The 72,089-nt window shown below is 40.2% G+C and overlaps 2 protein-coding genes across 2 annotated transcripts; one reads left to right on the top strand and one right to left on the bottom strand.

The window, feature by feature from the left end:
• Positions 1-18,026: 18,026 nt before the first annotated feature.
• Positions 18,027-36,698, top strand: tub (TUB bipartite transcription factor). Its single transcript, XM_061068739.1, has 12 exons — positions 18,027-18,064; positions 25,269-25,320; positions 27,039-27,201; positions 28,188-28,329; positions 30,018-30,166; positions 31,344-31,465; positions 32,669-32,860; positions 33,314-33,426; positions 35,057-35,171; positions 35,799-35,897; positions 36,006-36,177; positions 36,565-36,698. Exons 1-12 carry the CDS (start codon positions 18,027-18,029, stop codon positions 36,696-36,698), a joined length of 1,491 nt encoding a protein of 496 aa, XP_060924722.1.
• Positions 36,699-39,567: 2,869 nt separating this feature from the next.
• On the bottom strand, positions 39,568-44,479 carry ric3a (RIC3 acetylcholine receptor chaperone a). The gene is made up of 7 exons (XM_061067530.1): positions 44,362-44,479; positions 42,146-42,363; positions 41,784-41,859; positions 41,008-41,104; positions 40,560-40,711; positions 40,222-40,415; positions 39,568-40,155 (listed from the first exon to the last, which is right to left on the bottom strand). Exons 1-7 carry the CDS (start codon positions 44,477-44,479, stop codon positions 39,568-39,570), a joined length of 1,443 nt encoding a protein of 480 aa, XP_060923513.1.
• Positions 44,480-72,089: the final 27,610 nt, after the last annotated feature.

The following is a 72,089-nucleotide window of genomic DNA, read 5'->3' as shown; positions in this document are numbered from 1 at the left end:
TGAAATTACCTCTGGACAATGATGCATAGAGCTGATTAGGAAGCAGCAAGAAGATTTAATTTAATATGGTTGTGAGAAGCTTTCATGTGATATTGCTTTGTCGGAGGCCTCCAAATAACATCTCTACACGGATTTGGTTTCAGGTCAGATCAGATGGCTTTATCTGAGTTGTGCTCGTGTCTGTTCAGCTTGTGATGCAGGTGTGAATTGGCCCCAACGGGAGCTGTGGACAGTCAGTGCTAACACTGACTCTGTTTGTGTGTGTGCTCTACTGCCTGGCAGAAGCTGTTCTGAGCCTGGCTCTAATGCATGTTGTCATTTATTTGTTGTATATAATGAATGATGAGTGTTGCTTTCTAAAAATTAGATCTTTAATCCAATGTACCAGATTTCCAAGAAACCGATTATATTTTTCCAGCATTGGTCAGCTTCATACCAAGTGAAATGGGAATATCTCAATGGGCCGTTGCGGGTGGCTTAAAAAATGATTCACAAAAAAAGCATGTGCGTCATATAGAAATTGGCGACAACCACACAAATGGTGCGAGATTGGTTCGTCAGTCGTTGTTATAACAGTCTTATCAGAATTAGTTTCGATATTTCACCATGAACCAGAGTATTAGAAACGACTCAGTGTGACACAGGGCAGGAGAGCAGCTGGAGTGACAGCTGTGTCCAGAACATCCTCTCCACCTGCTCTGAGTATTATTGTTGAAACTTCTTACCAGGGCGAATACTGCAGTTTCCTGTGCATTATCTCTGTTGTTGTGATGATGCAGCCTGTCATGTGTTAATCATCAAACCTACTGACTCTTCAGCTCAAAAGCCTGATACTGCACTGCTGTCAATATGCAGTTCATAGCTTAGTCACTGTCCACCGGTTTCTGTAGTAACCACACACAGAAAGATGAAGGTAGCCAACAAAGCATTGCTGCTTTGGTCTATTCTGCTTCACTTCAACTGTTGAAAACCACCGGTATACAACATATTGTGATGTTAAACCTGACAACACCTTACATGTCTCCCTCATTAGGATAAAATGTAAGGTTCTTAAGCTGTAATTCCTGGTAAGAAATGTGTCTTTGTCAGAATCTTTGTACTTTTCACATGCACACAAGCACCGGTGGATTTAATGCAAAACAAATAAAATCAGGAGAGAATACCCTTTTCTCCAAGGCCAATTTATCACCATATTGTGTATTTGTATAGAGATCAGATACATAACCCCCCCCTTCATGAATATTATCACTCTACATATGCCAGATTTTTTCATCAAAAATCTCTGCATTATTTTTCACAAAAAAATATACATAATCCTGCTAACAGACAAACATGTATGAAAACACAACCCCCAAGCTGTGGTAATAAAGATGATGGCAAGAACTGCCACTGAATGCAGAATGTGGTTAGTTCAGCAACTCAGTTGATTAAAGTGATTAAGATAACAACTTAAATGCCTCACAGGCACAGAAACACAGGCTTCAGAAAACTTCATACAGCATGTGTCTGATGATTTACATTCAATGCCTGATACCTGATATAATCTTCATTGTTGTTTTTTTGTCTTGGCATGAATAACATATATATATATATATTGAACATATTCTCTTGTAATGTGTCTTTGGCCACATGGCTGTTTTTGAACTATTACTTGTGTTATTTGGACCAGTACCTGACAAGGTGATGGAAACTGTATATAGATAGAGGAGTCTGGTGAACAGTGGAAAGGAGGGACGGCTTGTGGGAGCTGCTGAGTTGAAGTCGAGATGTGTTTTTTCCACTTGGAGTTCAGAGGGAGTCTGTGAAGGTATCATCGGCAGGATGGAGGCAGCTTGTCCGTCCTCTGCAGGTGAAAAGAAAAACCCTCACGTTATCCTGGGACACGTTGAAAGCAACTGACCTGCTTCTGTGGTTTGAAGCTGCATCTTTTATAAAGCTGCTGACAAGTATGGACTGACATCAGGTGCAGAAGGTGGCGGAGCGTCCCCTCGGACATCTCCCTCTGGCTGCTGCAGTGGAGATGCTTGGCAGGCCGGAAGCTATATGATTAGCAATGGCCCCTTATGTGAAACAGAGGTAAGCTGGCAATTTTGGGCTTAGTGCGATTTGTAGAACAGGTGCTGATTCCAGGCCACCTGCTGGTGAATGAGGGGGAGAACACGGTGTACAAATCTAGACGTTTCTTTTCCTTTTTCTTTCTGCCAGAGCTGTGCTGTTTTTGTGCAAGGAACCAGAACAAAACAAATGAGAGTAAAAATAATAACTATTCCTCAAGTGATTTATCTTTATAACCAGTAGCTGCCGAGGCCCCGCAAGACGTTCTGACAATAGATCTGACCACAACAACCCTCAAAGAGGCCATTTAATCTTCAATGACACTCAAGAAATTCTTAAAAACTGGTTGAATTTAGCAAATGATGCAACATAATACTCTTTGTATGGATGGATAGATGGATAGATGGATAGATGGATAGATAGATAGATAGATAGATAGATAGATAGATAGATAGATAGATAGATAGATAGATAGATAGATAGATAGATAGATAGATAGATAGATAGATAGATAGATAGATAGATAGATAGATAGATAGATAAGTCCCCTTATGAAACCACATTTAAATTCATTCAAATTGCACTCGTGTTTATCCACAACATTTCAGGTGATTCAGTTGAGTAGTTTTTGCATTTTTCCTGCTTAAAAACAAACATATAAGCCAACAAACAAATGGTAAATGGGTGAAAATATGACCTTCCTGGTGGAGTAAATTATGCCAAATGTCTGTGTAGAAAAACAATGGAATAGAAATGCTGTTGGAGCGCCACACATACCCACAGAACACGGACTTCTTCTTTCTCTGTGTCACAACAACTACCACAAATGAAATGCGTAATGTGAAATGAAATATGTCCGGCTTTTCTTCAGCTATTTAAATGTGAGGGAAATGGTTCTCTCAGGAGGTACCGGTGGTATAAAGAGATACTTCTCCGCAGTATCTTACATCACTTGTTTTTTTGGAGTACCCGTCTGTATAGGACCCAACGGCACAGCTGGGATGTCGTGTGGTTTGAGGCTCCTGCTCTAAAGGCACACCTGCTGCCAAAAGCGTAATTCTACACAAATCCACTTTGATGTGAGGACAACCTCTGCTGTGTTAACAAGACAGCAAAGGCATCAAAGTGAGGGGGCTGCAAACGCTGTCCTTTCTCGTCTAGCGTCAATGATTTATGAATGGAGGAGACACTATTCCTTTGATGAGACTGCCTAAGTCTAATTATAGAATACCTGTTTTTGGTTAGAAATGCCAAGCTGACTGAGAGATGGCATTTGGTGACACTTCACAAACAAATACTGATGGAGACCATGAACCGCTACAAACATCACCTCAAATGGATTCTAATGCTGCTCCATTGTTACTGAATATAGATTCAGTAACATATTATATTAAATCAGTTCTGCAGCGAGATTTGACAGAGTCGCCTCGCAGTTCTCTGTTCTTTTTCTATTCTCTTCTCCGACAATTATTCATTGACAGAAAAAATCAGTCAATGATCTGAATATGTATAATTTATTATCTAGGACAGCAGGGCTCCATCTGATTGGCCAATTATATTGCAATGCAGAGCCAAGTAGGTGTGTTTATCTGTATGTGCAACTATAAATATAAAATATAAAAAAATAAACTAATATTAAAATAGGAAACAAAATTTAATGTAAAAACATTATAGGCACAAGCGAAGGAATTGTGCAATATTCATGGATGACATGATGTTTTAAAGTTAAACTGTTACGTTAAGCAGCAAAAAACAATCAAGAATCATGCAACAAATTTCCCTCATTTCTCAACTCTTATCTTATCTTATCTTTTGATCCATTACAATTGTCCAATTCAAACAGCAGAGGGAAAAACAGCCGACCGGCCAACTGAGAAGAATATTGTTACTGAAATGAGCAGACTCTGACATTTGATCTTAATGTGGGTGGATATGAGGAGAAATCACAGCGGAGGTGAAAACTAGATAGAGGTCTGACACACTCCCTGTGGACAGCTGGTACCAAGAAAGGCGATAAAATTGATAACAGGGAATTGATTGATAACACTCCCCCTCCCCTCCTTCTCTTATTCAATGTGCACTTGATTAACCCAGCTCCCTCTCTCATTAGCCATCCTTTCTCCTCCATATCCAGGGTCTCCATAACTCAATTTATCTCCTAAACCTGCTGCAATAAGCATGGACCATAAATTACACCGTGAAATCTTTAGGCCTTAGAGAGCAAAAGCAAAGCCTCAGTTTGTGAAATTGAGGTAAGATTTAGGAAAATGGTAAAATCTGAATCTAACATCTTGGATGGAAAGTAAAAGGGCTCTCAGGGCCTGCAGGAGATTTTCATAATTCTCTTTATTTACTTTAGATAAAATGCCTTTAATCTTGTGGATTTAACTTTGTATTAAACTCATGTTTTATATTCTTTTACATTTTTTGGGGGGGATTCTGTATTGGAAAGTATATTATGCTCCTTTTTCTTTTCTTTTATTCATCTCCATCCTTTCCTCCATCGTCCTCCACCACTTGATGTACATGTGTCTGAGGTTTGCTTCTGGAGCTGGTTGCTATAGTGAATAATCATAGCGTAAAATTGAGAAGTGGTATTAAGTTATCAAGAAATAAGGTGGCCTTATATATATGTGTGTGTGTGTGGGTGAGTGTGTGTGTATGTGTATATATGTAATCATCCATCCATTACAGATGCAAGGATGAAAATGTGCAGTCTGGTGTGGCTCTCTCCCTTCATCACACGGAACAGAATGAATATCAGACATACTGAGCTGTTCTTATTATATTGCTTAACTTATTGTTTCAAGATGAGAAAATACTCATATTCGTATCCCCTCTGAAACTGTAGGGAGAAAGAAGAAGAACAAAAAACACTGATAGAGAGTTAATATTTGTTACCTCCTCCAAATATGTTATGATTTCTGTGGATTTTTTTTGGTCTTTTATTGGTTTGCGGATTCAGGATATTTTTTTGATTTGCTTTAACATTGAGGTTTTTCGACATGTTTGTGAAGTATAAAGAAATATTTAATTTCTAAAGCAGTAATTCATGGATCATTGAGGGAACGGATTTCTATGAGTGTATAATTTGGTGCAGCCTGATTCAATTTTAAAGGGACTGTTTGGCCTTGGCAGAGGTTTGCACTTTACTGTACACTTGTTTGTAATTGGAACACATTTGATGACTAGAGGAGACCAAAGTTTAATGTTAAATTAGAGATAATAGATACATTATGCAATAATCATATCAATTAAGACAAACACAGTATTTTGCCATTAACTTAAAATCACCATCATCATGCCAATTTAAAAACTTCTTAGTATTATGAAATGTTGTTTTATTCAGTTTTTATTTGATTACATCCTTATAACATGTTGGTCCTTAAGTTTTTCTTTTCAAAATCTCCTTTTTAAATTTTAACTACAGCCACAGTTTTCATAAAAAGTGTTTCTCTCTAAATCAAGGCAACTCATAACAGACCTCGAGAAACTTTGATTTGACATGAGTCGGATTCAGATTGTTTCATTGTACACTTGTCTCAAACGCTTTTGTTAGTATACACAATACAGTTAGTCTTTATTAAAGTAATATTACAAAATTGTCATTTCTACTACCAGATATATGAGAGAGATATATGACTGACATCAGTCCCAGTGGTCTGCTGAGGGTCTGGAGAGCAGTGACCATATTGATTTGTGGTGATGAATAGATAGTGGAGGATTACTTCGAGCAGCTGGGCCTCTTAAATACTCAAACAGGTGCTGAGCAGCTCCACAGTTTGGAATCCATCCATATAACCTTTTTCTCTTTTATTATACGATCATTCATTTTATTCATTCGTATGCCCCCATTGTCCTCACTGTGTTCATTATGTTTTATCCAGACTCTCTTGGAAGACGAATGTGAGAGTGAAATTGTATTTGTCTCTCTTAGGGGACAAAATGTTTCTCCTCTCTCGCGTCTGTAAAAATCAAATAAACTTAAAACTGAAAAAGGCTGATTCATCATGTAATCCTGCTCATCCTTGTGAGAGTTGTGTGTGAGTGTGGGGGGGGGGGCGCTGGAGCCAATCCCAGCAGTCATTGGGTTAGAGGCGAGGTACACCCTGGACAGGTCAAACCCATGCAGACCATGGACTGCATATAATGATGGTCGATGCGTCTCCACTGCCTCTCACCATCCAGAGATGAAGCTTGAATAACAGAATACGAAGGAAGCACTTATGCACATTTGGAGCTGGAGTCCGTTCTGTAGCGATTAGGATGGAGTCACCGTAACCTACGGCAATCACAAGTTAGTCTCAGCCATCAATCATTACGTTTCAACCAAGTTTTTATAGCATCAAATAATGAATTACCTCGAAGAGTTGAACATACATGATAAGAACGGAAATGACAGAAACCATCTTTGAGAACATTTTATTTGAGGATTGATCCATGTCCCATCCATTAATATGGAGGAGATGGGATTCATGCCCTATCAAGCCAACTATCAGAACTATACAGCCAGCCATCAGAACTTTCAGTCGTACATTTTTACATGAAGTCTATGTTTCAGACACAGGGAGAAAATGCATCTTCACACAAAAAGGCTTAACTAGGATTCAAACCAGCAACCTTAATTCTGAGTCAACAGTCCAAACCACTGCATCACCTCTGTGCTTGAAAAGGGCGTCTTAACTAACAGCAGAAGAAAACAAACACAGTAAGTTGTGCAGAGCCAGGGTGGACAGTAGTTCTGTTTGCGTCAACATTTCATTTTCCTTCCAACAGTTTGATGACTGTGTTGCCTGAGCATTTGATGAGTTTCTCACTGTGTAAATTAAAACCCCAAATGACAGAACAGCCTATTCTGTTATAACGCAGTGATTCAAAGATTCTTGTCTGTCACTGCCATGAGAAGGTAGGAACATTTAAAACATGTGGACCCAGCAATACTCCAATACTTAATATTCCCTCTATCAAAACGGCAAAGAGTAAGGAACTGGTAATTGTTGAGGATTGTTGTAAAGCCTGTTTACTTGTCTTGTCTTTGATTGTTTTCCATTTTTCCTTTGCCGGATGACGTTAGCATCACATAAAGTTAGGGTTAGGGTTAGTCAATCAATCAATCAAATTTTATTTGTATAGCCCATATTGACAAGTCACAATTTGTTTTATAAGGCTTAACAAGGTGCGACATTCTGTGTTCTTAACCCTCAACAAGATAAAGGAAAATTAACCAAAAACAACACATTAACAGGGAAGGAAAAAAAGCAGCAACTACAAATGATTGAGGAGTTATTGTAAGTAAAGGTAGAGTATGTGAGTAGGTGCCGCACTTTATTTAAATGTAAATAAATGGTTATTTAAAGTCTCCATAATTAGCATGGGAAACACATTATTACACCTTGATTTCCATTCAGTGAAGCAGCTCCTGTCAGTGGAGCCTGAGTGCTGCTGACTGTGAGCTCCCCTCCCCTCTCCGAGAGTGAGAAGCAGAAAATGCAAAGCCTGACAGCACCTCCTTGTGTTCATGTGTCCTCCCTACACTGCTCTGTCCGCGCTCTGCGAGTCCCTCTTCTGGTGAAGACACACAAACACAGCCACTCCCTGCAGCAACACAGTGACGGTCCATAGATCACCGGCGCTGCCAGATGTCACTTAATCACAGCTAGCAGAGGTGGTCGTCCATTTGCGTGAGACGCGCCTGCGAGTCTCTTTCTTGGAGCAGATATTGCTAAGTGGGCCCCCCCCCCCCCAGCCAGCTTGTAAATGATAATTAGTTTCCACTGTTGCCATGGCGACGGCACCGAACCAGCAGAGAGTGTGTCAGAGGAGGCGGAGTGACATGCAGAGAGGGACATCAGCCGCTGGCTCCTCGCAGAGCTGCTGAGTTAGGATTCAAGTGTCGCTCGTGTTCATGCCGCAGAGCTCCCTCCACACCGGCCTGCTCCTGTCCGCTGAATTAAAAAAAACCTTGATTAGCCCTGCTCCCTAGTCCACAAGATCAGCCGAGAGTCTCAACCACACGGTCAGCTTCCTTTACATGGAAAGGTTCATCCACATGCTCATGACCTTATGGTGAACATGCTGTTTGGAGGAACCACGAGGCCCCGAAGAGAAGAACAAAAACCAGTGTCCCTTTCCAGTTGATATTCACTGTCCTCCTGCACGGTTTCATTAGCTCCTTGTCATTACTGGGAGGTTTTTCCAAACTGGAGGTGATGGCCTCGAGGGTTCGCCTCTGCAAAAACTAACCGGAGAGCAAAAAGATGAGACAGAAAAGAAGAGAGATAAAGTATTAGCACGAGGAGAAAGCTCTTAGAAACAGTGAGTCACATGCACATAATCCTCTAAAGATAGATACAGGGCTCACACACTGTGCAGCCACTGACAAGACGACACTGTTGTTCAACATCTCAGTCTCTCTCCGGCCATTCTGTCAGCAGGGTGTGACATACGTGTGTGTGTCTGTGTGTGTGCGGGACATGAACTTCTAACGAGACACATTAGGCTGTCGATGCTTTATTTATTTATGGTCTGTTAATGCCTACGTGACGGAATGAAAATTCATTGTGAGGGAATGACTGACAATTTTGTTATATATCATGAATACACATGTTGCATTCCTTGTCTCTTAAGAATTAACTATAGACTTGTAAATTATAAAAGAGCATGAAAGCCTTAGAAACTAGAAACTGAGATCTAAGGCGTTCAAATATCTTTGTTTGCTGGAGAAAAAAAAATCAATTCTACCGTTTGTGAGCTGCCAGTGTTGTAGAGGGAGGAAAACCTTAACTTCTTTTGATGAATAATGCAGATAAAAATATACAACTTCAAATGTTAGATAAAACGTGATTGCACAGACTAAGTACATGGGTTCGGTGCAGTTAACAGCCAAGGGAAACTTTGATTCAAAGGCACTATAACACTATAACAAAACCATGGCTCTCAAGTGCATATTCTGCTGCCAAGGCCCTAAAGTACCCTTCAAGTCAATTAAGCTGCACCAAATGTCACACACTTAAAGAAAGTAGTATCCCATATGTGCCAGAATTTTTTTCTTGATGACCCAAGACTTATTTCCGTGGAAAATGCTGAACAAGTGAAAAAGATTCCTGGATCTGCTTCCTGATCCGGATTCTGCGCCAGAATTGAAATGTTTCTTCCCTGACCCACCACATCACATCCTTCCATCAAGTTTCATGGTAGACAAATGGACAGGGTGAAATCATACAATGTTTTAACAACAAAACTAAAACATCAACTACGACTTCAACAGCTGGAAAGTGACAGTGTGAGCTGGAGGTCTGATTTTCATTTTTAGAAAACTAAATATCGGCACATATACTGTGACGAGCCGTACCGACTTAACTTTTTTTTGTTGTTCACTCACTGTTCATAGACTCCAGCTTCCTGACCTCCCATTGTTGAGCGTTTACACATTCACCTCATCACCCAGTGTATATATATGTATTATATATATATATATACCTGCTCACACACTACATCCCCTCCAGATTGTCTCTGTATGTCTTGTTGAGCTTTCCAGCCTCCATTCCTTGTGCAGCCCTCCGGTGTGTGACCGTTGCCTGTTGTGGTTTTCGAGACTGCCCTATGCCCTGTTGGTTTTGCTTCCTTTTTTGTCCATGTTTTGTGATTTTGTGATTTTTGCTTGTGGATTCCCTGTGACCTTTTCATCGCTGGCTGCTTTCCTGTGTATGACCTCCTCCTTGATTTTGGAGTTTTGCCTGATTCCTGCATGTGAGTATGTGTTCTTGGTTCAGTCATCACACACACAGGGGGACAATCTGCCAGATGACTCATCATTGTGTTGGGTTGTGTGTCTCTCATTATACTAGGCTGTGCATCTTTGTCTGTTGCCCTTGGATACAAGTGGTTTCTAGTTTAGCTCAAGACATAATCTTTGGGTTGCTGTAACCCTGAGGGGTTCATTCAGATCTGAGTGTAATTGGGGCAGGCATTGTTTATGTAATGGTTGGCAAATGTCATATTGAATGTGTGTCTATTTCTGTTGGTGAGCTTCAGCCGGCAAACATGTAATGATCCAGTCTGGATTCACGATTGTGTTTTAAACCAGGCTTAAATTTGTTTTCTATAATGTAGGGTTAGGGTGGGTTTTATTTACATTCTTATTCAATAAAAATTCAGATCATTGTGTATTTTGCAGCTCCTGTACCTTTAGTCAGACTATATCTAAAGATGGACGACATGACAGCCCCCCTCCAAAAGTGAAGCCAAAGCATCTTGGTTGCCACTTAGCTGCTGGCTGCTGTATAGGTAATAAAACCAAAGTTAAGTTGAAGTACACAAAGATGTTTTCCTTTATTTTTAGTCATTTATATCACACTGAAGGCTCCACCCCTGATTTCTCCAGCACAGACTCTTGCAAATCACACCATTGGTGCAAGATGGCAGTGTTGGTACCTGGAATATTTCTTTGCCTCGATCTGGATGGTGGGAGGAAGTGAAACCCATGAGTGGATCTTTGAAGCAGTTTAGAAGAAGGCGGATCAAATCTGAATTGCGTGTTAAGTGTTAACTTTAGACTTCAGAGTAGATAAAGCCACTGTTTATGATTCTAAGTGTTTTTTTCATCAGAATGAAACAGAATTTTGCAGAAATGTGTCCAGAATGTGCAGATGTGTGTTATCAGCTCATCTAATGATCACGCTGTGTAAGCACAGGTGGCAGCAGCAGACTGTTCATACATAAACAGATCCAGCTTCGCTATGAGAGGGAGGATGCAGAGGAACTCCGGTGTACAGAAGCAGTCTATCTGCTGCTCTCACTGGGACACTGGGACACTGTGTGATTCCAATGTGACATTTTCTCATCAAACCATGTTTTATGCATGCCCTCTGTTGGCCTCTGAGAGATGAGGGATTTGTGTTGATACAGGGACTGGGTGTGTGTGTGTGTGTGTGTGTGTGTGTGTGTGTTTTGTCCACCTGCTGATTCTTTAGCATAGCTTCATGCTGTGATGAAGCCTTGAAGACAGAAAAGAACACAAACAGTCTCAGGTTCCGGTGGCCCCTGGGGAAGAAAGCCTAACAGAATTATACATTTAAATTCCACACAATTTGTTGTGACCAGCAGAGATCACGTTGGCCACATTGGGACGAATCAATAGAAGGCACACATTAGATTCAATCAATACTGGACATGAGCCAATGTGCTCTTTCACTTTTCATTCTTTCCATGCAGAGGCTCACACACACTCTTTCACTCGGCCTCTGAAGCTGTGATTTACTTTTCACACACACACACACACACACACACACACACACACACACACACACACACACACACACACACACACACCCCCACACACACACACAGTCCCTGTGTTTCTCTCCCTCTCTTTTCCTCTAAGATTTACAACTCACCCTAAAATAAAGATGCCACTGTTCAAACAAAATCCCTCAGAGCAACCTTCCACTGCTCTCAAATAGGTTTATCTGAATTGTCTCTATGAATGTTTGGAACCTTTTCAAGTCCTTCATCTATCACTGACTGTGTCGTAGGCTGGATTGTATTTGGAACGTTGGGTGATTCACTGGATGCCTCAGTGGGATGCTTCTGGCTGAAAAATTTAGATTTTCATTCACCATAGTCCAAATGTGTAATCAATTCTGCCTACTATACATTTTATAGGACAATTCAGTCTGGTTTCATTTTAAAATCATTCAGTGGCGTGCCGGCCTGGCACTATGGTGCGAATTGAGCAATCGAATGTTATCTGATTATGACTGAGATTTCTCAAGTAGACTCTCGGCAGAAGTTTGAATATTGATTGTAATCACAGTTTTGAAAAAGGCTCGAAAGCATCTGCAGCTCCCGGATTCTGTTAAATTTGCATTTTTGGCCACATGCAGAGTAGACAATAGCTTGCTTCTCTTTTCAGGTGCACACTATTGTTGAATAACTTTCCCCTGTATGTGCACTTCTAAAAATCTGTCTGTGTACTGCAGTGTTCCCATGTTGGTTCGGCTCATATATGTGCAACCACAGCAGTTGCCTGTTACAGTCAAAGCGTTTGCAAAAGAGATTGTTTTAACCCCCAGAGATTCCCTCCCTAAAACTGTTATTAAACACTATTAATTAGTATAATTCTTCACTGTCATTACCTTATTTTTTTTTAACCAACACCAATTCTGATCATAAATACCAAATATCCATGAATTTTCAGTATTTTAATCCTTTAAATTATATTTTCTCAATCAAAAAATGAATTACATATGTGAAACTGCAGCAGTTTCCTTTTACTCTCAAAACACTTGACGTTACTATTAATTGTTTACAGTTCAGCAGATCCTAGCTTGCGAACCCCCTTATTTTGCTTCCAACATCAAGTGTTGTGCCACCTGATATCAGTTGTGCTCATTCCTTCAACTGTTTTGCATATGCATATTTAAACAAGTGTTATTAAACACCATCCATCCTCTTAATCCTGATGCTGACACGGCTCTTTTCGCCTCCACCAACTAATTGCCCTCAGGATCCCCTGGCTCACCTCCAGGCTCTCTGTGAAGTGCAGCACGCTCCCGTGTGTGAAGTGACGTAACGTTGATCAAGTCGGTGACTCACTCCTTAGCAGCGTCCTAATTGCTCTTTGGAAGCATTTTTTTGAAGCATCTATAAAAGCAGTAGGAAAATCATCTCGTCATCAGTTCATCCGTCACAACTTGCTTCACACTGTCACCACACGTTGGTTATTGCTCAAGGTGCAGTCAGGTTGTTCTATCTACTTGTAAAGTTTGTAATTTCATGTGATGAGACTGTATTTGTTCATCCAAAATCAGTAATTGCATCCCACTAAGTGGACAATGAAATTGCTACGACAAGATATACTGTGAATCATAAAATCCAGACCGTAAACTCCACAGCATGTTCCACTTAAAGTAGAAGAGTAATCCACACAGTGAAACTTCTATACTGGTAGTTGCCACCTTGTTTGCTCTTACATGCCAAATTCTCAAAGATAAGTTTAAGTTTGCATAATTAAATAATAATTTCTTGATGTCTGTGAGACTGGCTGCAAACTATAAAAACACTTTATTTGAGCAGGACGACCAGCTTTTACTCTCAGCATGCTACAACTTTACAGACTGTCTGAGAAAAGATAGAGTTTCTGTGAGTGCAGTGAATCAAAGCTGTCATGGAGTGTAAGTCAGTCCCCTCAGACGCTGTCTTCCATCCCTTTTCGACCATGTTTGGTTTCCCCGAACGTGCCATTCTTCATCATTATATGTTCCAGCTTAGTTCCTGTTCATGTTTCAGTCGTTTTTTCTCAGTGTTTCTGTCTGCCTACTTCAATCCATCCGTCTGTTAGCCTGTTTCTACTTCAATTACAGCATCTGCATGGCACCTACCTGTCTTCATGTGTCTGCATTTGGATCCAGAAATGATTGAATTGTGACAGTACGCACTTACCACTGTGGAACCAGCAGATACTTCTTGCAAGGATGATTTTATTGATTTGTTGCACACAGCTGTCAGCGTGTAGGTGGAGGAAAACATGCTTTTACAGATTGTTGCATGTTGAGAGGCATCCTCAAAGCCGTGGCTGGAAAATGCTTTACCCGAGTGGCTTATGGATAAAAACACCTTGCCTTTGACTCGCCAGCCTCCAGCACACTAATTTCCTTCCTTCACCTCAGTCAGAACTTCCACCGATACAACTCGAGTTTGTGAACCTGCCGTCCTGCCCTAAGCCGAACAATTTCAAGGGAAGAACTTGAATTGTCTCGTGGACTCATCTGTCTATCGTCCTGAGATATCTAGGATTTGGAGCCCGTAGAAAGAAGCATGACTCTCAGAGACGTCAATACCGAGCTGCCCGGGACCAAAGAGACTCAGCTGCCTAGCAACCCTGAGCCTCTGCTGCCCAGTGCCACAACCTACCCTGATTTGGCCGTCCACGTTGACTTCCTGTCTGTTTCTGCATCAGGGGTCCCAGCAGGCGTCATGTCTGTTCATGCTGTATGGGTCCCTGCTGACGCTCTGTCTGTTGCTATGTTAGAGGTCCCACCCCAAGTTTCGTCTGCTCCTGCTTCATAAATCCCAGCTGACACCTCCCCACAGCGCACCTCCACCTGTCTGTCTAGACCCTGGGTCGTCCACTTGAGAGCTCCTGCTCCACTCTGTTCCTGTTCTTGAGTTATATCCCTCCCTGCGGTCCTGCCTGCTTCTTCCCATCTGCCTGTTTTTCTTCAATTAAAGTGCCTTCACCATAGCCGTCTGTCTTCATGTATCTCCATTTGGAAATCCAGAAATCACTGAACCATGGCAGGAGGTGTAAGAATCCAAGTAGAGACAACGGAAGCAGGAAACGATCATTCAAATGTACATGTACTGCCAAAACCGAAATCGAAACAGTTGTGTTGAGCAGAAAGATTTGTACAGGGACTTTACATTCATCTGAAAAGGCCAGGCTAGTGAAATTGTGAAATCTGGGCCATGATATGAGCTTTGGTGGATTTATGTGACTAAAACCCCCCGAAATATTCTACGAACAGAATCGAACAAAGGTAAATGTCAGTCATCAGTAGCTACTTCCCTCGTGACTGATGGAGCTGCTGTATTATTAAGGCTCTGTGCTCTGCAGCTGTGTTTCAGTCAGAAACATTGAGGCAGGCAGACACAAGCCAGAGATCCATTTTCACATCACTGTTTGCCCTGTGTGCCAGAACCATTATTATAATTACTGATACTGCTGGCCTCCTGTTACCAGCGTTGAAATGCCTCTGGGAAAATTCGGTACAAACTCTGAGCTGGAAAAAAATTCAATTTGTCAGGAGGATGTTATCGTTTGCTGTTTAATGCCGTAATGGCCACGAGGCCTGAGGGGGGGAAACAAAGAAGAAAGAAAACAGTCTGTTAACTCCAGTAGGAGGGAGAGTACTCTTCACTCTTAACGATATGATATGAAAGTCGGCCTCCCTCTCACTTTCCAACTCTCTCATGACCAGAACTTCAAAGTCCTCCCTTCAGCATCAAATATTAAGCAGGAAGCTGCGCCTACACCTGTTCCTCAGCGGAGTGGCTTGTTCCATTTGCATCCACTTTCATCACAGCAGCTGATATGTAGGCCACCTAACTCAGGGATTCAACAGTTACTGTTATTGACACGACCGGTGCTTTATAGCTTCCCTCTGTGCCGGATCACTGCCTTTAAGGGCACAGGCAGAGGTGATGCTTGTTGACATTTGGGATTTGGTTTGAGGAGATGTCTCCTTTAGTGCCGTGCCATCGTGCTTTCAAAATAGTGCAATGACTGCGGCGAGGATGACTGATGCAGATTGTTATTCCTCAGCAAACAATCTTGCTTTTGTTACTCATCCCAGTGATTGTACGATAAATTACAGAGCTGAAAAAGAGCCAGGGTCTCTCAGGTTGTGTTACAGAAACGACTCTGTCTCTTTCTTCAGCTTGATGGGGGAAGACCGTGGGTTTTCTCAGAGGATGGATTACGATTCTGTACTTTGCAGGATCAGCAGCAGAGGTGTGTAGGAGAGAGATCTGACGCTACTGCCTTCCGTATCATACAAACTGTTAACATGCTCCCCAGTACAGTCAGATCTAACTCCTCTTTCTATACAGAGCAGAATACATTTAAAATTCTCGGTAAAACAAGTTATTATCAATACAGATAAATTCAAGAATTACATTTGCAGCCTTCTTGAAAAAAGCGGTCCACTTGATGGTCCAGGCCTTAATTTTGTGTAACTGGTTGTATATGTGACACAGTGGGTGACTGAGTTTGTGTTGTTTTGTTAGAGCTGATTTATTTTTCAACACTTTCTCTGTGTTTCAGAGAAATTCAAACACCTTCGTGACCTGACATGTTTGAAAAGCCATTTCAACCTGAGAAGGAAATCAATGTTCTCCTATGTTTTCAGTAAAGCTGTGAGGAATAGGCGCCGATGCTGACCGTGACATAACGGAAATAAATAAAATCAAGCTCTATATATTTAGCTTTATAAAAACCTAAAGAAAAGATTTGCTGTTGTCAACTAATTGTCAACATCCCTCAACAGAAAATGTTGAGGGTGTCAATATATCTGAAAAGCGATTTAAAATTGAGTTATTGTAAAACCATGTGAGATCTTCGATTCTACATTTTTTATAATAAATGATGTATATTTTAAAATAGGGTAATAGATATGAAATTCAAAGGAAAAACTTTTGAAAATGAGTAGTGTTGATGTTAGAGTTAATTAAAAGCCCAGCACTGTGGATATTAAATTCCAATTATTAATAATTATTGATCATACAGGTAGATTCTGACAGCTTCTCTTTGTTTTTAATACAACAATGAACTTCACATAATTGAGACAGAAATATCTTGATCTCTCTGTTGGCTTTGAGTGGCGTTTTATTTTCTTCCCGGTGTCATTTGGCCGTCGACCACTAAACTCTACCAGAGATGTTTGTTTCAGGTGTTCAATAAATAATGAGGGTCGATGTTTGAATGTCCTTATCGGACTGTTTCTTTACTTAACTGACATGCTGCACAATGCTGGGTGCTATATTACAGCTTCACTGTGGGACTCATCTGATCAGCACGTTATGGTGCCTGACCTTTGGAGGATGCACTTGACGCTATAGACTTCAACACGTGTTTGTGTGTGTGTGGTTTGGTGCATCAAGTGGGATAAATCACAGGAGCTGGTACAACACATGGTTGATAAAATCAAGCAAACGCAAGCTTTTGCCTGAGGCTGAACCGGTGAGTAATAGACCCCCCCCCTCCCCCAAAATGATTTCAGATGATGTGCCTTTCTTGAAATCTGTGCATGCATGGATCACACACCTCAAACTGAAATATTTGCACGCTGTAATGACATGTTACGAGTATTGACATGAAATTGGTGTCTTGTAAAGCGGCGGTTTAACAAGGAAGGGCCTCTCGGTTTGAACTGTCTAAAGATGGACTCCTGAATAACCCTGGGAGCACAGTGAGTGATGTGTGTGTTAGTGCGGGGACAGTGCGGTGCGGCCGAGCGAGGGCGGAAGCAGATGTGCGTGAGAGAGATTCAGAGCTGTGGCACGATCACAGGGTGCCTTTGTCTGGCCGTGGAGAGAGTGTTGAATTAAAGGCTGTTAACACTAGTCTGCGCAGTCATATGCTAATGCCTCGTACTCTTAGAATAAATAAATTATGGTCCAGAAAACACATCTGAGTCCCTGCTTGAAATTCCTCATGCAACACAGACAGTGCACAAGAAAGATGCAGAAAGTGTCAGAGAGAGAGAGAGAGAGAGAGAGAGAGAGAGAGAGAGAGGGAGAGAGAGAGAGAGAGAGAGAGAGAGAGAGAAAGAGAGAGAGAGTGGTTGCAGTAGAGAAAAGGGGGGGTGGCAATGAACAGAAATAGCATAGAAGGAATATCAAAGAGGCAAGACAAAGGGGAATCTCTATAACCTTTGTTCCTTTTTTTTTTTGCTTGAAGCTTCGCTCTCACCGCCGCTGTATAGGTGATGCTGCAAGAGAGATAATGAGAGATAGATTGGACTAAGAGGTAGAGAGCGAGATTTGGACGGAGGAGGCGGAGGGGAGGGGGGATTTAAAGGGCAAGAAACGGAGGGAGATTTAGATAGAGCCCCTACAGAGGCAGCGCAGAGCAGGAGCAGAGGCGGTGGATGGGAGAAGAGGAGAGAAGAGAGGAGCGCACACATGGAAGAGAGGAGAACGGCTGTTTCATGTGCTCGGCGTGCATGACGGAGGAGTGCGGTCGCTCTGTCTGGATTGTTGGGCATCTCCGGCCCCACAGCTACAGAGGACATACACGAAGAAACACAGGCAGGCTGGGGGGGATTTAGGGCTGTGTGCAGAGGATGAGCAGACGATGTGGGCTCTCTGGCTGTGATCGCTGTCCTCAGACCCCCGTATAGCTTCTCATACTGGTGCTCTTGCAGGCCATTAGCCTCCCAGTTGAGGCACCAGCGAGTGATTGATACAGAATGAGCTCCAAGCTGTCCTCCGACTGGATTCCTTACAGGTACTGTACCACATTCCTGGGAACACACTGGGAAAGGGCTCGGTGTTCATCTTTTGAAGCAGTGTGTGTGTGTGTGTGTGTGTGTGTGTGTGTGTGTGTGTGTGTGTCTGTCTGAGCGGGTGTTCAGTTGAATGTGCGTCTGACGAGGTGATCAGACTGATAATTGGCACAATAAGAGCAAAAAGTGGATTTGTGGAATTTGGCTTAGTGTTCTTGTTTCTTACTATGACAAATTAATCGCGTGCACATATATTATAATAAAAAATATCAAAAATGTATATGATGCAAAAGTAAATCACAGGATTTCAGCTGCATATCGCAATCTGGTTAAATTTTGTATTTATTTTTCCTTTATAATTTATTACACTGTTCATTTGTCAAACTGTCTATAATATACGCTGGGTTATCAGATTCAAAAGTTGAAATGTCATATAAGTGCATGTTTTCATTTGCTTCTGGGTAAAGTCTCTGAGGAAGTTCCTGCCTTGGAGGGTTAGCTGTGTTTGATACGTGCACGTCTGCATCCATGTGACGTTTATTCGATCAGGCTGAGAAAGTCCTCTTGGCGATATCGTCAACTGAAAGAAACATCCTTTTGTAAAGGACAGAAATCGCACTTTTTAAAGCCTCTTGCTGTCAAACCTATATCTGCTCTCATCCTTTCCCTAACCCTGCTGCCCTTACCTCTGATTGAATACGGCATCGCCATGGTTTCCCCGCTTACTTTGATGCCATTGGCTCGCGGTTGCTACAAGTTACAGTTGCAATTCCAACATATTTCTGAATTAGTCTTCATCGAGACAGCGGGGTTTCAGTGATCTGTGCAGGAATTTATTTGAATCTTCTGGAAACCACTGATCTGCAGGAGTCACCTTTTAAAGTGACCAGCACAATGATTCCTTACCGGTGCAGTCGGGGGGTGCACAAATAATGCTGGGCAGCACAAATGGGTCATTTATCACTGTTAGTTTCCGACCTTGTCCATCGATGCCATGTTGGTGTGAAGGCTGTGGCAGAGAGAGTGGAGAGAGTGGAGCTTTCTCAACAAGCAGGTTTTCTCATCCTGAGAAGCTGCCATGAAAAATGCATGGGGCTCTGTGCTGAGTTGGGAGAGTCAGCTGCACTGTGCAGCTCTCCTCTCTCATTAAGGGTAAACAGAGCGTGCATTCACAGAGATGATCAAAATGAAGAAAAACATTTCTCACAAACACAGAGATCCAAAAGGAATTAGCAGCTGCAGTGGTTCTTCTCTGTGGGGAGCACATTTGCCGGATTATTATTTCAGCAGCTGATGATCTCGAGTTCTGTATTTTTCCAGGACTGAACAGGAGTCGTAATTGACAAAAATAAATTGTGAAAATAATACTTTTGCGAAAAATCAACCAACAATTAATTAACTTTTTCAGAAAAAAGGATGAGGTCGATTAACATTTATTTTCCATAATCTCTAAAATGGTTCTTATGATGTCACATTGTGCCAATAACTTTACACACAAAGTCAGGGTCTGTCTCTGCTCATCAGCATAATTCTCTCAAATTGCAGCAAGCTGGTGAGAATTCATTAGGTTTTTGGGGGTGTTGTTTGTTGTCTGTTATTTTTCCAGTGTTGCCAAGAACTGCTGCAAAATCCTCAGATCCTCAAATGATTGTCACACGAATAAACCCTGTGATGCATACAAAACTATTTTAAACGTGTGAAGGGCAGTGTCAGTGGCTGATGACAGGCTCCACCTAGCTCTGCCAAATCCACTTGTGACTCGCTGAGTTGATTGACATTATTTGCTGTAACCAATTTAACATTTTAATTATTTTAGTTCCATTCATTCTTATAATCAAATCTAAATCACTCCTGAATGTCACAGCATCATGTGGGCCAAGTAGTATTTGGATAGTTCCTATTAGGCAGCACAACTCAATTTATTCTTAAAATGTAATCAAAACAAATGATTTAAAAATGGTAGGAATAGAAATTTTGAAAAAATATCGTAAAATCTTTTACCCCTGACAGGACACGATTTGACATAGACACATAATATGAATCAGAATCAGAATTCTTTTATTTGCCAAGTATTTTTGCACATACAGGAAATTGCCTTGGTGTCATTGGTGCACTGAACATAAAACAACAATATAAAAACAACAATATAGAACAAAATAGAATAAATATATACAGTAACAGAGTTATGGGCACGTGCTAAGGTGAGTAGGGTGGCAGTAAACAGAATTAAATACTAAAAACAAACACAGAAGTGCGCACCAACACACCGAGGCATGCAGATTACAGATGCACCAATTCTGATTTTCTTTCTAAGAACGATCGTTGACAGCATACACAAAAGAAATTCTAACTTTTATTTAACGATTAAAGTATTAATAAAAATATAGTTCTTTAACCTTGTTCTGATTTTGTGTGCTTTTTTAAAGGAATCATAAACCTAAAAAGCTTTTGTTTGGGCACACAGCCATCGAGATCTGCTGCTTAAAGCTGTTCACTGTTCGTTGCACAGCCATTTCCACAAGTCGTTGGGTCTGGATACGTCTAAATCAATGGTTGTAGGAATCTCATGTGCATGTGTACGTCTGAAACTGTCGGGGGGGGGGATTGATTATGGTGTCATCGAGTGTAAATTTACTTGTACACAATCAGTTTACTTACACAGATTGTCTGGTTACCGGTCCTGACGTATCAGGCTGAAAGTGGCCAATTCTGGTCCCCTTGACTGTTAATTACACAAACGACCCTGTAGGTCGTACGTGCAGTAAGCAATTACAAACTATCATTTTAATTTGTTGTTAGGTGACGTCTCGTGGGCGTCCTAATCATGATGAGAGCAAAGGACGGCATTAAATGCAACGTATGAAGAGCGGTCGAGTTCATGGTCGGAGGAGGTTGAGGTGGACGGGAGACAAGAGTTGGCACTTTCACAGAGAGGATCCTGCATAGAATGAAAAATGCATCTGCTAAACCACGTGTCAAGCATTGTAACCATGACAACGAAGCTCCTCTAACATAAAGAATGACTTAATTTAGCCCCAAACGCGCTCTTTTCCATAACTTAACAAATCAGCCTTTATGCATGAATCCAACCAACCCAGGATTATTATGGTTACCTGCAACCACCTATCAGTGTGTTGCAGGGCAAGTGTGAGCAGACACGCCCCACACTCCCCTCAATAATGAGCTGTTTGACCTCCACTGAATCGGTCTCTGTTTGTGTCATTATCTTCCTGTGTGATGCCTATTCACGCACTCACTTGCTCTGATTGCAGACACTGAGTGCTTTGTTTGTCTGTGTGTCTGACAGAGAGGGGGAGGTAAATATGTTTCATTGCGTTGTGTGGGCCCAGGTCATCAAACGACAGTCAGACACGCAGGTTAATAGTCACTGACTGGTTTTAACAGGCTGTAGCTGCAGAGCTGACTGTCAACTGTCACTGTGACAAACAAAACCTCTTTATTTATAACTCACTGTGCATTTCCTTCGGTTAAATGAGCCGCCAGATAAACGTAAATGGAAATGCATTTTGCTTAAACTAAATTTTAAGTGTCAGCCCTATTATCTTTAGACAAATTGTGCAATCAACCTGCATTTATTATTCATGAAAGGTTTATAATTGTTTATTCTTTATAAAGTGTGACTCCAAATTTCGCAAGATGGCAGAGTTCTTGTTATTTTGGCTTCATGTCTGGATGGCGGGAGGAAGTGGAGACGCGTCGTCCCTCTTTAAACACACACACACATCTCAGAGGGAAACATACGTAAAATACGACATCTGTACATTAACAACACATAGAAAACCCCATGAAGCAGAACATTATTGTCCTTACAAAACAAATCAATTGCAGTCACAAGAGTGCGGAAAAAAACAACAACCTAATTTTCTCGCTCTTCATACATCAGCACAAACCTCTCATCTGGAGGAAAGCTCTCATTGGCCTCTAATCAGAAAACCACTGTGGTCTCTGAGGGGTCTCTGAGAAGCCCGGCCACACAAGCTAAAAGAACAATCAGCGGGTTTCCACAATGGTTCTGAGCTCCGGCGGATGTAGGAAACATCCAGACAAATGCTAGTGCTGTTGTTAATGATCAATGTATCTATCCACCTCTAGTAAAAAGCTGTTTGTTTAGAGAAAATGCTTGATCATCACAGGGACCTATCAGGTGCAATACTTGATGCTTAGAGTGGATCAAATCTGTGCGTTGTTGTAAAAAGACAAAAAAACCTGACTTTGTTCTACAACCATGAAAATATCAAAGTAGCACAAAAGCACAAGGAAAATGTGGAAAGTGCTGTTTCCGGCAAGGAGACGTCATTTAACAATATTACTGAGGAAAACCGGCATCTGTCAGAATTTAACTGTGTTTGCGGAATTCACGTCACAAATAAATTCCTAATCTGATTGTTTTTGTGTTGTCTTGCTCGTCCTATATTCTCAATTTGTTGTTTTTTTGTAGCAAGATTACACAAAAAAATACTTTTTACTACGACACTTGATGGACAGGATCTTTCTGCTTTAGGAAAGAAAACCTACAAGTTTGTTGTGGATCCTGAACTGGGTGAAGACATTTTTTCAACTGGTGGTTTTGGACCTTTTCTCAGATTCTGCAGGGAATAATTCAAGGATCTTGAAATGAGTTTGTGAAATTTGATGCCGTTTTAAATGAAGAATTCAAGAAGACTGTTGGGCCTTGGCAGAGTTGAGCTCTCTGAGTGGCATTCTGTTTTCATATTAGAAATAATTATCCCTCTATGGCATAATATGTTCTAATATTACTACATGCTTATACTCATAGCCTGAGTTTTTCCAGTCCTGTGTAATTACTATAATATTTGTCCCTTTAAGTTAATGTTTTCTTATTTAAATGTTATAAATGCTGCACTGGAAATATTTCTGGTATTTATTTCTGTAAATTTCTGCTTTACCGGTCACTTGAGGTATTCTCGTGTTGGAGAGGGAATCGGAGGTCAAGCTGAAATCATTCCGACATTCATTGTTTGTGCTACACTGAACATCAGGCATCTGCTCGGGCCACGGACATCGTGTCTGTGTGCAGGACGTGCACCACCAAATCAAATGATGTTCGAGTCAATACTCGTGTTCTTGTCAAGAAAGATATTAGCCAGTAACGTTTTCTCAGCGAAGCAACGTCAGAGAATCCTCTTTGCAGCCTGACATCCCGTGTGCATGGTGTTGTGTAGTAAATTGTGTACGATCCTGCTGGGACACAGAGTTGTCTGCAATGTTTCCTTCCATGTTTCTTTTGTGACACACAAACAGGATAACTGGGGGAAAACACACTTATTAGAGCTCACAGCATAAACACTGCAGCTCCCAATGAAGTCGCATGATCTAGTTTGTGGTGATACGCAGCACACATCGAATCCCGTCTCTTCACACCAACAGTGGCACATGCTCCAGTACAGTTTTTACAATGGGTCACAGAACATAACTGGAACCATACTGAGCACACGGATTGCAGAGAGATGCATGGTTGAGTCTGAGACATTTCTGTGGACCTGTATGATCCTTTTTTTTAAATCCGGGTGCTGTTCTCAGCGTAGGAAGAAAGGAAGTATAAAAAGAAACAGCTGCTTTTCTGGCAACAATGGCTGAACACTTAACACTCTGAATGTCAAGTCAACTTGTGAATTGTTGTTGATACAGCCCCGAATCCTAAATGTGTCCGCACAGTCTGTGCAGCATATGACACCCAGCGTCCTCACAGCCTCTGTCTCGGTGCTTTTGTTGCGCCAGACGCTGCTGCCCATGTGTTCACTCAGACTCTCACTGAAGACTTCTCAAGAGCGTGAGCCATGAATTCAAATAAAAGCTGTGACAGGTTTGTTCTCTGCAGTTTAACTTTATCCCTGCACACGCACTTCCAGTCTCTCTGGGCTTATATGATGTCGACTTTGCACAGTCTGAGCTGCGACACTTTTTTTTAAAGCGAATGCAAATTAACTTCCAATGGACTGTCAAACATTTCAAAACCCATAATCTACTGCTGGGAAAACCGAGATGAATCCTGGGGTACCGAGGACAGACAGAGACGTCTCAGTGTGAGGACGAGTTTGTCTGTGTGCAGAGAGGGAGACAAAGACAGAACTTCTTTAACTCACCAATTGAAACCAAGATTCCCTCAAACTGCTCCTCCTCTGTCTCTAATGTTTTTTTCCCCAAGGACCCGATTACATCAGTTGTACATTATGCTCAAGTAAGGTCTCTGATTAGTTAAGTGGCAGCTTTGTAAGAGTCTGCCTGGTTCTTATTATAGAAGGAAAGCTATATCTATCAAAGTACACATGTTCTCATTAGACTGTTTCACTGCCCGATGAGCTACCGGGAGAAATAATAAAAATAAGAAGCTATGACGCTGTTATCTCAGTGTGTCTGTTCCCTTTTTTTTAAATGGAGGGATGCATTTTTATTGTTGAGTCTGTCGCCTTGCTGTAAAGTGTGTATGTTCTTTTGTGTGTATTTAATTAATTTATAGATGATTCTGTGTATTTGAATCAATATTCAATTAAACTGAATTTAATCAGAGTTGGAGCATGTGGACACGAGGTGAATGAGGGAACTGGATTAGTGACTGGCCGTGATATAATTACATCCGTACACAACTATAAGTGTCAAGCTATGGAGCAGATAAACGCACGTGTCACATTAATCCTTTTTGGAATTTACCTCAAAATAACAAACAAGAGTATCTTTGCCAATACATTAAATCATTCTTTAGTTATAGTTAACAATGATAATGATAGTATATGGAATAAGTATAGTAATCGTTATCATTGAATTATAAAATATCAATTTCAGTTATTTTTATCCTCAAATATTTAAGATGTTTAACAATTTATTGCTTTTTGTATTTTTCATATATTATCTCTATATATTTTATATTATTTTGTTTTCATATTGGAAGCCTGTTCAGCACTTTGGTGAACTGTGATTGTTTTAAACGTCCTTTATAAATAAACCTTGACTTGTTTTTGTTTGAAACAAATGTGTTGTTTCCTGCAGTGCACAACAATCTTCAGCACCATATATATAATGGTAATGACTTTAAAATAGTGTTTAATTTTCTGTTACAGTGTCAGAGTGTAGGAGCTGAATTAACAAAAGCAGTTTGGAAAATCGTATTATTATATTCTAATCATCATAAACATCTGAGGAGAACTTTCTTTGCTCTTTTCTTTGCAGCACTTTAGACGATGAGGGCACCAACCTCCGGCAGCAGAAACTGGACAGACAGGTACGTCATTCGTTTTCTGTTCCTCTCGCATTAAGGATAACAGACAAAATCAATTATTATAAATTGTCCGTTTTGTTATTGACTTCAACTTTTGTTTGCTTCATCGTGGTCCCACACATGTAGAGCCAGGAAGTAAAGTAAAGACTCAAGTTCATTATATCCAAAAACAATACAATACAACAACAATGTACAGCAAATCAGTATGAACACATACTTTTAAGACAATATTTTAGATAATGAACAATGCTTTACAGTGCTTTCCCTCCTTTGCATACTGTAGTCATGTTTTGTTCCTCACTGTATCTGCTTTTAGTTATCAGCAGGAACTGGTACCTAGAAATTATAAAAGTGTTGCACCTCATAGCAAATAATAAATGATTAATAAAGTAAATTGAAAAAATGTAAAATGACCTAAATAAATATGGGTGAACACAGTCTTCAGGTTGAACATTTTCAGTTGTTCTCTCAGCGCAGTGAAAGGTCTGTTTCTGGTGTAGATGAATCATGTGAATGGAGTATTGAAGTCAACATACTTGATCAAATGCTCCTGCAGCCTTTTCCTAATTAGTCAATAATGCGACTCCAAGTCATCCGTCACATACAACTAAACTGTCACCCACACTTTAATGGATGAGGAATACTTTTTATAACCTAGTTACTCACTTGACCTATGGCTGCTGCGGAAAGCAATATCTTTAGGCATGTAAACTCTATAAAACAAGCTATAATTGATGGATTGCCTTATTAATTACAAGTAAGTCGATGAACGTTTGGATTAATGACTCGAGGCATGCTAATGTTATTGCCCCTTAATTCTTCTCTTCTCTCTCAATTGAAGACTCACACAGAGTTTAAATTACACCGTGATGCAAACACAGAACATCTTTTATTGGTTGTAACTCATTTGCACAGAGATGTAGAATAAATCCATGCACTGTGTTAATGCACCTACACTGTGTTTTGCTAGCAGCCACTGGCCTTCAACCTCCTGGTAAAGATGTGCGCTCTGGAGAACATACTCTGCTGCCTGACTTCTCCACTAATAGAAACCTTCAATATTTGATGAGCTCTGGTTTGAAGACATGCACAGTTAGACAGTTCCTCCAAATGAATAGCTATATCCGTCCTTGGGACAAAGTGGTTTGGACAGCACGTCCGCCGACGTCTTCAGATTGGCTTAACAGCGTTGTCTGGGACTGTGTTATTGCTGCTGCTTTAAAAACCCAAACTCGGCGAGAGACTGCACTGTGAAGAAAATATGTAAAGCCTCATAAGAGATTATCACAAGACGAGTGTTTTGTATTACGCATCATGTTCGACGAGTTACATCTTTCACAAGAAGCCTCTCACAGCTGCTACATATTTTATTACACATAATTGAGGTGATCTTAAACAATTAGCATCTACATTATTACATCATCATAAAGTGAGGTAATCATGTTTTCATTCCTTATAGCACTTTGTGGAGCACATTCCAGCACCCAGGCCACGACATCCCCCTAAATTAAATCAAGCTGCACCAAATTGCAAACACTCATAGATATGTCGTTTTTTCAATTAAGATCCATTTCAATATTCCCTGTGTCTTAAAACTACTTAAATGAATCCTGGATCTGCCCATTTGTCCTGAGCCAAACCAAAATGGGTTCTTACAATAACAAGAGGATGTAACTTCTTTGGCACTGTGTCTTCATTATGTGTCTGTTCCCCTCCGACAGCGAGCGCTCCTGGAACAAAAGCAGAAGAAGAAGAGGCAGGAGCCTCTGATGGTCCAGTCCAACGTGGACGGGAGGTCTCGCGCTCGCCGCACCAAACAGAGCGAGGAGCAGGCTCCGCTGGTGGAGTCCTACCTCAGCAGCAACAGCAGCACCATCTACCATGGTGAGAAACCCTGTGCTGCTCCGAGGAATCACAGACTGAGGGTTTATGGATTGAGCAAATAGCTGCTTGTTTGATCAGCCTGTTTGGAGGAGATGTTTGTTGTGTGCCCGAAGAGATAAGAAATTTTAATCTGAACTACAAGAACAACAGTTACCAAACAATGTGTAATAAAAAAAAACAACAACAATATTTCTCTTTTAATTAAGCCCGTGCAGAACCATTACAATATTCTGTACCAGCGGCAGAACAAGGATTTTTCTATATCGGGGCCAAAATATACACAGAGAGGCCAATTATATGTCCAACATCCGTGCACAATTCCCAATTCAGTAAGGTGCACATTTAGGTCATTCCTTGTTTACTGCTAGTTCTGCAGCTTTGATTCAAAGACTCACATCCTTGAATATATTTAGAAAATTGTACCTGCACATTATGTACACCAGAAAAAAACACAGAAATAAAATTTAGTAAGCAAGTAATTAGTAAGTGACAATTTTTTTTTTCTGTTTAAAAATAAAAAAGACAGGACAGGAGCACTTCAGCGGCCAATCAGAGTTCAGCTGTCCCGGGATCCGCCCCTGCTGTACAATCTATTGCAGTTAGGGTTATGTTGTTATGACTGGGATTGATGAGGTTGTCTTATCTGCTGACAGAGAAAACACAGATGAATTCCTCATCTCTGAGGGACACTTCCTGTTCTCCAGGCCCTGAGCTGTCACATTCCAGACACAGAGAAGATCAAATGTGTTAATGTTTTGAAGGAAAAGAAAAAACTAACATTTTAGCTCTGCAGGAAATGGTTTCTTAGTTATTTTTTAGTGAACCAATATTTATGCTGACATGTTGCTGACATATGTTACGCTCATGTACATTGCAATTCAAAATTATTTCAGTTTAAATTGATCTCAACCTTGTTTTCCATATTTCTTCCCTCTTTATGTCCGTCCTGTGTGTGCGCTGCTGGTCGTCTCCATCCCTGTGTTCAGTGCAAGAGGCTGAACAGGAGGAGGTGAAGGTGATGGCAGACCCGCAGCCGCCTCGCTCGGCCAAAAAAGGCAGGGCATCGGCCAGCTCCACTCCGCAGACAGGCAGCGACAAGAAGGAGAGAAAGGGAAAGCACAAAGGTCAGTGCGTGGGTATTAAGACAAGCGGCTTGTCAGACAAAGTGAGAGAATAGATGGAGCTGACATGAACGGACAGGCGCTAGAAGAGGAGACTGACAGGTTGAATTAGAGAGGAGGAGGTCAGAAAGGTAAAAAATCATGAAAACTCAAAGGACAGAAGATGTTTGAACTGTATCTAATTCAGTTCAATATTTATAGTCGAAACACGCCGAAAGCATTTTGTATTTATTGCCTGCAATATTAGGATAGTGAGAAGTTTTCAAACATATTGTTCTTGGTTTTTAATGCCTTCATGTTAAACCACAGATAAGCCGACTAAGTCATTGGAGGCGTCCACAGTGTGAAAGACAAGAGGCCAGATCTCTCTATAATCCAGCTGCTGCAACCGTCTGTTCAAGCCTTCCTTGCAGTCTGTAGATAACACATCTATTCAAGTCACATCTGGCAACAAACCCAGCTGCTGAGACTGGCCTCTTAGCCACCGCTGGGGTGTCCCGCCTGTCAGAGCTCAACTGTCTGTAATGATGAACGACAGTCTGAGTGCTGCCGGCCTGCTGACACACCACAAGTGCACAGATAAATCAGTCTGTAGATGGAAGAAGAAAAAACTTTCAACTATGTTTTACAAAGATATGATTTGTTACCTTTCAACATGTACTTTTTTTACACTTTCAACAATTGTATAGGGAGTAATTCATGGTTCTAGATGAAAACTAGCCTCAACAGAGTAAATACCTCCACTTGAGACCAACATTACCCAAATGAAACCACATTTATATTCACAAGATCCAGATTTTTATTTGTATCTGCACCAAAATGCACACATTCATAATTATCAGACCTCTAAATATGCCATTTTTCATCAAGATCCATGAATTGTTCTCTTAAATGTTGAAAAATGTCCCTATCCTAATTGAAAGGTGCTTTAACGACTGTCATTTGATCAATTTAGAGTGCACGCTCCTCTTTCTATTTCATTTGTTCCAGAATAAAATTTAGAAAGTAAATGGGATTCCTCTGGCGTAAAAGATTAACCAGGCCCATAGCATAAAACTCCCTGCTGATGGATCCGTCTGCCTGCCTGACTCTTTCACCCTCTCATTCTCTTAAGCAAGAAAACACTGTTTCAGGAGATTGATTTTACTAAGCTACAGTCACACAAAAAAAACCTCTAACTGCATTACAAATACAGAATAGATGAGTTTTACTCAAGGAATAATTCAAGCTGCTCCGTCTGGAATTAAATATCAAACACCAGACTGATTCAACTCTATTAATTCGAGATTGAAAAATAACAACCCAAATCTAAATGAAAAAGACCGACTGCCCTCTTCCAGCTTCCAACGGCTGTAGAATGTCAGTTTGCAGTATTTCTCTCCTCCACTATGTTTATTCTGTTTTTGCACAAATATAATTTATGTCTGGAGCAGCAGGGACATAATGTTCTATCCTCTTTATACATTAGAGGGTAATTAAATGGTAAAAGACAGGAAAAACAAGAACTTGAGACAAAAGATCAGAGCTCAGAACATGAGCACTATTTATTTGATTTGTTGTTCTCTCTTGATTAGGTTTGACCTAGCTGAGAGTTATTTTGAGGCATTGAGTGCATGTTAAGGTGAAGATACTGATCGTTCGACAGTTGTGCAGATTCTATTCTGACGCAGTGTGTTCTTGTGGCTCTGCAGCAAGCGATGGCCTGGCGTCCCAGATGGACGACGCTCAGGTCCAGATCCTGACAGTGGGCCACTCGGCTGCGGAGGACACAGACGGAGAGCCGGTCATGAGCTGCACTCAGTCGCAGAGTAAACAGGACCTGCGCGTCACGATGCTCAAGAAAGGTACCGTCCCTGTCTGTCAGTACGTCGCCGGCGCGGCACGGCAATGATTCTGTATTCCACGACACTCTGGTCCACTGTGGAGGTTGTGCTGGCAGGATGGTGTCTCGTGTTAGAACTTGAAACTACAAATAAAAAAACCATTTTAAAACCCAGTGTCTGAATGATGCCGAAATATTTGTCTGGAGACAGAATTTGTATCACTTAAGGAGTATTAGCGTCGCTGTAAACACAATATTACTACTACATTCTGTTTTATCCCTGCACTTCCTCAGCCAGTGGACAGAGGCGATGTGTTTTTGGTCTGTTGGTTCGTCCCATCGCACGATATCTCACAAACAGCCTGAGAGAATCTTCCCAAATGTAGTACAAACCTTTACTTAAACTCAAGGATGGTTTAATCTTATCTTATTGTCTAACCCAAGAATAATTTAAAATAGGGTAAAAAGGGTCGGTTAGAGTCATGTATCAACTGCTTGGCTTTGGCTAGTCAGAGGCCTTTTGAACATGATATCTCAAATATGCCTCAAGGGAATTTCTTCAAATGTTGACCAGGCATAGAACTACAGGGCTTAAGATTTAGATGGACAATTGTAAATCATATTTGTTGTGGATTCACTGACTGGTGTTGTGTGACTCTTTTATACAACCAGTATGCATCAAGTATTATATTTAGATTTTTAGTGCCCATGCTATTAACACAGCTTCTTTTGTCTCATTGTTAAAACCATTGAGGACATCATGTACCTTCAGTGTTTCACACAATCTATTCACTGCCAAGACTCACTCACCACTGGGAAACTGTATCACCGACATTTACCCAAAAGTCAGGATCCATTGGAAGTCAGATACGTAATGTCTTCATGCAAATGCTAACAAGTAAGAAATAGTACAAGTTTTCTGTGATACCACAGGAAAGAAAACAATCTCCGGGGGAAATCTGGTTTTACTTATCGTTTAATTGAAACATGGTAACCAGTTCCACACACAAACATGAGGCATAAGTTATTTAATTCAGAGTGTGAAGATGTTTTTGTTCTAAAAAAAACCAATGGGGATGAAGTGGGAATGAGTTCCTTTTAAAAGCTGCATTTTTTATTGCAACATGTGATGTAACCAGTTGCAGCAATAACAAATCCTTTCTCTCTTTCTCTCTCTCTCTCTCTTTTGCTCTGTGAAGGCATATCCAGCAGTATGAATTTCGATGAAGAGGAGGACGATGAAGATGAAATCAGCTCCAGTTCCTCGCAGCTCAACAGCAACACCAGACCAGGCTCTGCCACAAGCAGGAAGTCATGCAAGGTGAAACTTCACCTCCATTCTTTGCGTGACTTGTTTTTATCCTGCTCCTTTATATGTGAATAACAAGTGAGAAAACAGAGGTTCCACTTTGTCACTCAGCTGGACTCTCCAAAGCAAATTACCATTGTGATGCAAATAACACGCAGTTGTTTATCTACAGACTATTCTGGAAGTATTTTGGGGCTTTTGCTGTTCCTGGCCTGTCATTTATTAACCACGCAGATGACTAAAAGTAGTTTTGCCTGGTGTGTTATAGTGTGGGTGGTACAGTGTGCAGGTGGTGGAACACTAATCTCATACAGACACTGTTTTTACCTCTCACGGTTTGAAAAGGAAGAAAGAGGTCATTTGGTTTAAAGATTCAAACACGAAGCAAAGAGTTTTTCAGAAGCACTTTGCATGTTCTCAGGGAATAAGGCTGATTGAGAAATCGGAATTACATTGGAAAATTGTGTTAAGTATTGTATGTTGTATTTTGACACTGTCAGTATTGATACATTTTGAAGTCTGCCAAGGAGTTTTTATCAGCATTTGTTTGTCTGTCTGTTAATTAGCTGGATTATGCAAAGAAACTAGGAGGGAGAACCCCAAAGCTTGTTGTAATGATACGGTTTGAGTCAGTAAAGAAGCCAATGAAATTTGGATCCAGGATTTATTTAAAACTTTATTAAACATTGTGAGATAGGGTGTTGGTACTGATGCATTTTTATTGATCTAGCAAATCTACTCTATGAATATTTAATCTCTTAATCCTGGTTCAGCTTGGGTCTTTCTGTGAGGAGTTTGCCTGTTCTCTACGTGTCTGTGGGGGTTTTCCATAGCTTCCTACCACAGTCTAAACACGTGCAGATTGGAGACTCTAAATTGACTGGAGGTGTGAATGGTTGATTGTCTGTGTATGTTGGTCCTATGATACACTGGTGACCTGTCCAGGGTGTACCCGACCTCTCCCATCCTCTCTGCAGCTTGCCCAAGTACAAAATGTCGGCTGAAACACTACAGATAACAACCGTTTTCTTTGCTCCTCATTCCACTCCCATCAACTACATCTCTGGTCCTTATTTTAGACAGTGTGCGCTAATTCTCTCAGTCCCGGTGGACGATTTGATCCTCAGACTCATTACTCTCCTCTAATGAAAGTCAACTCTGATGCATCACTCGCCACGAGGGGTCTTGAGCTGTGTGGTGTATGTTCTCCTGCAGGAGGTGGCCTCAGCACCCACTCCTCCCGTCAGCGAGCCTGCCATCGATGTCGACGACCTTGAGGAGTTTTCTCTGCGACCTGCTCCCCAGGGGGTCCGAGTGAAGTGCAGAATCACCAGAGACAAGAAGGGCATGGACAGAGGCATGTATCCCACCTACTACCTGCATCTGGAGAGGGAGGACGGCAAGAAGGTGAGATGGGTCACTGAGCAGAAACAATGCTACTTTAAACATCCTAATTTACCTGAACACATGTACAGTATGAGGTATTAAACTCAGATATTCAAATATTATCTCACATATATATTTTAATGAAACAGAGACCTTAACCGCAGACATACAGTATCTGTTTTTTCATCTGCAGAACATTATTTTAAAGAGATTTTCTCGTTTAAAGCCAAGTGTGTCCAAATGCACTGATGTGGGTAACACTGAAGCTTGTTTGTTTCACCTGCGACTCCTTTTGATGTTTCTGTTGCTAAAAGGTTGTTTTGGGGTGGTTTTCCCTCTCTGTTTTCGAGGGTTAAGAACGGAGGATTTCACACCTTGTTAAGCCCAATGAGGCAAATTAGGATTTGTGATTATGGGCTATATAAATTAAATTTGATTGACTGATTGATTGATTCCTTGCTCGGCTCGTCACAGGTGTTTCTTTTAGCCGGCCGGAAGAGGAAAAAGAGTAAGACGTCAAATTACCTCATCTCCATCGACCCCACTGATCTGTCCAGAGGTGGAGAGAGCTTCATCGGTAAACTGAGGTAAGACCTCTCAGGCCTCGGCACATCGCTCTAGGGAGTATGTGCACTGAGAAACTGTATATAAATCTGAAGTGTTGAACATGAGTTCTTATCTGTCAGATCTACAATAACTATTGTATTTGTAGAAAACATTTTGCCCTCTGTACGATCAAAATTGCCACAATATCCGTCCAAAAATATATTTTTTAACGTGACGTCTATTCAGCCAATCATAATTGGCACACTGGGCAGCGATTCAGTGGCGGAGCTTGAACCATGTTTTTTTTTACCATGTGGCAGAATACACGTTTGTCTAAATGTTTTTACGAATGTTTTGTTTATTTAAAAACAATCTATTTTATACAATTTAAGTTACTGGTACGATACTTCGATTTTTCCAATCTTGCAACGCTGTTATTATATTATTATTAAAATCTAATATATTAGATATCTAATCTTCCGATTTCAATACATTTGCATTTGTAAATAACTAGAAAACATTGTAAATCTAGACCAATTCCCTCATTTATAAACTCTTATGAACCCTGTGAAAAATTGTGTCATCAACACTTTCCAGTAACGTTCACAAAACTGTGACTGCAGCTGCAGAGGAATGAGTCAAGAACAAATCAGCATCTATCTGCTAATTTGTAAACAGTCAACAAGCAGAACTTGAACAGGATTATATTAAAATTCACATAGGACACGATTTAGTAGACAAGCGCAATGTCTACCACTCCTTTTTTCAGGAATGAAAATGTTTTATTTTCATGATTGTATGAACCTTGTACTTTTATATCTCCCTCATAAATATATATTAGCTGTACATTTAATGTTTCGGATTGGCAGGAAGTGAGTGGCCACATAATCCTTGGAAACAGCCTCAGGGTTGTGTTAGTGGCTCCATGGAAACTCCTCAGAGTTTAATCAAATATGGCTGTGTGCAGCCTTTAATCTTCAGAGCCGGCCTGACAGTCGGTCGATTCGCTGCTCGAACCTTTGCAATCAGAATCCCACCTGAATGATGGAGATCTAAATTTAAATCAGCACTGACCTTTCCTCCAGTCATTCTCAACTTCTTGAGGGTCCTGGTCTAATACAGTTACGGCCTAAAAAGAGGTATTCAGTCAACTGTTTGTAAATAATGACATGTGACAATTCTTCATTCAAATTTCTGGAAACAAATTTTTAATTGCATCGATTTTACCCGTAGCTTTGCCTGACGCATGATGAAACCAGTTCGCCAGTTGGCTGTTTTTTCCCGACATTGTTTGTGTAGGTCTCTTAATGGATCAGGCTTATTCTGTGTAACGTGAATAAAACGTTCATACATTACCTCATCTGTGAACATGATGTGCGCCTGAATCGTGTTAGGGAAATTTTCTTTTGTAATGGTGGTGAATTCCAATGATCCTACGCTGCTTCAGGTCATCAAACTAGGTATTTTGTTATTGTTTTGACTGAGAGACCCCTTGTGGCCAAAGTTACATAATGTATGTTTAAAGCTGCACCTTGAAAAACAACTCTCTGACATTACTATTTATTTGTAGTTGTAACGTAGCAGTTAATACTATAACATTATAATGCTTTTTGTGTTCATGTGTCTTTCACCTAAGACACACACATTTTAAGTGTTATGCTTTCTCTGCAGGTCTAACCTCATGGGAACCAAGTTTACCGTGTACGACAGCGGTCTGAACCCGATGAAGAGCACCACCAGCCTGGAAGCGAGTAATCTGCGTCAAGAACTCGCAGCCATTTGCTATGTGAGTTGGTCAAAGCACTTCTCAAGTTGGACAGATTGTGCTGAAGACACACGTTATCTAAGACAAATATAATACTGTATATTATATGATACGTGATATTACATTAATCCACCTCTCACAAAAAATAATAAACTATAAATATATATATTTTTAAACTATTCAATCAAATCTATAACATTTTGCTGTATCATTCACTAGATTAACCTAATTACTTTTCTTTCCAAAACTACCTTACGAATCAGGATTGGACCATAACTCACACATTTAATACATATAGTCTTTACTATAAATATGATATGAATCTGGATATAGATGCAGATGCTTCTTATCATTTTAGTTAAGTTTCTTTTTCTCTTCTTCCTATTTGAATTCAAAAATATAAAGATATAGATCTACAGCTATAAAGAGAAAGAGAAGTTGTCCTACTACAGTTTTTAATGTATGTTTGTATTTTTGTCAAGTGAACTGTTGAATAAGGCCTCACCAATAATCAATGGAAATGTGTCATTTATTTCATGTGATGCATTTTCAGATGTGACACTAATGATATTTAATATAATAGTAAAATATAGAGTATGTTTTAACATTTGTCGAACACTCTCACAGTTTATGATTTCTTCGATCTAGGAAACCAATGTCTTAGGATTCAAAGGACCTCGCAAAATGAGCGTCATAATTCCTGGAATGAACATGGACCATGAGAGAGTTTCTATTCGCCCACGAAATGTACGTGATTCCTAATTCCCACCCACTCAACCTCTTCTAATAGGTTAGTAATTGATCGGATATGTATGACGTCCGCGTTTCAAGTTGTTCTCTTTGTCGTCGTCCCAGGACCACGAGTCCCTGCTGGCCAGGTGGCAGAACAAGAACACAGAGAGCGTGATCGAACTCCACAACAAGACGCCCGTGTGGAACGACGACACACAATCCTACGTGCTCAACTTCCATGGCAGAGTCACTCAGGCCTCCGTCAAGAATTTCCAAATCATTCACGACAATGACCGTGAGTTCCAGACCTACAGTATATTCACTGATTTAATGTGCAATCCGGTACAAAGGTTCATACTTTCATTATTACTGTAGATCGGAGGGGGAAGTAGAAACTAAAAAGTATTATTAATTTTTTTAGACAAAAGATGATAAATGATGAGTGTGATACTGTTATATGAATGAAAAGATGACTGTATAATCCTATTAATAAATTTAATCAAAATTAGCTAATTATAAACTTTTCCTCCATATTTTCACTGTATTAACGCCTATGATTGTTTAATGATTCCGCCTGTCTTTATTTAATATTGAATACATTTGTTCTTCATGATGAAAGGGGGGGGAAACATTTTTTTAAAGGGGCATAATGAGACATTTGTGTCCTTGTTCTCCTCTGCAGCTGACTATATTGTGATGCAGTTTGGCCGTGTGGCAGAAGACGTCTTCACCATGGACTATAACTACCCCATGTGTGCCCTGCAAGCCTTTGCCATCGCCCTCTCCAGCTTCGACAGCAAGTTGGCCTGTGAATAGATCCCACCCCGACGTCCGGAGGAGAACTGCTCCATCTGTGCTCTAAACAAGGGCTGTTAATGTATCCCTGGGCTGGGAGCGGATCCCTGAGATCTTCAGACCACCCCAGTGCGTTGGAAGTCCTGCATTCCCCAAAATGCTCCACAGGACTCAAGTTGCGTATGTCTGTGTGTGTGTGTGTGTCTGTGTGTGTGTGTGTGTGTGTATGTGCGTGTGCGTTGGGGTGTTGGAGGGTTGGGGAGTTGGTACGGGGGGAGACAGAATGGTCTCGGCCAGTGGAAGAAGACAAGCACAAAGAGAATTCCACTTGCAAAATCAAATCCAGTTGTTTTGATAACTATAGTCATTTTGTACTGTAACGGCAGTATAGGAAAAAAAAACACTGTTCTTCATGTAGTAGTGAGAGAAATCTAACATTTCGTCATCTGTAAATTATCACTAACAGCTTCACATCTGTACGTTTTAAAAGTTGACTGGGTTTTACGTTGTTTGCCACACGGGGAAAAAAAAAACACTTCCTCAAGCATGAATACTGATCACATAGTTACTCAGTTACAAAAAGAACATGCATGTCACGATATTTATTTTGTTATTTATGTATTTATTTACATGTTCATTTTAAGTTGTGTTGTCATTTGCATCTGCAGTATTGGCTCCACGGAGCTGCAAGCACATAAATTAGCATCTCGCGAAGTAATATCTCTTGTATCCACACATAACAATTGGCGACTTTGGACATGAACAGGGCAAAGGGCAGACTAAGCTGAGCAGCATATAGGAGATTGTGCCAGTGTCATGTATGTGATTGTATAGGACGACGGTGCACTTTACTTTGAGGTCTGTTGTGGATGAGATATAACTGTACATACATTATTGTGCCTTTGAAGACTAAGTTCAGTGTTACGCTGCAGCCGTGAACTCAGCTGAGCTCGATCTGGTCTCTGCGATTCCTGCTTCTCCGAAACATGCATTGGAAAATATTTCTCTGTAGCTACTTTAAATCAAGACTCCTATTGCGAAAAATCCATTCAGACTGATTAAAAATCGAGGGGTTGAAAAACCCTCCAGAAGATGATGATCCTCAGTGCAAGCACATTTGTAATTGACCGTGAATCTTTAAATTATATTTTCCGCCCTCAGCACAGATTTAAGAAGTGATAAATCATTTTCATTGTGCACACACACATCTCAGTTGTTATTTGTTTTATTTGCTCCCCTGTAGTGGAGCGTGGTACATTCCTGGCGGTAAGTTCTTATCACACGTTTATCGCTGTTCACATTTTTACTTCAGATATTATTCCTGTTTGCTCCTCACGGGGGCAGTATACTTTCTCAAATATATGATGGTATTTTGTATTCTATGACCGTTGGGGGGGGGGAAAAAGAAGATGATGAATGAAGGCAACGAACAATCTCTGATACCGCTCTTGTTACTGTGGTTTATGAGGAAATCTTTATCAAATGTGCTATTCTTGTACTCGGCTGTGTTCTAACTATTTTAAATTTCTATTTTAAAATCGTTAATACTCTTGCTGTAAAGTCTGCTTTTCATACATGTGTCCAGGAGCCAAACGTTCGCTCACTTTCTGTTTTTAGTGCTTTCGTTGTAATGTACAGTGAACGGTGTACAATCTACTGTGGTGGTATAGACACAGTTATTTGATCATGGCAAAAAAAATTAAACTTGAGTAAGTCAAAACATGTGTTCTGTTTTTTCCAAGAGAAACTAAAAGAAAGGAAGTAGTAATCAGGGGGGGTTCATAACCTATACTGCAGCCAGCCACAAGGGGGCGATCGAGAAACTAAAGCCTCAATTTTCTTCTCTGATTTCTGCTGTTCATTTTTGTCCAATCAGAGAGAGGCCTCTGACCATAGGGTTAATGAAGTCACAAGCAGAAGAGGTGACATTTTATTTAAAAAAAACATCATTCAGCAGTTAAAAAACATAGCTCATGATGAATTAAAGCTCTCCATCCACCCTTCCATCATCTATATAACTATATATAAGCTATATATAGTTTTCCTTCGAGGGCTGCCCCCCTGCAGAGCCAATCAAAGCTGATCCTGGTTCTCAGGGTGTCTCACATGTTGAAACAAACAACTACTCATACCCACATTCAATTTAGAGTCGCCAGTCAACCTGACCTGCGTCTCTGTGGCCTCCAGGTGCTCCAGTTTCCTGCCAGCTGTCACCCTTACTTAAAATTATAAACGACCTTATTGTCTTGCAATATGATCTGGTTGTTTTGCACAAACTACCATTGGCTGGAGAAGAGGTCTCATCGGTCAAATAAGTCAAAAGTCCTCTCTAGCGGGTGCAGGGTTTTTAAAACAGGATCACTATCTGTACTTGACTTTGGAGTAACAATGTTCAAAATCAATTTTGGAAGGAAAAGGACGTATAATGAGCTGTGTGCAACTGGTATTGTTGTATTCTCTTTTAATTTTGTGCTTTTTCTGGTTAACTGATACACAGCCATGGGTTCGATTCCGTCCTCGCCCTTTGCCGTGAGTCTTCCATACTCTGTCCTCATTTCTCAGTTCTGCTGTCATGCTAACAAAATAAATAAATAAAATATCTTTAAAATAAAATGCAGAAAGAAGAAGATACATCTTTATATGAAACAAGTCAAACTGCTGCTTTGCCCTGAGTGGTGGATACTTTATTAAAACCATACTGGAATCAGAACAGAATGTATATTTATAATAACTTACATGTTAAAATCTTAAGAACCTTTATGTGAATGCTGAGAGATGAGATTGTTCTTGAGCTTGTGTTCTACGTTTACACACAAAGGATAAGAAACACGGAACAATATGAGGAACACTGATGTTTAAAATCCAGCTTTAGGGCTGAAGGTCGCTTCCTCTACGTCTCTCTCCTGTTCCTCATCCTCAGCCCGCTCACTTCTTTGGGCACGTCTGCCTGTGTTTGACCTTCATCATCCTCGGACATTAACAAATACTCCTCTTTATCCTCCTCTGCTTCTTCCTCCGGGTTCGGGCAACCTTCACAGCTGAACAGCAGACTCTCTGCCTCCATCACTGGATCATCTTCATCGGCCTCCTCCTCTTCTACCTCTGTCCCCTCCTCCTCTTCCTCCTCTTCCTCCTCTTCCTCCTCTTCCTCCTCTTCCTCCTCTTCCTCCTCTTCCTCCTCTTCCTCCTCTCCCTCTTGAGGGTAGCGGAACACATCCTGTTGGTCACTGAAGGTTATTTGCTTCTTCCCTCCATTCTGACACTGCAGCTCTTTGCTCACCTCCAAACCGAGTCTCTCCTGCTTCTTCTCTGCAGCAGGCCTCGATAAATGAGGACTGAGCAGCAGCCTTTTCTCCTCCTCCTCCTCCTCTTCATCCTCCACTTCTTCGACCACCTCTACGTCCTCCACTGCTTCTTCCACTTCTTCATCTTCATTCTCCTCCTCCTCCTCCTCCTCCTCCTCCTCCTCCTCCTCCTCCTCCTCCTCCTCCTCCTCCTCCTCCTCCTCCTCCTCCTCCTCCTCCTCCTCTTCCTCTCCCTCCACCTCCTCTTGCTCTTCATCCTCCTCGTGCACTATGGACAGCTTCCTTGCCATCATCTCCTCCTCCTCCTGCTCCATCCTCTCAGCCAGGGCCTCGGCAGTGGGCTGGTAGCGGGGCAACTCAACCGTCACGGTGTCAAATCCACGTCTGACACTGGGATTGTCATCGTATTCTGGGTAGGTCTCGTCTGGGTAGCCTGCATCGGTGCACAAATACAGACATCAATTGAAATGCAGTATGAATTCTTAACTAAAATGTGTTTGATTGCTTTGAGGCCAGGATCTGATCTAGATTGGAAACATTATGTAAGGAGCTTGAGGATTCAGATTTCGGCGTGCACCTTCCCAGTCTGCACTGTAGGGGACCTCCTCCGCCTCCATCTCCGGGGTGGCTCCCTCCAGGTCTTGCATCCGAAGGGAGATCTGTCGAAGTTGCCTGAGTAATTTCTCCTCCTTCTTTGATGTTGTAGTTTTACTCTTTCTCCTTTTGCCACTAGAGGGCAGCAGAGATACGGAAGTCAGGTCATGAAGTTGATCTTATAGCCTACATCAGTTCACTTCATTTAAAAATCATGCTATAATAAGACCAAAGGATTAAAAAAAAAAATTAAAGCAGCAGCATCTGTTCAGTGAAAATATGTCAGTGGCCATTTCTTTCATTTGAAGCTCTCTCATTTCCAAGCCAGGTCTGCACTCACTAAGCCCCATGTGAAGCAGTTTCTCTGGTTCTTGTGACCTATGGGCAAACAGAAGTATTGCCTATAGAAGGGAAGAAAACAAATCCTTTACCTCCCAGAGGCCGAGCTCTTTCGTGAGACAATCCTCTCCATCATCCTCTCGGCATGCAGCAGTTTCTCCTGAAGATGGGCCAGCTCGTTATTTGTTGCTTCAAGATCTACATGCGAAAATAATGCTTTATAATTTCAAAATATAATGTGCAGATTAGTGTATCTGGAAACGATATGGAGGTGTGGAAATTAATATGTACACATGGGTTAAGGGGTGTAGGCAAAAGTGTCACATAGTGATTTTCTTCCTTTGGCCTCTGAATGTTGTGGAGGAGCTGGACCTAATCCCAGCTAAATTTGGGCAAGAGGCGACTCCCTTCGTATCAAAGGGTCAAAACATTCAACTTGAACCCAATCTGCATCCGGACAAAACCCGGCAGACACAGGGGGAACATTCAAACTCCACAGGAAGCTCCTGGACACGCTGCGATTCGAGCTTAGATCCTTCTCTCTGTAAGAATGACAGTGCTAAACACTGGAACTGATTGTCACTACAATTATTTGTTCAGGAAAAAAATCATAATGATGACATATTTCCCATACAAGGGTTAAATGATTTTGTTGCTCTTCATATGTACAGATAAATTGATGGCTTTGGCACAGGAAATCGAAAGCAGAAGGTCTATGGTTTGATCCCTGTCATGTCAAAGTGTCTTTGAGCAAGATACTGAACCTTACATTTTCCCTGATGTAGTGACTGTGTGAGTGATGTATGATAGAGAAAGAACTGCACAGAAACACGGCGACCATTCATGTAAAATTGCTCATGCTACTTACTCATTGGGTTTTCCAAGTGTGTCTCGGTAACAGTTGTGTTGTTTCCTGATTCTTTCGTCTTATTCTTACAAGTCAGCTGCAAACATGAAAATTATTAAGATTGGAATAACAATCATTGATCATTTAAAAAAATCCATTCTGTTAACAAAACTGCTCCAAATCGCAGAAACAAGATACAGCTGTCACAAAGATAACGCTGGTATTTCTCTCTACATGACAACACAGAGTACAGGATGATGCATCTTTCAGTTTGTGTAAAGGTGTATGATAACACTTTATATCCACGTACTGGCCTCTAAACAAATTTCACTCTATTATTTTATATTTACACTCCCACCAAGCAGTTCCCTCATAGTCATCACCTTGTAGATTATATTGATGATGTAGAGAAGGATTCCAAAGCCGTATATTGGAATCACTTGAGCCATCAGGTTGTATTTTTTGCCTTGACCTATGACCTTTACTTTGGCCATGGCCTCTGCAATGTGTGTCATGGAGTACGAGGGGTCAGACCCCCACAGCTCGGGGTCGTCTGGTAGAGACAGCCGATGCATCAGAGGAGGGTAAAATCCAGGCCCAACTGGAAGAGACAAAAATCAACCAGTCATGATCAATAGTTTCACATTGACTTCTTAATCAATCAGTGGTTTCTCTTTTTGGGAATCCAAAATGTAAATAGTGGGAGTGTATACAGTGATAACCTATATCCTTGATTCTTAAGGAATTTAATAGTTTGTCTTGCCAGCACAGCAAGTTTCCCAAAATCAATATGGGAAATGTGTTTGATTTGTTTTTATCACAGAGAAAAATGGCAAAAGAAAAGTGAGATCTGATTAAATTCTGAATTCTTGTACAATAATAATAACTGTTTCTCTAATTCTACATATATATATATATATATATATATATATATATATATATATATATATATATATATATATATATATATATATATATATATATATATACATTTTCTGCATTACACTTTTTAAAACATGGTAGTCAGTGGTGGAAAGTACAACTTGGATTTGCGAAACGGGTACTTTCACTTTGGATACTTTAGGTACATTTAGCTGATGATACTTTTTACTTGAATATAAGTAGGATGTATAATGCTTAAATCATAATGATGAATCGTGAATGCTGCAGTTCTTCATGTTAAATATTGAAATGTTCAATGAAATGAGGCTGCAGCTGTTTAATTTAAGATAAACTAGATAAATCAAGCAAACAGACGGTAACAGCGTTTAGAAAACATTGATCAATTGAACAATAACATCAACTTTGAAACCAGTCAATACTCAGCTCAGGGCACATTAAACTCACATTTAACTCACTGAATGAAGAAAACAATGTCATTCAGAAAACTTTTATCCAACAATGACAAGTGGACAACGAGGCAGAGACAGCTCATCTGTGGAGCGAGAGGTGAGTTCAAAGCTTTTTACGAAACACAACAAACATGGCTGACCACATCTGTTTGGGCTCTGTAGAAATATAGTGATGGCTAATGTTTGATCAGCTGTTTCTTTTATTTGTTTGTTTTCTTCATCGCAAACAAAAACAATGAGCTGATTAAAGTCTGAATTTCTGTAAGAAAATTGTGGCACTTTTTTGTACTTTACCATAATCTGATAATTTTTAAACTGAGGCAAATCAAAATTGGCAGAATAGATTTGTTGTTTTTAGGGTTTTATAAAGATGTACTGGTGTGTATATATTGTTAGCTCAGCAATACTATGAGCAAATGTTGTTTCAACATGAATCAGTACCATTCTCCTGCTGTCCTCACTGTTTCCTCCACTGAATGAAATGAAAAGTGTTGGGAAAATGAATGTGTGAACTTTCAGCTCTTTCCTCATGTTTAATCCTGGGAATGGAATTTGAGTTGTTTTGTCCACAACTACAAACTGTGCTTGAATAACTGAAATTCAATTGTTAATGTAATGTTTTTGTTTGAGCCTATTTAAAACCTCAAAGAAGAAGTGAAACCTTATCCATAGAAAGCTCTAAAGACAAATGTAAAATCTTATGTTAAGCACACACTTATATACAATATATTCAAATTATGTTTTCATCATTTAGATTAAGTATTTTCTTATATATCAATAATAATTTGTTGATTATTTCTCTATCTGATTAGTATAAACAAATTCATTTTCAATGTCTACTATCTTCACTTCAGACTTATCAATGAAAAAAGTTTTGTCAATGTCAGTCCATTGTGGATTTGATCAAAAATAACAATGAGCCACAACTCTAGTGTAATATTAATTTTCAAGTGTTAAATCCATAGAGAACCAGTATGTAGTTTGGATGTCTATCAAAAATATAAATAAATAGGCCCCAAGATATTTGAACATGTGCATGTATAAATGTTAAAAAAATACACAACTTTATTTCTATATTCTCCTTATCCATTGTGTAACATCATGATGAACATGTGTGGGGCCTGGGCCTAACGCACAGCACAGAGAGTAACAGCTGGAGACATCAACAACAACATCAGGAACAAAAAAAGGAGACGGAGCAGGATGGAGATGGCTGAGATGGATGATGATCTGATAAACCGCCTTACCCTCCGGCTGCTCCATCTCCTTCCTCCCTCTGGGTAAAAGCATTCTGGGCAGGAAAAGAGAAACACAGAGAACGGAGCATGATATGAGAGTAACCTTCTGGCAAGTTGTTATAGACATGTTGTCTCAGAGAGTGATTTCATTTGAACGGTAAAGCTAGTGTCCACAGATGTCATCTCTCATCTGGTGACGTTCCTGCCCAGATTAGACCAGATTAGAGCTGCTGCGTTCAAGTGCTGTTTGAAATATTAACTACAAATCCCCAGCGAGAACTAACGGCCACATATAGTATCATTATTCCCTAAAAGTGAGTGGATTGGGGTTTATTTTTTACACAACAATCAGACTCCCTGATGCATCTTCTTTACAAATGCCATTTCAGAAAAGGTTGAACATCATCTTTCAATTTAGTTAGAAACAAAAATTAAATCCAGAGGCTTTAATTTTAGAGAAAATGAAAATTGTTCAAATTTGTTCACATAGGCAGATCTAGCAAAAATAATTGGTGTTAACACCCAGTAGGTATCAGTATATCAAAGTGTTTATCACTCAAATATGATTGACCTGTTTTAAATGTGTTTTTTTTCATGATCTCTGCGATTTAAGGTCGATGCAGTGAAAATCTGAAGCTGGAGAATGAGCCGTGGATGCTCTGGCTGAGACTGTGGTGTAAGGTACAGCAGCTCCCTGTGTTACTCTGTGTTATGTCACGATGATTGAATGAGACGTGTTTGTCAGGATAATCGGGGCTTTGCTGATTGACATGTGAGGAGCTGTGGAACCTCAGTGTGCATCATCATGACAGCTCCCAGTCAGTTAATTATAATAGGACTGATAGAAGTAACAGACAGATGATTTGACTGCATCACGTTGTGATTGGTTCAAGGAGAATAAATGACAAAAGCAACAAATGTGGTAGTGATTCTCCGATATACCTGCTCATGTGATATGAATAAGCTATATGTTTTTCATTTTCCATGTCCCCAAATAGAGAGAAATTATTTCTTCAACAGATCAAACCCAGGATCCATTAAATATTCTCCATCAAAGCCTTTTAATACACTACCTGCATGTCTAACTTTAATATTTACGATGAGCACTTGAATACAACACGCGACCTATTGACTCACAGAGTCTGTGGGATCTCTGGTGTGTGTTTCATACCCACCAGCAGCAGGGGGCAGTACAGGCTCAGTCACAGAGGAGTGGCACTCAGAAGACAGGAAAAGATCTGTTCAGTCCAATGGTCAGGATTCATATGGCGCAAAATAGACTTGTCTCATAATTTCAGAATCCAGTAATGAAAGAGAGTTTCTTGTTTGTTTGTTTCCCTCATTATTTTCTCACTATATAGAGATTATCACTCTGCGCTGCCAGTGTTGTCCTTAATATTAGGGACTTCATATTTGTATTATGAGTTATAATAAACTAGTTTTTAATGTTATATTCTCCATTGAGGAAAACAGAAAAATGTAAATGATTTATACAAATTAACAACAAATCACTGACCACAAACATTGAATCAGAACATTAAAGCCTCATGTTACACACCTGAAGAAGAATACACATTTATGATGGAGAGGTTGTTACTTTCTAATTATGTATTGTGATATATATCTTACTTCCTCTTGTGATATTATTGTCTGATACTGTTTACTTTGATGGTTGTGTGTGAGTCTCACGCTGAGATCAGTCTTTGATGTAAGAACAGATAGAAACTCAATGAGCTGCAGTGAGTCATGAGATGTTTATTTCCAACCGTTTTTCACATTAATTTGAAGGTAGGTTAACTCTCCAGTTTAGCTCATTAGCTCAAACCAACACCCACAAAGGTCACGTATAGGTGGGACATTGGGGACTTATTAGCAAAGACCATACGTGGGACGGGAACTAGCACATGTATCTTTCACAGAATTGTCAGGAGACTCGAGTTGTTTTTTTTTAAAAGGGGGATCAATGTGTCAAAGCCTACATGGGTCAGATGAGTAATTGATGCTATACATGTGATCACAGGTTGTTTAGATGTCATGGTTGTTGTCGTTAACAGAGAATATCCTTCAACTCCAATGTCCATCTGTGTGCATTTGCATAGATAGCCACTCCCTGTGATATCTGTCATTGTGCATTCACATGTGTTACTTTAAAAATAGTTTGCGGTTAGGAAAGGCATGCAAATGTTGTGAAGAGGTCTGTACAGTTTCCCAGGACTCATATTTACGTCCAACTCTGGTCTGTCTGTATATTTCATCTTTAGGGCGGCCTTTTATTGTGTAGACATACCATCAGTGTTCTGTATCATGCTAATAATATGCTGCTTCACCCATTATGCAATTCTGAAAACCCACCGGGATTTTTCTGTCATCATAACCATCTCTGAAACACCCAGAAGTGAACGATTAAATATTTTCTGCAGCTAGTTTGTGAATTCCTCACATCTTTACGTCTCGCCTGACTCGCACATGTAATCAAATCCTGCACAAACCTATTTTTTTTTTTACAGTAGCCCCCATACAGACAAACATTCCCGCACCTTTGCCTGAACGCAGAACCTTTTATCATATTTCGTACCATAAAGCTTTGCACTCTAAAATTGGCACCAAAAAAAAAAAAAAAAATCCATTATTGCCACTTGCGTGTTCAGATGCATCAGCTTAACATTTATTTGGTACGAAGGGAACACTCATATTCTAGCATCCCTTCACGAGCTACCTTTGGAATTGATTTTAAGCTCTTAGTGCATTAGAGAGTCCATATAGCCAGCACACCTCTCGAGGAAGTGCTTTAGAAAGGGTGAGTTGCCCTATGTTGGATGTATTTGTGGCAGCATTTGCAGCCGACCACAAAGCCCATGAACACACAGTGAGGAGCCATGTGCTAATTAAATGGTTATTAAGTGCTGCTTCGGCGGCTGAGGCCTGCTGTCTAGTGCTCAGTGTCCCTGTGGAATTGTTACCTCTGAACCTCTGGAGTGGGCTGCCCTGGATAACCTGTCTGAATAGGACTTCTGTGCAGTCATATCTAACGACTTTTGTTTTACCAGTAGTTGGCCTGTCGCTTCGGTCTGTGCTGCGAGGTCAGAGAGGGGCTAACTCCACCACCTCTGACGATTTTTATTTTAAAATGTTGTGGGTTGTAAAATCCGGTTGGCCGGTCCTCTACTGCTAAATATAATTTTCACTCGTGAACTTGGGCTGGGATTTGTGGTTGAATTGTGAGGCTCAGTTTTACACTATACTTTCCTCACAGCCTTTGGTCTGTACCCATATAAAACAGTATTACTCTGAGCTGCAGCCCTCTAATGTACCCAACTGCTCTGTTCTCCTCAACTCTACAAGTCAAGTGCAGCTCTTATGTGGGTCAACCCACTATAACTGAGTGGGTGGTGGGCACAACAAGTTAATTCATTACAGATCAAATCCATCGGTGTGTTTACTATATTCCAGCATTTGTACTATTCTAGTGAGCAGCTCAAACAACAACACTTCATACACTCGCTGTGATTGACTGTGCAAAGCAACAATCCAACAGGGTCTAAACATCTTTAAAGAGTATTGTTTTCTCATAGAGGATAACAAACTGCTCATAAAAACCTTTTGATGTGGGATGTGTTGGTGTGATGAGTCGGTCACTTCAGGATTACTGGGTTTCTTGAATGTAAGAGCGACAGAAGAAAAAATGGGTTTCTCACAATAAGTGAGGATACTCTACTAAAATATAAGTACTAGATATTATAAGGTACTATATTATAAGGTACATAATACTAGTTCTACTAATAATAACAAACTTTATTTATACAGGTCAAAGTTAGACATTGCTTTAAAACAAGATAAAATATGGCAGGCAACTAAAACCAGTCAATAAATATCAAAAAAGACCAACAGTAATTTATGATCGACAGAAAAGGAAACAGATGGGACATATTCAAAGAACAACGGTGAACAGGAACTGATAAAAAGGTTTCGTAAAAACCTGAATCCTGTAACACGGAATCTGCAAGCTTCAAATCATCAGGCACCACCGAGGCCTTCCCAGCAGTGAACTGTAGGACAGCACATGGACAAGTCCCATTAGATCCCTCTTAATATGGAAAATCTCATTCTTGTGGACACCATGGTGATGAAGGCTAAGTGAAGAATCTCAAGGCAAACAAGTCGTCATTCCAATGATACTTTGAATGAAATACCTTTTTTTCATCTTTTACCTCCGCCAAGGTGGGTGTGTTTTTACCCCTGTTCATTTGTTTGTTGATTTCTAAGAAAGATAACTCTAAAAGTGCTGAACAAATTTCAATGAAACTTGCTGGATGGGTTTGATATGGGTCAGGGAAGAATCCACACCATTTTTGTGCAGATCTGGATCTGCACAACATTGTGAGATTTCATTCTTCCAATCAAAAACTATCCGAATATTTAAGTCTTTGCTTGGGACACTGCCTTGTGACTTAAATAAAAAGAAAAACTACATCCACAATGCAGCTGAATATTCTGTCATAGCTGGCATGGATGAATATTATTGGCCATGCCATACTCCCGCTATAAGCTTTTAATCCTGGGAAACAAATATGCATTTGTGTACCTTCTCTGGATGAATGGATTATAGATTATCACTGCCAGGCAGCATATGATGCCAACACAGATTATGGCTGCTGTATGTCGAATAAAGCTGATACCGCTATTTGGGAAATTCTGGCACCATGAACTGTTTCAAAGTAATATGGATATGCTGAAGTGTTTGACACATAGAGGGTATTAGACATTTCGGTGTAAGGATTCTTTTCACAATAGGCTGCTATTTTAAAGACAGTTGAGTTTTGAAACGGCCACTTTCCGCCGTTTTCTCCCTGTTTCTGTTTTCTATTCCTATTATTCCAGTCAACTCAACTGTGAACTGGCTCAAAATGTATTTCCATATTCCCCCATAATTGCAGCATTGTTGAAATAAGACTTTCATCGTTCTCATGGAAACCCCTGAGTACACATCAAGCTGTGCAATTACTCAAAAAATAAAACCCGCTAATGTCAGAGTGGTGAAAATATCAGAGTGCACTCCCCATTCCCCAAATCCAGCTGGGAAGTATTACATTTTAAATCTGACCACGTGCATATTCACAACCACGAGCTCTTTTAAGAAATGACATTCAGACTGATGGCCCATTTTGACTGGTGCTTTTGATGCTTTGTCTTCTTTTTATTGAAGCCGTAGTGCAGGTACACGTCCCGTTCCCTCTGCACCATACTGCTAATACCTGCACTTGTCTTTTATCTGTTTACTGTGCCTCGCTCTTATCAAGCCTTTAATTACTTAATTATTCTTCAATTAAAACACAATGGACTCTGCTGCTGCAAAAGTCAACTCTTTCTGCTCCTTCACAGCCATATAAAAGGCAGGGGAGAGATAGGCTGTTGCAGTTGGCCTTCTATTATGTACTTGGAATAAATGAGATTCTGTTATTCTTTGGATGAAAGTCTGGCCTCTCTGATTATTATGCTAACAGCAAAATATAACATTGACTTTCATAAAAATGTTCATGCTCCTCGAGTCGAGTGAGGAATAGATTCACATACATGGCAATCAAAGCACCTTCCCCAAACAAAATTACTTTTTAGAAATAGAAATCGTTTTCTTTCTCTATTCATGCAAGTGATTTGTTGCGCAATGTCACCTTACTCAATAGCGGCGGACCAGGTTTACGTCAGGTTTCTTTTTTTTTTTCTCCACTCCTCCCCATGCCTCTAAATCAGTCAATTTATTTCCAAATTGCATGTCGAGTGTAGGAGCAAGGGCTTATGGCAGTATATTAAATCAATGCACTGCTACAGTATATGTTTTGAGAAGGTTTAATTTTTTTCCTCTTTTTGCTGATATTGATGGGGGTGCAGCCGGCTTCGAGTGTCATGAAGGACACACTGTCACAAATTGCAATCCTATATTCATGGAAGACAGACAGTTGTGAAAAGTGAATGAGGTGGATTAATGGAGTTGAAACAGGCTTTATAATATAGGCCAGACCTTGACAGTGTTTTAGTTGTACGGCTGCCAGTCTGCACACTTTAGTTTATTAGTGTCAGAAGGACGGACACTATCACCAGGGATGCTATTTAAATTTGTGTTGCCTATCACGAACAAAAAGCCCCACAGTTTGTGCTGTAGAGAGCGTGAATACGATCTCTTCCTCACGTATGAACAGTTTTTTGTGTCTCTACAGATGGAGCTACGATATTATTTTCGAGAGTATGCAGTGTGCTGAAGGCCACTTTAGCAGAAAAAGTAGCAGGTATCCATGTATCCACTTTTCGGCTGTGGCAAACTTCTCCAGTAGATGGCACTAGATCCTACACTCTGGTCCTTTAACTTCAGCATTATACATGTTTAACAGCAAATGCCTAAAAGGTAATGTTTTATTTATTTATTTCTATTAAAAAAGCAAGTATGAATTCTTTCTGAATTTGCTAATCAATTGGCCAAAGTATTTGTTATCCCTGTTTGAATAATTTATAATAATGGCTAGTTTCTGTTGTGATCATTCGGACGACACGTCGTACAAATAAGATATAAGCTGTACTAAAACCTCTTTTCAAGTTATCTGGTTGTATTTAACTAAGTGGGTGCACGCATATATTTATTTACATTAATTTTTTTAGCAATTTGGTATTTTTTGCACATCAGCATCTCTGCTCTGTCGGTAGGCTGCAACGTTTCCAGGAAGTTTAGTGTTGGGAGTTTTCTGCTGAAGCAAACAAAGTTCATTGTGCTGCATGATGTGTGTGCTTAATTTTAAGTATTAAACAGAGGCATGTGTCCCCTGTGTGTCTGAGGCACCTTGAATGCCCTTAACCAGCACTAATAGAAGATAATGATTGGTGCTCAACAAAAAGAGAGATTCGTTTTGAATTATTAACAAGTTAACTTTGTAGTGGAGGCACTTTATCCCCGGCGACAAACAGCCCAAATGTTTGCAAAATATAATTAAGCCGAGGCATCTTTAAATGTCATTGCTGCCTGTGCCATGTTTCAAATTGTTCTGCATCAACAGAATTTAACGAGATGGCTAAGGAATCCATTTCCTGCAAGCATGTGATAAGCCACACATACAGTGGAGCACTTTCATTGATTGCCAAAATAAAGCATTTTGTATGCAAATGTGGGAATGGAGTGGCTAAGCTGATTCAGCCTCATGGACACCAAATAATGGTCTTTACAATTAATACTTTTACATGCTATCCATTGAAAATTTCATCTTCCATTTAATGGCTCTAAAACATTTACACATGCCCGAAAAAGAGGGGGGGGGGGCACTGTTTTCCAATGGATTAATATGAAAGCCAACAAACAAATAAAGCCATGCATCCCTCCCTCCCCCCAGAGTATTGGTCCCTTTCCTGTCGTCTCATGCTCCTGCACATTTTGGATTAACAGATAATCTTTGAACATGAAGGAAGGTCTGCTAACCCCAAGGGGGTGGGATGTAGTGAGTGAAAGGGAGCACGGGATTGGAGGCAGTGCAGCATTGTCTGAAGGTAATGTGCTTGTCCTGTTCTTGTAAACACGCAGCTCTTTTTGTAGTGGTGATATGGCCTTAAATACCCCCCCCCTTCACTCCTGCAGGTTGTGTTACAGGAGACCCACAGGTCTGCATAGATAAAAAGAGGCAACATGGGTGCAAGTTAAAAAAAAAAAAGGTCCAATGTACACCTTTAAACTGTAGATTGAAATCACTCGTCGTCACTTAGTGTTAACATCCACTGCGCCTGCTGTTGACCTGCCTGGTCTCATCTTTTGAACAGGTTTGTAACAAACATGTGTACATGTGGATGGACTCTTACCGCAGCTCGGTCTAGAGGTTTTTAGACCAATTTGTGTCTTGTCCTGTTCTTTGTCCTGGGTGTTTCAGTTTCTTATCCCATATAAAGTAGGTTTAGTATTGAACGCCTGCTGTGTCCTTCCCTGCCCTCTGTTCTTTGTGTCTTGTCCTGTTCAATATCATGTTCCGTGAGAGGCCCCATCTGTTATTTGTTTTTTCTTCAGAGTCTTTAAATTCAGCCATTCTTTTACGCTGTCATTATTTACACATTGAGAAAACTGAATACATCTCCTCAGATTTGTAACAACTGACAAAGCTATGGACTTTGTTTGTTATACATTGATGCTGTATTGGTACATTGACGTGAGAAGACGGAACATCTGGTCAATCTTGGTTTAATATTGATTAAGGATTATACATTAAATGGAGTTAATTTGAATCTCATGATAACTTCTGCAGAGGAGGTTAGTTTTCATTGGCTTTTGTTTGTTTGTCTGTTAGTTGGCAGCGTTACACAAAACCTACCGGACAGAAGGATGTGATGGTCAGAGAAAAACTCATTACATTTTTGATTATATTAAATTATTAAACCATAAAATCACTTTCTTTAACATTGTGAGACAGGATGTTTTTCATATTTTCCGCCATTTTCCCAGGGGAGAATTCATGGATCTTGATAAAAGGACGTCAGACACATTTAGAGAAATGATACTTATGACTGTGAACACTTTGGTGCACTCTCCGCTCTTCTTGTTTCTTTTTTCCTGTGCTGCCTTTGTTATGTTTGCTGTCATCTTTGTCCTGCAAAAAGCTACATTTCCATGCTGGGAACTACTATGCAAACATAAACATGTAAATTATTGTGTCAGTCAAATTGATTTTTGTGTGTTGGGTGTTAACCAGACAAAGGTTTTGCATGAGAATGGCACAAAGAACACACATCGCACAGTGATGATGGCTTCTATCTGATGATGAAAAACACAAAAACAAACAGGGTAATTCCTATGAGGTGGTTTATCAGTGTTGCATGTATGTTTTTACTAGAACATACATGCAGAATTTATAGCTTATATATGTTCTAATGGGAATATCCTACGTTAGCCTCTATCAATTAATGCTTTGTGTTAAGGTTAAAGATCAAAGTGACGTCATGGATTAAAAACAAATGTAGCCTTCTTCCCTTCAGCATAGCATAGCATAGCATAGCATAATATCCTGACCAATGATAAGAACAATTGCTGTGAGAAGATTACATAAATGATCTACAATAATAGATTCTCATTGTTGTAATTAACAGCAGTTATTATACAGTAGAAATTATTTCCTTGTTCAGTATCTGTGATATTGTTGATTTTATATTTGAGTTCAAGCAAGCAAATAACCTTAACAGTGAAAGAGTGGTGGTTTAAGGATGCGTTGTACTATTCTGTCATTTCAGTGCTTTATGGTTTTTTAGTTGTTTTATTCTTTGTATGCATGGTTTTGTGTCTTGCCTATCAAAATATATTCCTTGTTCAACTGTGCGACCTCATCCGCTGGCCTCCATCGTCCCGTTTGCACTCTTGCCCTTCACCCCCTGCAGTTTGCCGTTCTCAAAAAGGTGAACCCTGTGTGGTTTTAGAGCAAAGGACAGCAACAAAAACTGTTGACAGCAGTGTTTGAAGAATATGAGAAAGCTGAGCTCTTCCAGATCTTCTGAAAAAGCGGTGAGAGTGCAAGACGGGCAAGAAGGACGCTGCTGATGGGACTGACCTTCTGATCAGGAGGCCTGAGGACAGAATCCCCTCTCTGCTGCCCAGGCTGGAATTTTGTGCTTGAGAAGTGTTTAACTTTCTCAAATCCCGATTGCACTCAGTGGGGAGTGTCCTCTCTCTCTCCCTTTGCCCACAGGTTTAGTGACGGCCCCCTTAGCGCCTGGGCCTGGGGAGCGGGGGTGGGATCAATAGGATGGCAGCTCGCCTGTATGACAGAGGTGAAGTTAAGCTAGGAGAGAGAGAATGGGGTGAGATAGTGAGGGCTATAGATATCTGAGTAGGAATTATCCATGACACCTGGGCTCTCAAGCTGCAACCTTAAGCACATGATTTAGGATCACCTCTATTTGTGGGATAGCCTGAGCACATTCAGCACATTCAGCCGCAGCCATTGTGCTCTGTTTGCTCTCACAGCTCCAAATCATTGTCAGTTATTTGTTTAGAAATGCTTTCATTGTTGAATCCTTCTACCCACGCCGATGCAGCCAGGCAAATTCAATCTTTATTTTGCACCTTCTTTAGTCTCACTTAGTTGTCACAAAGATGTGGGAAAATCGTCTCTAAGTCATTCAGTCCATTCCTGTATTTTTCTGCACCACTGAATTGATACGAAAATGTTCTTCTTTCAAGTGATAATATATCATTTCTAATAATCTGCCTTTGCTTGGAGAACGGTGTCAATACCCTGACATGTTAAGAACAAATGGAACAGCCTTTATCTCTAGGAAAAATCCACAGCATCTGCTTAAGATGGAGAGAAAAACAAACTCTGTTTTTTACTTTTTAAACTGGAATAAACGTGGATGTGACTAAAAATGTTGGCTTTCAGGAGGTTGACATTTAGCTATTGTAGATGTAACGATGGATACAAGAGATGGAGCATGTTAATGGAAAACGACGATGTCACGGTTCATCTTCCGAATTGAGGCGCATTAATCCACAGTGTAATGGAAAACACTGATAAAAAAAAATGAATGCGCCGAATATTTGTAACAAGTGGCATCAATTTCCTTTTTGACTGTCAGTGAGTGAAGATTTCTGAGAAGATTACATTATTTACTCTGCTCAGTAAATCGCAGAACTGTAAAATCCTTGCTAGTGTTTATATTTCTTGGTCTTCTTGATTTTAGGGAGAGATTCCAAACAAAAGCAATGTAAATGTCACAGGTTTCAAATTCCCCAATAGTGACAAATTAGTTAGTTTTTTTATCATGCCGGCAATAATTAAACTTGGCTTGAACACAGACTTTGACACAGTAATTTTCCGGCCAATGTTGCTGATGGCGAACGCTGGTGAAAAATAGCTTGAGGTAATCTGAATGTTTTGAGAGAAACGCTCGGGAGCAAGTCACAGATCGTCTGTGTACCCGCACATGGTGTGATGATGAAGGAGCATCCGATTGAACGGATTTAAGATGCACTGATACACTGACTGATGAATGTATAAGGAACAATCATACAGACAATTTATCAGGATTTATATACCAATAGCGCTTTTTAAAATTATTTGAGGTTGATACCAGTATTATACATTTTTAATAAAAAAATTTAATAAAAATGTATAATGTGTTGATTTTTTAAACTCATAAGTGTTTTCCCCTAATCATTCCGTTAATTTCATCCTGTTACATTGTACAGTTGGGAATTTCATATTTATTTCTATGTTCAATGCTGAGACATGACCTACAATGGGATCCTAACATTGAGGCTTTGCTCGGACATCTCTCCATCCCATGTACTTGTTGAATAAAACATATGTGTCGTGCACAAGGTAACGATGACGAGAGGGTTGTGTTTGCAGAGATGAAATCCCCCCCCCTCCTCCTCCTTCTATCCTCCACTGTGTTTGGGAGAGTTTAGCCTTGATGCATTTTACACCGGCCCAAAAAACCTGCGTTGACAAGTTATCTGTGACCTGCGTTGAGAGCGGGAATGGCTGCGGTGAAAATCAATCTTCGCCTCTCCTCTCGCCTTAAATACCAGCAGAGCAAACAAACAGGCCTAAACAATACGATATATACCACATATCAATTACACTAAATGCCTCAGTATCTATACTTCACTGTCCCAGGCACACACCAGTTACAAGGCACACATGCTGCTGTAAGACGATAATGGTGCTGCATTGTTCCTCACCATCTGGAGGACTGATAAGGCCTGCCTGTGCATAGTTGATAATGAGAACAGGCAGAGGAAAAACTGAGTGTTAAACATTTCCTTGGCCCATGAAAAAGGTTCCATTAAGTCCACTGACCCCAATTGAATATTAATGAGCTAATTAACGGATTTATTGTTATGCGCAATTTCTAGAGGGGCGATTTTTTTTCAAGTGCTATTATTTTTTCTAATTATTTTCTGTACTTTTTATAATTGAATCTTTGTAGCTGCCAGCATCCTGTTTGTGCCTTGGCAACAAGAAAAAAAAAGAGAAAAAACCCGTCTGGCATCTGATTTTCCTTCTTTCAGCTCGCTGTTACTACAACAAAAACAAAACAGTGTTTCCTCTACGATCCCTGTGTATTTGTCATCAGGACTGTTGCCTTCTCCCACGTCAATGCTACTCCAGCCCTAAAATGTTACTCTTTAAATGCAGCATCCTGCTTATCTGTTTCAGAAATGTACAGGGCAAGTGATGTTCAGGTGTTGGATTACAAAAGTGCAATTACTTGGTTTACTGCAGGCTGCATGGCATGGAGGACTTGACAAAGGTTTAAATGGGCAGTGGCAGCTGGGCTTGATAGATAGCATAATCAGCTGATTTAGAGGATGCACTGAAGCAGTCCTCAGTGGACAGCTGGAGAGTACAGCCAACTGAAATGGTAACCTTGGGAGGAATGACTACACTTTGTTTAATGGATAAATAGCATATGGACATCAGCAGCGTCAGAATCCACTCAAAAGGAGATTGTGCTCTTAATTGTGTGATTTGTGTTTACAAATTGTCCCCATGGTGTATTATATAGAATTTTATTCATATTTTCTGAAAAATAAATTTCAAAGCTTTGAATATGAAATAATCCCAGTTTGTAAAATCCTCCCAGTGGATTTGACCAGGAAACGATCAGGCATGATATTGTCCCCAGAGAATAAGAGACCCTGGATGCCCTGGAGGGACTGCGCCTCCATGCTTTCCCTGCACAGGGGTTCATCTCACTGGGGTAGGAACAAGCTGTGGGGGGAAAATAAACATGTGAGGTGCTCTAGTTCCAGACATGCACTGAACTCCGGATAATCTCCTGACATTATGTGAAAGGGTTGTATGTGAGAACACAAATACCCAAGTGAGAGGCTCTGGACATTCCCTTCAATTGTTCCTGCCATCTCCCCAAAAACCATAGATAATGTGTGAGTAAGCCCACGTGAGAACACAGCAGAACATTCTCAAGAGGATTCAGAATGTGCATGTTAATGACATTTCTGACACGTGATGGACGCAAAACTGAAAAGATAAAAAATAACACAAATATCTCTTTGTTGTGCAAGAAACGAACATAGATATCAAGAGAGCTTTTGGTGATTCTGGCTGAAACGTGAATCTCTGCAGTAGAATTATTACGTTGCCTGAATCCTCCAGAGATTGTTGTTTTGTTGTGAACATGTCGAGAGTGAAAGGCAAAATCAGGAGAATGTCTGGACCCCATTCTGTGGACATTCTATACTGATGGGTCACACCTCTCTTGTTAAAGCTTAAAACAAAAGAATGAAATTCAACCAGCTCTGAGTGTGAGATTCACCTGGGTTTTTATAGCTGTGTTAAGGCAAACGCACAATTTTTCAGTCCAGACATTAGAGCTATCCCAGGGCTGAAAACAGTACCTCTGTTTGAAAGCGATGAATAAGAAGCAGCAGGGGCCACTGTGATAACCTTTCAGATAACACCAACACAATTATTATTACATTTCGCTGTCTGCATGTTTTCCTAATTCTGTTTATGACTGAAATTCAATTCCAGCTTAATAAAACCATCAATTTCTTTTGGTTACTTCACCAATATAACTTAGAGTAATGAACTCATTTTGCTGTTGTATGGAAATTTTGTCTCATTACAATAATTTTTGCCTGATCCACTCGGCGGCTGATATTAAGAGAAAGGCCCTACAGACATGGTCCGGATTATTATGCTATACATCACAAAGTGCATTAGGCTCATAAAACCTGTCAAGAAAAGGGTTGGAAAGTTTGTGCACGTGGCCCAGCAGGTTAATATATTTCCTCCAAACACTGACTAGAAGCGTCCAAGCTTATATTGCATCTGCACAGAGATTCAACCCCCCCATGTATTTGTGAGGTCGAAAATCTCCATTCAGATTCCCTCTGCAATTCGAGGTGATACAGCCCCCTGTAACTGGAAGCTTTTTTTCATAAACATACAGAGAAATTAAATCGGCCTGAGACGCAGCAATGTTTTGTTGTCGTAAGATGAATCCTTCCGTTCGCTCAGACTCCCAAACTCGTATTTTGCAGCCGGATGCTACATAGGCTCCGACAACTTTCTGACCTTCGTTATTGTTTTAACGACATAATTTTAGTTTCGATAGAAGCTATAATTGAAACCATGATTGTCCATGTGGTTGGCAAGTGAGTTGCACTCGCACTCAAGAAGCCAGAGCGGGGACAAAGATCAGACGACGGTGCGCAGTAATTGTTTTGCGAAGCGCCTGTCAGCGTGGATGCGTGGGGCTGGAGGAGCCCTCTTTGCACGGCCCTTTAAGGCGTCAAATGCGGTTCTGAAAGAGCCTGACGCTTTTTGAGAGGGTAATCTTTTGTAACAATCAATTACAATACATTTCCTCCCTCTGTCTAGGCACTAATAGCTTCTGTCTGCGCACATGGTGATGCATGTCTAGTAAACATACACTGTTTTCCTTTTAAATGTCTTATAATATGCATGGGGAACACAGAAACACACTATGATAGAAGGGTTGAGCATCAAAGCTGGAGAAGCAATTCAGCTGAGTTCCTCAGTCAAAGAAATGAGAATGGAGCCGTTTGTGGCTTTCCTCCCATTAGCCAGATTGAATTACTGTGTTTTACTTTTAAGGGCCATCTGTTCTGGTTTAAGTCATATTTCTAAATCTGTCATGTTGTGTGTGTGTATATGTGTGTTAAGACCGCTCCTTTGAAGGGTGGGAATATTTTTTTTACATTTTTTGCTGAAAATAAAATGACTTGTAAAGCCTGTTGTGACATCTGTGACTTGCATGGAAAGGCTGTCAGGGTTTGCAAACTTCTCAGGACAGAGGTGACTCGCATTAGTTGCTTTGTAATAGGTCTGTATTGAAAACCACGTGTAGTCAACATATGAATCTTCTGAAGGGAGTTGACTGCAGAACACATTAAATGAATTTACCCATGTAAGATTCAGAAGGATAAAGACGCATACAGGCTGTATAAAGACAGAAAGAAAGAGACTGCGTGATAAAAAGAGATGTGCTGCTGACTGATGTGGTTCACTTAAAGGCCGTCGTGTTAGAAGCCTCATATTGAATTGCAATATGAAAAGATTATTCAAATGCCAGGCAGTGTCAGAACGAGCTGAGAGATCTGCATCGTAGTCAATGACTAATTTTCTCAATTCATAAGGATTGCTTTGTATGTTTAAATAAGCCTCTCAGGGTCTTCACTGTCAACATGCTAGTGCACAACTGGCTGTTAGATCGAACAATCACAGCGAAGCAGCTCGACATGTTGAAGAGGTAGATTCTGGAAAGCAAGATACTGTGGATTCTGGACCAGGGTCATTGTCCTTGTTAAATTGTTTACATTTGATCCAGTTGGTTTTGGTTTCACATTGTAATTCAGGGAGCGGACCTTTGTATGACATATATACGACCCTGCTTTTGTTGACCTATCTTTGGAATCAAGGTTCCACTGTTTCAAAAATTGCCAAGAAATTGCCGTAGTACACATGTCACCATTCACAGTCACTGGAAACTGCATCTGTGTGGCTATGGAAAGATTGACAGGTGTAGCAATAGCAAAGGGTAGTGTTTGTAGTGAATGGCAGGGGCGTCGTTAGGCCTGTTTTAGGGGGGCTGAAGCCCCCCTAAAATGTTCTTCAGCCCCCCCAAATAATTATTGGGATTTTTTTTAATTTTTTTTTTTTAAATTGAACTAATGTTTTACACATGGACAAGTTATTTATAACTCTAACATGCTACATATGTGAGTGCGTTTCTGGTTTGTATGTTTTCTCCAACATCAAATTACAATCCAATAGCCTCTCATCATACTTAACAAAAAAGGCCGGGCACTAGGACCTTGGGGAGTCTGCATCGCTGCTGCGCTGGCTTTCTCACTCTGCCAAGTAACGTCTCTCATCAAGACAGCAGGATTACAGCCAAGGAGTTTAGCTCATAGTAAATGATGCACAGAGTGAAATTGTAAGTACAGGTAGTTACAGAATGTGGCTATCTGTAGTTGTTAACGATTGTTACCTGCTTAAATTTAGGTTTACTTGAGGCAAATGAAAGGGAATATTGTAATGAGCTATGTTAACACTAAGCTAGCTAGCTAGCTATTTTGTTAGAAAATGTCTCCAGTGAGCAAGAGTGTGAACAAGCAAATTTGAAATGTAAGAAATAACTATCGACAGCTCTCTATTCTTTGCATTAATATCTATCTCTAGTATTTTAAAACAATAATATCAGTGCATATAGAATGTTGTTGTTTATAATCAGTTAATGCTAGTGGAAACTAAATGTCATAGTGTCCCTCATAACGCTATTGTACCGGTATATCATCCAATTCATTGACCAGATGGATATAAGAAGATTCTTTAGCAGAGGTGACAGCTCCGCCCTAGTCAAAACTAGTATATCCACCTTTCCTTTACAAGCAGGAAAATGATTTCTCTCTATTTGAAAAAAGTTCATATTTGTGTTGTCAAATTTCACAATGACCCTGAAATTCTGTCTCTTCTGTTATCTTATACTGAATGAATGCAAGCAAAGATACACAGAAAAATCACACTCTTTCTGATTGAACCAATCTATGAACTGTCTGAAACAATGGATATCCGCAGCCCCAAATGAGCCTAAAAAAAATTGCGCGCAAACATTCGGCTTCCTTAGGGGCTAAGCCCCCCCTTTCTTTCAATCCTAGAAACGCCCCTGGTGAATGGTCAATTATAAGTAAGTCTAGTGCTTTTACAAGCAAAACCAAATGCAACAGAGCTCTGCCTGAAACAGTTTTTGCGTTGTTCCCTGAAATATTTCCAGATACAAACACATTCATTAAAGCTTCTACAATTTTTGTTGATTTTGCCACCCCTGTGGACAAAAGCGGTAGTGTTGCCACTGTTTCCTGTCATAAAAACCTCGGTCCAGACAGAATGTGCATTTTTTTTGGAGGCAGTGAAAAAAAGGACACATAGTGAGTTCAGGACACACACCAAGAAAACACTGCGACGCCGCATCTCTCTTTAGATTGTTTTTGCTGTCATGATATAACATATCTGCATCAGTTTACATCCACCCAGAGAGTGTAGCACCGATTGAGGTAATGTATCTTAATTCTTATTCTGATCTCATCCATCTTGTTTGTAAGAGATGTGGAGTTGGCGAGGAACAGACTCGGAAGTGCTGGTCTGTAAGGGTTAGCCTTTAGCCTAGCCTTTAGCCTAGCGCCTACCCTATCTCGCTTCCCCCGCTTCTGTTTCCTCTCCCTCTGCCTAAACATCCCCTTTTTTCCAGCCTCAATGTTGTAAATCGTTGCTCTGACTTTGTGGGTATCCGCCCCAACCACAGACATTGAGAATAGTTTATAGAAAAAGCATTTTTTTCCCTGATAAACTCCTTGTAGGGGCTTTAATGCTGCTCTTTACGTCAGATGCATTTTACTATATGGAGTGGATAGGCGCTAAATTTAGGCTACCAAAAAAGCCTTTAATTTATTTTGTGCTCTGGGGCATACATTTCTGTCTTGTCATGTTCTTTCTTCTTTCGGGGATGAAACGCTGACAGGATCTTATACAATTTAGGCCTGGAAGAGCCTCTGAAATGTCAGTGATCCACTGTGGCGTTGCAAATGTGGAGGTGCATGGCTTTAGGGGACAAACCATTTCCCTGGCAGGAGAAAGACTCTCCAGAACAACCTCTTCTCAGCCCAGCAGGCCTTGCACTGTCACTGAGTCCCACGATTGAATTGAATGGTCCACAGATTACTCAATTATTTCTATATACCAGCCGTCCATGGCAGACTAAAGGCCTATTATTGGAGGGACTGAGACCATAGGAACTTATTACATGTGTGACCTTTTAAAGCCTTTCACCGTGATGGATCTCAGGTGAGAATTTACTGGAATCAATTTTTATCTGGAAGCTCGACGCTTGCTCACCGGCCCTGCCCTGTGTGAAACATTCACTTTATAAAAAAACACAAGAGAGGGAGAGAGGAAGAGAGAGAGAGAGAGACCCTTGACTACTGGAAATGGGCAACATTTTAAAGCACCTCAAATGCCTTTGTGTCCTTTCCTCCCAAATTAAAGAGACTTTGAAATTGAGGGCTGGAGGAAGTGCCGGAGTATTGTGCTTAATCAAGGTAGAAATACAAAGACAGAGCCGGTTCCCCAAAGGTTCACATCAAAAGGTGCATCCCACTTTGTGAGCTATTTAATCAGTTAAAACACAGATGGCAGGCTGCCGCAATTAATTAATCATATATGAGGCATCCTGTACCTGCCTGCAGAAAGTATGTCAGTGCTACAGAGATCTCATTTGGATTTCATTGTAACTTCGTGTCACCAGAATAATTGCTGAATATGAATAGGTTTAGCTTTGGAAGCAATGCTGGACATAATGTACTGAATTTTAACGACTGTCCTCCCTTTTCATACTTCATTATTGCTTCTTTGTAGGAGGTTTAAGGTCAGTAATTCATGTCAGAGATTTTAGGAGCACTTCCTGTTTGCTGTGATGCTGCTTTATCTTATTTGACATTAATATAACACTCGAATGATATTATTGAGATAGATTTTATTTCAAGTTACCGAAACTATTGAGCGATCAGATCTTTGTGGGCAGAAGCTATAGAGCTACATGGCTAACGAGCTACCTTGAAAAAAATTCATGAAAAATTATTAAACAAGCCTGGAAGAGATTAAGAAATTGCCAAACAGTACAAAATAGTCCCAAACAGGAAACCCACGACCATGAACTGAACCTGATATCATGAAGCCAGATGGTTTGTTACACAGAACCATCTGGGAGGGCTTTGTTTCAAAAGGGCTGGCCTTTTGTAAAAATACTTGGCAGATGATTGGATGAACCATCTGTCTATCACTGTCTATCACAGTTGCGCAATCAGGCGAGGAGTGGAAATATCTTTCCCATTGTTGCCTTTCTTTGCTTTTCTTTTGGTCAAAAATACTCTTCAGTCCTGATGTAGCTGATGCTATAGCAGCGTCTACGCTAACCTCCTCAGGCCGCCATTGTTCTTAACAAACAGTAGCTTCTCACCAGTCGTCACACCCAAGATACTCACTGTTGCTGCCAGTTGTTCTTTCCACGCAGGGCGATGATTGGTGCAATCCACTGTGGTTCGGCCAAAAGCAAGTAACTTAGAACCTGGCAAGATGGATTCTCACTCACAAAGAAATCCAGCTGCCTCCCAATGATTACACAATGTCAGGCCAAATGAATGGAGTGGAACAAAATGGCTCTCAGTGGGCTCTTCTCATTCATTCTTCATTCTTTCCAGTGTCTTCTTTCAGATTGCACTACATTAGAAAAACAGAGTGAAAATACTTTGCAACCAATCAACTGTGATTGAAATTGGCTGAAACAGTTGATGCCAATCTGAAGGTATGAGTAGTGTTAGACCAGGGCGGGGGGCAAAGATATTTTTGTAACTACATAATGACACAGGGTTTGAGTACAGGACGTACTTGTTATGTTGAGTTTTACGTCAGTTACATGTTTTAAAATAAGGGAACTAGACTGTCATCATGTATCCTGTCCAGAGTAACAGCTGTTTCCTCAGTTATTGAATATCTGTGTTTCCTAGTGGGTTTAACAGTGAACTTTTTAAGTTTAACAACAAATAGCACAATTGGATAATATCATAATCCAGTGTTTATCATCAGTGAAGACCAATAATTGATAATAGCTAATTAAATAATAATGCATCAACTAATTAATTATAGGCCCAAAATGTAGCATTGAGGTAGATAGCTTATAACAATACATTATGGTCAACTGTATAAAATACAAGAGCCAAGATATTTAAATGTTAACAATGAAAGCCTTATTTTGACTGGAAATAAAACATACTTTTATAATCTTAGATGATGTCAATTTACACTTATTTAAAACATATAAACACTCATATCTTGGAGGTCATGGTTCAGGTGATTGTGTGTGGGGAAGAAAAATTGAAAACGTTCTTTTAAAATGTTATCTTTTGTGCGAATACTGTGAGGATTGGGAAGATTTGCAAGCTCTCGAGAAATATGCAATGGATGGTTGAATTTAAAATTGCTGTGATTTCTATCATTGCATAGTTGGATGTTCACAAATCTATGATAAGTGTGTGAAGAGTGTTGAAGAACATTGAAAGAACCAGTGGTGAGGACAGATCTCTACCATTCACCAGACATGAGCACGTAGTTTTTGCATTTATGAACTAAAGCTCAAGATAAATTAATAAATAATTATATTTCTTCTGAGTAGAGAGTGAGTAGTTACTTTGTTCACTTGCAAACACCATTAAAAAAAAAACTACTCCACACTTGTATTTTCCTCTGCCACTCATTCACGCTCTCGTATCTACAGAAATAGACGCCAGAGTAGATGGTGGGCTTTTTGATTTCTCATCTTCTTTTTAAATTTTATACATGAAATGTTTCCATCCAACGCCATGGTGTGTATACTTAGGAGCATAAGGAGACTGCATCAAAACAAAGAGATCGTCAAAAATAATATACAGTATACATCCTCGCTGGATCATCCATACTCAACAAGGTGATGGGCTTTTGCTTTCGCTCTCGCTCTCGCTCGCTGTCTCCCCATTCTTTACGAGAGAAGAAAATTGCACATGTAATAAAATCCAATTTAATATTTCATTCTGAGAACTACAATAAACACAAAACAAGCAGTAAATAAGCTTTTCAAAAAGCTGATTACCAAAGCAATTTATTGCCAAGTCCAGGACTGTGTTAAGGCAGTGCTGGAAAGTGAAGGGGCCCACATTCCAAATCTTCTCTCCCTCAAGCTCTGCGCTCGCCATGTTATTAGCTGAGCTGCTTGGTGAGGAGCCAATCTGATCAACTTATTTTACTATATAACAGTCCAGCTCCCACTGAAAGCAGTTAAAAAGGATTGTGATTGAGGTCATCCTTGCATCCATCATGGTGGTACACACTGCAGCGTACGTTACCAAGGAGGGACTTATCTCATCGGTCAGATCTGGGGTCATAGGGTCATGTGGTCTTTGGTCAAACTGTGGTTCGTCAGCTAGGCTAAGATGTCACAGTGATCGACAGTGCAGAGTATTTCATTCATATTTGCCACTGAAAGTATTTGTTTGCAAACTGGATTTTTTTTAGGAGCACATGTGCAAATAACATGGTTACAACTGTCTAAATCGATTGAAGGTTGAGACTCTGCTGGACGACTGACCGATGCTTCTGAATAATGTCCTCAATTTGCACAGAGGGGCCAATTATATGTCTAACATCTATGTACAATTGTTCCTTTTCTAAATAGATTGTGTAGAAAATGTAATATAAATTCTTAGGAAATTGTGTTTTCTTGTTAGTAAGTGACTAGTTTTAGTTTTTTCAGACTACACACTCGACAGGTGAACTTCAGGAGCCAATCAGATTTCAGATGGGGCCACTGCCCCCTTGGCCCCGTCCCTGAATCCGCCCCTGCACCTTACCACTGTCGTCTCTGTACCAAAACACCTAATGATTTCACATGTGTAATGTGCTTGATGCAGACGACCTGCTTCCAGAAGCTGCTGGAGCAGTACAAATTCTTGTGCCTAAACAGACTGAGCAGACTATTTTGTCATTTAGAACTAAGACAAACTGCTGCATCATAGAGGTGTTTTAGAAAGGTCATCTTGTCTACACTCTCCTGTGCAGCTTCCAGCTGCTTCAGCCAGTGGAAATTACAAAGTGTGAATATGAAATATTATTTTGCCACTGCGGTTCCGACACAGAGATAAACAGATTCACTAAGTTCCAAGGTTAAATGTGCTTTCTCTACACTACTGTCGGTATGATATTATAGTTGGAGTAGTAAGTCAGAAGAACCACCGCCTCTCTTTAACACCATTGTTCAGCCACCTCCTACAAATCCACCAAGTAAGACATCTATTTTCTAGTGGATTGCGTCTCATCTCAGAGGTGGATCTTTCCCTAACTGAACTTTCCTTCATATCATATTTCGGCAATTTATCAAGTTTATATTTTTGAACCATGACCTTTCGAAGTTGGATCAAGGAGCTCACCAAAAAACGAGTTGTGTGAGATTAAGTCGTCTACCTCAGTGGTATTTCAGTGTGTCAGGTACACAGGCTATTTAATTAACCTCTAAATAATGTTAAAATAAGATATGGATATCAGAATAGGGCAGAAGCAGAAATAATTATTAACATAGGGTTTTTTTCTGTTAAAATTAAATATTCCTATACTTTAAATGCCTCCTTGTATCAACTTGGGTGATCAAGCCATGCTGAGGTGGATCTCTATGTAGAAATGAAGGTCTTCACCTGCAGAGAAATGGGCTAATCAAAACGTAAACACTATTTAATAAAAGTACTTTGGTTACAGTTACAATGTTGTTTTTGTTTGTAAACTGATAAAACACAGCAATAATGAGAAAAATACACATTTTTGTTTGCAGCTTTGTGTTGTAGGTATCTTAAATTAGCTCCGAAATTAGGTGGGGATTGGAGGCAAAAAGTTAAAAGTCTGCATGATGTTTTTGAATATAAATTGAGGCAGTGATGGCACAGGAGAAAATGTTATGTGGGGGGGGGGGGGGATTATTCACAGTTATATAATGTTAGGAAGAAAACCAGGCGCTTCTCATTTTGGTCACTTATCCCTCATTGTAAAGGTCTGTATATTTCATTGCTGGTGCAGCAGCTTAGGGGATACATTTCAAAGCAGCAAATAAAAACTGGCTAAACTTCCAAAATTAGCACTTCAAAGTCAAACATGATTTGCAGCGAGGGAAGGGGTGGAAGCAGTGTGACTGTGAAAGTGCGTTTGTGAAAGCCATTGCGTGTGTGTGTTTGTGTGTATGTGTGTTGGTTTGTGTGTGTGTGTGTGTGTGTGCGATTGCTTGCCTATGTGTGTGTCTGTGTGGTGGAGCTGATGTTCAGAGTTCAGCATTAGGCCTTAGAACCAATTTCTAGGCAAATTGGTTTCATTTAAGAATGAGATCACAGAGTAAGCAAACCTCTTTCAGGGCAAGTTCATGCATCTGTAGCCATTTATTTCAGTTTTATATGCATTGCTCGGCACAGGCTGTTTGTAGGTAGAATATGCATATTCTTAGCCATGAGCACCATGCTATAGTTAACGCGTTCACATTTACCTATTATTACCATGAAGTTAAATAGTTTCTTCCATTTTTATTGCATTCTGTCAAAAAAGAGCCTCAACGGTAACTTAGTGTATTATTTTCTATACAGTTTCTCCTTCCAGCACTGTTGTGGCTTCGGTGCTAATCCAAGCCACATGCGGCTAATTGCCCTCACCAGTCTCCTGCACACAGCACAAGGAGGCCTATTAGGCATCAATGGAACATATGTTGGAGCTTTTGATTGAGTGTGAAAATCTGTTTATTTTTAAGGCGGAATAATAGTCGCTTCGCCACAGCTAGCGTCCCTGCTCGTATTTCCCTTTGTTGAAGGTATTCACCACGTTTTCACACATGAGCTTCAGCTTTATCTCCGTGGCTGTGAGGTCGCAGGTTGCTGTCTGTTTGAAGGCCATGGTTAATAAGTGGAGGATGTAGATAATCCAGTCAAATTGTCTTATAGTAAATATTACAAATGCAGACAAAAATATCTCATTAGCATCAACGTCACTTAATTAGGATTGACCTTTCCCACTGCTGCGTTCATAAAGGCACAACACAGCTATGACTTGACATCCTTCGCCTTTTTTCTGTGGCAAGTTGATTCCTCTCTCCCTCTCATGCCTCTCGCATAATTATTTTCTCTGACAGTTAACATTTTTCACACTTGAGTCTTTTTGAGCTCATCATCTGTGACAGATGTAATTCTTGGCCCTTTGACAGATTTTCTCCCTGGTTTATTTCTGCAGTAAAGACCTCGTGAGACGCTGAGGACTTGTTTTCGCCCGTCGTGAGTTGATTTCCTCTGTGGCAGCAGAACATGTGGCAGCAGCCGTCAGAGACTCAGGTTAAAGCAGACTCACCAAAGGCTGAATAACTGAGATGACTCACTGTAGATGGACTCAAATGCTTGTTAGCTTAGCACTACAACACCATGATATGCTACCCATAATGGAACTCTATTGACACTGATTGGCTCCATTCAAAAATGTGATAGTTAAAAAAGAGAATTACCTGACCATTGAAATGTGTATTACATAAGGGCCTATTAGGTTTCCTTACTAGAAATTGCGGAGATCTCTCAGTGTAGATTTTCTTTTTTTCATTTAGAATCCTTGACTGGAGTGAGGTCTGATGATCGGGTTGTGTCATTGCAGTAAAAAAGTAGATCTCTAAATAAAGGTCCTAAAGAGACCAGGGGTGTCTTCATTATTGCAGCACTGCCTTGTGATTGCTTTCCTGTCTCGACAGAATATGAACCTTCGGGATGAAGAGGCGTCTCCATTCTAGTCCTGTCAAGGAAGTAGCATATTGAGGGATGGAGGTGATTGTCCAGAACTGTTATGCAGATAACATTTACAATTTCCCACATGGCAATAATGAGGTTGATTCCCCGCCAAGAGTTGGACGCCACACTGATTCCGAAAATACACTGGCAGGAGGTTACTTTACCTGTGGTAATCAAAATGCCGGAACCTACTATCAGCCCCTTCTCCCCAAAAAACTCTCATCCATAAAATTAAATTATAATTAGAGCTGTTGCAGTGTGGATGGATGCAGAGAGAAACACAGAATCACCGGTTTCACCTAGGAACTTGGCAGCCTTTCCTTAAATCTGCCCTCCTTGTGGTTTTTATTCCACGTGCGCCCTTTATGACCACGCTCCGCTGACAGCTGTCCCTATGTCAATATGAATGTCTGTCAGGAGAGATTATACATCACATGAATCGAGGCAGATAATGAGCAATAGGGAAGGGCACTTTTTAACACCCCCTCGTGTGCAACATATGACACAAGCCAAGCTAATTAAGCAGATGCCATAATGCAGTAATCAGGAACACAGAGGAGGCTGGAGAATTCACAAACTTGAGTCATAACGGCGCAACATTTGGTGCTTAAGAACTTCCCCACCAACACAAGCAGATGGGAGTGCCAAGCTGCAGTGAATGTATGTGTGAGTGTGTGAGTGTGTGAGTATGCCTGTGTGTGTCATGTGCTATAATTCATGGCGAGCATGTATCTGTGTGAGCGAGCCTTGTCTGTTTCATGTGCACATGTTTTATTATATGATCAGTAGTAAGATGTGCTTTGTGGCCATGTGCTCTTGTATATGTATACATATAAAAGCCGGGATGTATCTATGCACACAAGTCTGAATATGTGTGTGTGTCTGTGTGTGTACATTTACAGCTGGGGACAGTGTTACCTGGAGAGGTGTTTTCCTCATTATTTTTCCGGAAAATGAGCAATCAGCCATATTGCACGGCGCCTGATTGTTTCCCTCTTTAAATCAATCCAGGAATTGCAATTAAAATGTTCTCTTATGTGGTATAATTGATGTCTACCTAATCCTTTATTTGCACACCTGCCGGTGAGTCTGAATTTTTAATGAATTTCTAATTAATGCTCTTTGCACACTTGATTTATGTGTTAGCAAATTATATTGCTGTTCCGTGTCCTGCTGGTTGGAAAGTGCCTACGGAATGTCACACCTGGGTTGAAATCTGAAGTTCGCCTGCTGCCTCCAAAAATGAAAAAGGGCAATGTGTGAAATAATAATGTTGTAATACAGCAGTGGAGCTTAGACAAACAAAATGCTAATAAGGATTCTGCAATTCTTGTTGGCCCTTTTGGTTTCCCTGATCGATATATCGATGTGTGTGTGTATTAAACATGGCTTAACATTTTTTTTAATACATTTGTCTTTGCATTACATGCTGTACCGTGCACCATGAGGGTGAGAGGGCATCATGTTCTTTTCCAGGGACATTAAAACATCCCACTAAATCAAAGCTTGTGATGTAATATGAGGGAGTGCATGTCTTTTTGGTTTTCAGGTTCCAATGTGTCACGTATGAGTTCTGGTAACATGTGATGTCATTGTACTAGAGTGAAATTAGATATCGTGATATATGGGATATTACCCTGAACTTCGACTTGAATTAAATGGATGATATGATCTAAGAGCACTTACATTTTATGAGCTGTGGCCATTTGTATTCTGCTGATGTTCTTGTAGGAAAACACATTTTGTGATGATGATGTTTGTACTCTCTAATTAGCTGCCATTGTTTCACCATGTAAAAAAGCGGCTGGTGAAAGTTGTGCTGATATAAATGGCAGCAGTGTTGAGGTTTTCATATTTTAGAATTAATTAAAATCGACCCAAAGTGGCCTGAAAATGCTAATTTAGAGCTTAAATGATAAATTGATTAGTCTGCCCTTATTTTTGCATAATTGCAATGAGAATATCTTTTATTTTTGGAGCGCTGGTTGGACAAGAAAATCAATATAAAATGTCATCTTGGGTGCTGTAAAATTCGACATTTTCTACAGGGTCAATCGATTAATTGAGAATATTATCAGCAGATTAATCTGTAATTAAAATTCATTTCCTATTCTGTTCAAATCTAAACCGAGCAATAGTTTAATATTACAGGAAGAAATCAATATCTAGCTGTTCATTCCTTCCATGTTTGCATGCACATATGTATGTACTGTATTTATATGTATGTATCTGTACACACATAAATATATATTTATTTGTATGTGTATGGTATATCCTGTGTGTGTATATGAATAGATACGTATGTGTATATAGACTCACTACTTACCAGCATAGTAGCAGTATAGTTTGTGTAGGAAAGTCATTAACACTCGTTATTACTTAAGGAATTTTATGAATATTTGACAGCTCCAACAGACCTAGTATATTGTGTGTTTGTGTGTGTGCGTGGGTCTGTGTGTATCAAAAATGACCTCATCAGAAAAACAGGCTGTATGACACAGCTACATTAACAGTCAGCCTCCTCTTGAGGATGAATTTAAATGACCTCAAACTCAAAGAGCATTTATTTTGTCTGTAACTTGTTTGCTGCTGAATTTCATTTCGATGCCAATACTCTGTCTCAGTCCCTCACAATCAGATGATAATTAGTGAAGCATGAATCACCGAGGGCAGGTCTGCTCGACTCCCCTCCACGACACCTGTACGCTCACAACAACACAGTTTGGAGAAGCATTCTTTTATTCCAAATAAAATCTTATTTAGTCCATTTTAAACAGCATTTCTAATACCATCAGAACTCTGCAAAATGTCACAAAACTGCTTTTGTTGCATCATGTTTTAAAGAAGGACGTCAAATATATTTTTTTTCTCCTGCAAGGCGTCTTGTACCGCTGCAAGTTTTGGAGACATAATTACATATCAATACATGGACCAACCTCCTCCAACAACTTTGGTTTTGGTACAAGAGAAAAAAACCACTATGAACATTTAAGAATCTTTAATTCACACTAGTAATAAAATTGCATTACATTTCATAAAATAAATGTTCCAGTTTATATATACAGAGAAAACAGACTGTACATACCCTCCAATGAACCATTTCTAAAAGGAGAAGAAAACAAACCTGAAATAAATTTCACAAAACATACAAGCAATACAGTGCTCAGCTAAGCAGGCACAACTGTACATCAACATTTGTAACTGCTCAGTGTTTGGGGTGTGGGAGGGGCAAAAAGTTGAACATTTACAATAGAGTCCTTAGGGACTGATAAAGGGGTCTTAAAAAGTATTGCAGGCAAGCAGACAGACGCTTGTCTTTTTCCAAGTGCAGCAGAACATCCATCTCGTGTGT

The sequence above is a fragment of the Limanda limanda genome, chromosome 3, assembly GCF_963576545.1.
Source record: "Limanda limanda chromosome 3, fLimLim1.1, whole genome shotgun sequence".
NCBI lineage: Eukaryota > Metazoa > Chordata > Actinopteri > Pleuronectiformes > Pleuronectidae > Limanda > Limanda limanda.
The sequence above is the reverse complement of the archived record's forward strand: the minus strand, read 5'-3'. Positions and strand labels throughout refer to the sequence as shown.

What these genes read in the sequence shown, in the direction of transcription:
- tub (XM_061068739.1), top strand. Translation starts at nt 18,027, where the DNA reads ATGAGCTCCAAGCTGTCCTCCGACTGGATTCCTTACAG. An exon ending in TCCGACTGGATTCCTTACAG is followed by an intron (nt 18,065 to 25,268) that starts GTACTGTACCAC and finishes TTTTCTTTGCAG; the next exon opens with CACTTTAGACGATGAGGGCA. An exon ending in AAGGGAAAGCACAAAGGTCA is followed by an intron (nt 28,330 to 30,017) that starts GTGCGTGGGTAT and finishes CTCTGCAGCAAG; the next exon opens with CGATGGCCTGGCGTCCCAGA.
- ric3a (XM_061067530.1), bottom strand. Translation starts at nt 44,479, where the DNA reads ATGTCTATAACAACTTGCCAGAAGGTTACTCTCATATCATGCTCCGTT. An exon ending in ACACTTGGAAAACCCAATGA is followed by an intron (nt 41,105 to 41,783) that starts GTAAGTAGCATG and finishes TAGATCTTGAAG; the next exon opens with CAACAAATAACGAGCTGGCC. An exon ending in AAGAGCTCGGCCTCTGGGAG is followed by an intron (nt 40,712 to 41,007) that starts GTAAAGGATTTG and finishes GCTGCCCTCTAG; the next exon opens with TGGCAAAAGGAGAAAGAGTA.